General features: G+C 34.6%; 3 protein-coding genes across 4 annotated transcripts; 1 reads left to right on the top strand and 2 right to left on the bottom strand.

The window, feature by feature from the left end:
- Positions 1-12625: 12625 nt before the first annotated feature.
- On the top strand, positions 12626-21149 carry LOC100266825 (phragmoplastin DRP1E). The gene is made up of 15 exons (XM_002265475.4): positions 12626-13100; positions 13231-13294; positions 13392-13499; positions 16053-16154; positions 16626-16676; positions 16767-16828; positions 17651-17741; positions 17822-17886; positions 18065-18259; positions 18349-18468; positions 18548-18618; positions 19358-19583; positions 19696-19746; positions 19849-20232; positions 20816-21149. Exons 1-15 carry the CDS (start codon positions 12960-12962, stop codon positions 20942-20944), a joined length of 1860 nt encoding a protein of 619 aa, XP_002265511.1. The 5' UTR covers positions 12626-12959; the 3' UTR covers positions 20945-21149.
- Positions 21150-21338: 189 nt separating this feature from the next.
- LOC100247838 (haloacid dehalogenase-like hydrolase domain-containing protein Sgpp) lies at positions 21339-27913 on the bottom strand. 2 transcript variants are annotated; one of them, XM_010663136.3, is made up of 5 exons: positions 27589-27913; positions 23056-23170; positions 22805-22959; positions 21926-22187; positions 21339-21770 (listed from the first exon to the last, which is right to left on the bottom strand). In XM_010663136.3, exons 1-5 carry the CDS (start codon positions 27723-27725, stop codon positions 21582-21584), a joined length of 858 nt encoding a protein of 285 aa, XP_010661438.1. In that variant the 5' UTR covers positions 27726-27913; the 3' UTR covers positions 21339-21581. The 2 variants fall into 2 exon arrangements, with proteins under 2 accessions (XP_010661438.1, XP_002266455.2); XM_002266419.4 differs by having other exon boundaries at positions 23056-23173; positions 27589-27912.
- Positions 27914-38375: 10462 nt separating this feature from the next.
- LOC100244506 (ribose-phosphate pyrophosphokinase 1) lies at positions 38376-50810 on the bottom strand. The gene is made up of 9 exons (XM_002265273.5): positions 50481-50810; positions 47775-47948; positions 46150-46398; positions 45222-45365; positions 44705-44872; positions 42019-42088; positions 41093-41174; positions 39230-39389; positions 38376-38773 (listed from the first exon to the last, which is right to left on the bottom strand). Exons 1-9 carry the CDS (start codon positions 50604-50606, stop codon positions 38735-38737), a joined length of 1212 nt encoding a protein of 403 aa, XP_002265309.1. The 5' UTR covers positions 50607-50810; the 3' UTR covers positions 38376-38734.
- Between the last annotated feature and the right edge of the window lie 947 nt (positions 50811-51757).

The following is a 51757-nucleotide window of genomic DNA, read 5'->3' as shown; positions in this document are numbered from 1 at the left end:
ATATTTGGTAAGCTTTTGGCTATAGACCATTAGTTATCTCTTACGAGCCATTCAAAGGAAGTCTAAGGTGAATAACCATTGATGAAATTCACTATCATCTGTTTTGCCATTTTAAAGGATTAAAACTTGATTTGCTAAATCCATACCGGTTCGGGAAGCAAGCATCACCATAGTTGCAACCCCAACGCGAGGAGCCTATCCTGAGATTTCCAGTTTGCATAAGAGCCAGAGCATAGCTATCCTATCTTTGAGAAACTTGTTTTTACACCCTTTCATTTTAGTCTTTAATGTTAGCTTAGATTAGTTTAAATCTTTCTAAAACATTTACATCTTCTTTTAAAGCTAACATCCATAAGAAAATCACCTATTTTCCTAATTTTAATATGACTTGTGTTTGCGAAAACCCTTCCCAGTGAACGATCCTAGAACCACTATGCTATAGTAGCTTGGCTACTTTAGTAATAGTATTTAAGGTATAAATTTTGTTGATACGCCTTTAAAGCTAAGCTACCATGAGTCGAATCATGGAGAAAGAAGATGTTGGGGAGGTTTTTTTGGAGTAAGCTGTAGAGAGTGGAGAGTAGAAAAAATGGTGTGTGAAAGCAAAGAAAAGAGCAGCTGAGAACCAGAGGGAGGGGGAAATGTTGCTTGAGAGAAAAAAGAGCTGGATGAAGGAAAACAGTGAGGGGTCTATGAAAAACCAGAGATAGAGAGTTTTAGAGGAAGCACCGAGAGAAAGAGAGGAGAAAAGATTCATCAGTCTGCATTTTCCTAGAGGTAAGTTCTTCATTATAACACCCCTGCTACTTTATGGGTTTCTTTCATTTGCTACTTCTGTAATTTGTTGTATGCTTGGATGTGGCTATCGGAGGCCCACATGTTTGTTGTTGATTTTGGGTATGAATATCAGAGGATCATACATTCATTTAAGCTGATTTCTAGGATTGTTTTTTTTGTTTCATCTCCCATTTTTCTGATTCTCTTTATGCATAATTTGATTTTGCCTCTAATCCGTTGTGTCGTATCGTAAGTTTTGTTGTATTCTCTGTTTCTCTATTAAAACCACTTGGGATTCACTCACCTACGTTTAAGCCTATTGATTTTAACGTGAAACGTGGCTTAGTGCAGTACTTGGTTATCGCTTTGTGTTTCTTTCTTTTGTGATCGGTTCTATGCATCTCATTCCTTATCTATTGTATTTTTGCCCCATTGTGCTGGTCATCCCTTGATGCAATGGAGAAATGGAAAATGGGCAGGTTTTTGGTTTGGTATCTAGTGTTTTTGGACATTTTGACTCATCTAGTGGTCTCAGAGTGCCTCTTATGGGATAGAATGCTATATACACACTCATAAAATTTTGATGATTTTGGGTAGCTGCTAAGTCTATTTCTTTCATTCTTCCCATGTTATGACATCAAACAATGATAAAGAATGGGTTTCATCCTCTTGCAATAATGGTGATAATTCCATAGTAGTTGTAGAAGGTTCTAGTTATGTATAGTGAGGGACCATAATGAAACGACAATGACGAATGTGTGCTTCTCTTGATGGGTCCCACGAGTGTTTTATGATGGATGAGAAAAGGTCATGCGATGTTATAGAGAAAACTTACTCAAACAAATGCTGAAAATCTTTGGTAGGAAGATGCAACCTGTTCTATCTGCATGGAATACCCTCACAATGTTGTTCTTCTCCTTTGCTTGTCCCATGATAAGGGTTGTCGTCCTTACGCATTTGATACCTGCTTTCACTACTCCAACTGCCTTGACCAATACCAGAAAGCCTAAACCACCTTTCATACCCACCGAACTCATCTCCACACCCATCATTTCCTCTCTTCACACCCCAATCTCATTCATCTCCCCAGACCCCATATTGCTTACTCTAGAACCCACACTCTCTCTCTAAAAAAATGTGTGAAATCTTTCATGCTCAGGGTGGGCAATGTAAGAATTAGATAGAAGCCAAGTTCTGGGATGTGGTCTGTGCTAAGCATGACATCTACTCCACCGAGCGCTACCAAGGCGGCACAGAGTTGCAACTGGAGTGAGTCAATTTGTACTATAACGAGGCGAATTATGGGAGGCTCGTACCCAGGGTAGTGCTCATGAATCTGGAGCCAGGCACCATGGACAGTGCCACACTCTCTATTCACCAGCTTGTTGAGAATGCAAACGAGTGTATGGTTCTTGACAATGAAGCCCTTTATGACATTTGCTAGCGTACACTCAAGCTCACCATGCCCAGTTTTGGTGACTCGAACCATTTAATTTATGCCACAATGAGTGGAGTCACATGCTGCCTCCACTTCCCTGGCCAACCGAATTAAGATCTTCACAAGCTAGCAGTCAACCTCATTTATTTCCTAAGGCTACAATTTTTTATGGTTGGGTTTGCACCTCTCACATCTCGTGGGTCCCATCAGTACCTCTTCAAATTGATGAATGGTAGTTTTTCATTGATTTTTTCATTCGTTCATGTACAGAGTATATATAGAGGGTAATCACCATTCTAAGAATGGGAAAGAATGATACAAGGAATGAATGATATAAGGAAAGAACAACTAATATCCTAATATCCTAATATCTCAACATTCCTAACATCTAAACATTCCTAATATCTCAACACTCCTCCTCAAGTTGGTGTATAGATGTCACACATGCCCAACTTGTCTAAAAATTTTGAGAACACTCGACTTGAGACTGCAACTTTGGTGAGGATATCGGCCAATTAATCTTCTGATAAAATATTAGGCAATCCCACAATCTTATCATCCAACTTCTCCTTAATGAAGAATCTGTCCACCTCGACATGCTTTGTACGATCATGTTGTACTGGATTATGAGCAATATCACATGTGGCTTTATTGTCACAAAACAATCGGATTGGTTGCCTATATAGGAAATCTAAATCCTATAAGAGGAGTCTTAGCCATAATGCCTCACAAAGTCCTAGAACCATACCCTTAAATTCCACTTCTACACTTGAACGAGTGGCGACATTCCACTTCTTACTTTTCTATGTCACAAGATTACTACCTACAAAGGTAAAATAACCAGATGTAGATCGCCTATCATCCACTACACTGGCCCAATCAGCATCAGTATATACTTTTATACTTTGATGATCAACATTTTTAGTGAACAAAATTCCCTTCCCAGGAGCATTCTTCAAATACATCAAAATAAGCATGACTGCATTCATATGTTGCTCTCCAGGATTATGCATGTATTGACTTACTACACTTAATGCATTAGCAAGATCTGGTCTTGTATGAGCTAAGTACATTAATCTCCCCACAAGTCTCTGGTATCTTCCCTTATCGGTTGATACTTGATTAGATTCAACACACAATTTCAGGCCTTCTTCTATTGGTGTATCAACATGTTGACATCCCGATATTCCAGTCTCCTGTAAAATATCTAAGACATACTTTCTTTGAGACAAAAAAATTCCTTCACTTGATCGAGAAACTTCAATCTCAAGAAAGTATTTGAGAGGACCTAGATCTTTCATTTCGAATTCTCTAGATAGATAATTTTACAGAGCTTTTCTTTATTTGAGATCATTTCCTGTAACTACCATGTCATTCACATATACAATGAGTGTTGTAATCTTACCATATTGCTTTTTCAGGAATAAAGTGTGATCTGAATTACTTTGATGATAGCCAAAAGCTCTCATTGACTTTGTGAACCTTCCAAACCATGCTCTCGGGGATTACTTCAACCCATACAATGACTTCTTCAATTTGCACACCTTCTGACATTGCTTTTTTGACACCATGCATCCTAGTGGAAGATCCATATATACTTCTTCAGATAACTTGCTATGCAGAAATGCATTTTTCACATCGAACTGTTGTAATGGCCAATCCAGGTTTGCAGCTAAAGATAGTAATACTCTAATTGTGTTGATCTTAGCTACAAGTGCAAATGTCTCTGTGTAGTCAATTCCATAAGTTTGAGTGTACCTTTTTGCTACTAGTCTTGCTTTAAATCGTTCAATACTACCATATGCCTTGTACTTCACAGTATAGATCCAACGACACCCAACTGACTTCTTTCTTGGTGGACATTCTACGAGTTCCCATGTTTCATTCTTCTACAATGATTTCATCTCTTCATTCATGACTGCTTTCCACCTTGGATCAACTAAGGTTCTTGCACACTGTTAGGAATAGTTACAATAGATAATTGATTTACAAATGACTTATTTGATTCAGACAAACGATGGTTAGACACATGATTGCTCATGGGATATTTGACTTTGGTAGACAATTCAGGTTCATATATGGGTTTAGGAATACCTCTATTATGAAGGTGTGGTAACCATTTCATGAATGGATCAAGTTCCAAATTAAGAACACCCTTAACAGACGACAATTGGTTTGGTATTTCAGTGAAGACATCTTCGGACCTAAATTGTTCAGATGGTGGTGATGGTTCAATTGTACTGTCTCTTCATTCTTCTATCACTTCTTCAGTTTCTGGGTGGTCATTACTACTTGGTTCCAAAGTTGTACCACTCATATCCAACTCACCCGCTTCCTGGTTTACTAGTTCAGATTGTCCAGATTCATCCTCCTCAGAGATATGATAATCATAATTGAAAGTCTGAATTTCTTTTTGGTACCCCCCCTGAAGTTCAGACTCAAATGAAAAATACATCGAATCTTCATGAAACACTACATCCATTGTAATAAACATTCGTCGAGTTGGAGGATGGTAACATCGATATCCCTTTTTGTGCAATGCATATCCAACACACACACATTGCAATGCACGGGAAGTTAACTTAGTGCGTTGGTGTTTGTGTAGATGCAAAAATGCCATGCAACCAAAAATACGAGGAGGTTTGGGGGAACTATGACATTAGTAAGAGCTTGGAGAGGTGTTTGAAAGTTAATTGAGTTGGAAGGTACTCGATTGATCAAGTATGCAACAGATGTGATTGCTTCTCCCCAATAAGATATTGGTATTTTTGCTACTATCAAGGAAGCACGAACAACCTCTAACAAGTGTCGATTTTTCCATTCAGAGACTCCATTTTGCTGGGGTATATTGGAACAAGTAATCTGATGAATGATGTCATGTCCTTCCAAATACTTTTAAAGATCAGAACTATGATATTTTCCACCATTATCACTACGTAGAACCCGAACCTTTGCATTGTATTGAGTCTCAATCATTTTATGAAAATTTTGAAACAACAAGTTCACTTTATCCTTGGTCTTCATCAAGCATAACCATGTCATTCTGGTACAATCATCAATAAAAGTAACAAACAAACGCAAACCACTCAAAGTTGGGACTTTGGATGAGCCCCAAACATCAGAATGTATAACCATAAAAGGAAACAGACTTTTATTCAAAATTAACGGAAACGAAGCACGATGGCTTTTAGCCAATTCACAAATATCACAACGGAAACCAGAAATATCACTCTTTGTAAACAAACTAGGAAACAATTTTTTTAAATAACCAAAGGAAGCATGTCCCAAACATCGATGCCACAACCAAATTTCAGACTTTTTCTTCTTCCCCTCAGATCCATTTGCCATCAAGGCTTGTCGCAACTTATTTGAATCATTTGATTGCAAGTCCAAGTAATAGAGTTTTCCCTACTTAATACCATAACCAATCGTCTGTCTTGTTTGGATGTCTTTAAAAACACAAAATTCAAACCAAAAAATGACAATATAAGATAAGGCTGCAGTGATTTGAGAAATTGACAAAAGATTGTAATCTAAAGATGAAACAACTAAAATAGAATCCAAATTCAAAGTATCAGTAAGAGTTAAGGATTCTTTCTCAATAATTGGGGTTGTGTTACCATTGGTCGTGGAAACAATTTTTTGTGAGGAATGTCTAAGGGGTGAGACCTGTTTAGAATCAAAAGTCATATGATCTGTAGCACCATAATCAATTATCCATGCACTATTAATAACAAGTGTAGAAGTATTTAAAAACTTACCATCATAATCTGTAGCGGCTACCAATGCAGAGGCTTTCTTAGCAACATTAACCTCTGTTTTTATTTCGGTAATAGCTGCAGTCGAGGTTTTCTTGCAATCCTTCTTCCGTTGATCACGATTATGATCCTACCAGTCTGGATATCCCACAATTTCAAGGCAACGACTCTTGGTATGACTAGTCTTATTACAGTGAGTACATTTGAAGGTTGACTTATCAATATTAGGGTCTGCCTTAGGATGGTTGGTCTTGGATTGGTCCTGCCAATTTTGGGTTGATCGTTGTCGGACTACTATAGTTGAGGTGTCAAGGTTGTCAGATTCTGCTTTCATATTAGCATGACACACTGCCTCTCGTCGAATCAATGCATAGCATTCTTCCAAATCCGGAAGAGGATCTTTGCATAGAATCTCTCCTCGAACTTGCTTAAAGTCACCATCCAATCCAACAAGAAAGATGTGCACCCATTTTCGTTCAATGGATTTTCGATATGCTGCAATGTCCTTAGAGTCTTTCATGACTACCTTATCCCGATGGTCCAATTCGCAAAAAAATTCAATCAACTCTTCATAATATTTAGAAAGAGACCTGCCGCTTTGTTTGGCAGTGAAGGCTTTTTGATTCAAAGTGAAAACTTGTAATTCATCACTTCCATCATAGAAGGCCTTTGATAATGCACTCCAAATTTCTTGAGCGGTGGGTAAGCGTAAGTAATGCTTCATAATTTCTGGACTCATGGACATTAACAACCATCTCTTCACCTTTTGATTTTCAGCATACTATTTTTCATATCCATCTTCTAACTCTTTTGGTGGATTTCTCTTACCTCGAATATAGGAAAGTTTTTCCCGTTCGGCAATATGCATCTCCACAAGTTGTGACCAAACGTCATAGTTTGATTCAGTCAAAATAATTTCTGGATTAAAAGTACTTTTAGATTGAAAAACAATAGTATTTTTTTCACTCATTTTTTTTATCGCAAAGGAGGGGCAATAGCTGGCCTTACCAACAAAATATCCAGGATTTCAGTTCCATGGCTTTGATACCATCTTCAAATTGATGAATGGTAGTTTTTCATTGATTTTTTCATTTGTTCATGTATAAAGTATATATAGAGGGTAATCACCATTCTAAGAATGGGAAAAATGATACAAGAAAGGAATGATATAAGGAAAGAACAACTAATATCCTAATATCTTAACATTCCTAATATCTCAATAGTACCATGATCTTACAGTCTTAGAACTTACCCAATAGATGTGGGATGCAAAGAATATGACGAGTGCAGCTGATCCTCGCCATGGTAGATACCTCACAACATTGGCCACGTTTCAAAGAAATATGAGCATAAAGGAGGTTATAACGTTATTTGTGAAGCAACCCCAGTTTATGGACTCCTCAGAAGCAAGGATCAAGAAATCCTTGGTTTTTTTTTTCATGAATGAGTTGCATTGGATGCCAGAGGATATTTCCAAGTACCCAATTGTGTTGTTCATTAGCTTTGAGAAGAAGATGGTCTCTAGGTCTCATGTCATTCGACTTTTGATTGAAAAGGGTCTTGTGACTATAAGGAGTATGGGGAGCGCATTGATAATCCTTAAAGATCAATTCTTGAAAGTTTTTATATCTAGTTATGAAATAAAGATCCCAGAGCTTTGGGAGATTTACCAAAGTAATAAAGTGGGATTGTTACAGTCAGCAATTTCAGTTTGAGGATGACTGAGCTTTTAGAGGTCCATCCTAAGGTGAAATGCGTCTATTATCCAGGCTTGCCAAGTCATCCTGAACATCATATTGCCAAGCGATAGATGACTGGTTTTAGTGGAATTGTCAGTTTTGAGGTTGATGGAAACTTAACTACCACCATCGAGTTTGTTGATGCATTGAAAATCCTTTGCTTTCTACCACCTCATGAACCCTTGAAACCCACTCTCACATGTCATGCATAGCCACCTTTGGTGGGGCACTCTTAAAATTTACGTGTCTCCCCCTATATTTTCATGCATGCTTTCAAAAACCGATTTTCAAAAAAAAAAAAAAAATCTTGTTTTCAAATGATTTTAAATTCTTCAATTTTTCTCTCTTGATTTTAAATAAATCCAATTTTAATAAATCAATTCCAACCATTTTCCACTAGGCATGCATATTTTATTTTTTTTCTTTTTTATTTTATTATTATTATTATTATTATTATTATTATTTTCATTTTTATTTTTTCCTTGATTTTAAATATTTCCTTTTTTAAAAAAAAAAAAATAGTTGCCATATTTCTTTCTAGTAAGCACCTTTCACAAATTCTCCTTGATTTTTAATAATTTTATAATTTTCACATTTTAAAATAAGCGTGAATAAATGTCATAATTTCAAATAATGGAATTCATGGAATTAATTTGTGCAAAACTAAATCGGGTTTTGGCAGGGCCCCACATGTGTGATTTCCTCATTGATTGATTGATTGTCATGCTTGATTGATTTTCGCTTTGTGACATGCATGCGACTATTTTGTGTTTGCTCACTAACCTTTGTTTTCTATGAAGTAATCAACTCACTACTCAGGTACACTCTCTGTCTTTTTTGTTCATTTGATTATTTTTTTTAGATTAATATTCTTTTGGTATCCATGTTTGATCGATCAATTGTCATACTTGCTTCATTTTATTTAGTAGAAACCCATTTTAGGGGCTTAGAGGGGTGTTACGGTCATTATTATACCTTCCCAATAAGTAACCTAACCCTCGAGCCCAGATTTGGTTTTTCACAAACCACATTTTTCAAATAAAGAGTCATATTTAAGGTTTTCTTTCTTATTTTGTTTTTCCTTTTAAAAAAAATAAAACAAAAATAAATGACGACTTTAAGTCATTTTCTAAAAAATAAAATCATTTTTCAAAATAAAAAGTGAGTTTGCCATCGAGTGGAAGCGCATGAGCAGAAATTCAAGGTCCACAAAGTGTTATTTTTATTTTTATAAGAAAACTAAAAAATGTGAAGTGTTAAATTTATAAATTGAGAATGATTTTATCCCTTTTAATCAATTAACCCGATAATTTAATGTACAAGACTTTTTCACTTATAGATACAAAGCATGGGCAAAGGTGTACAATAATGATTATGAAATATCATCCCTAAAAATTAGAAGTTGCACGTTAGTGTCAAGTGACTCATGATATATACATATGTAACCTCCACATTATATTAAAACCTAGTGAAATAGATGTCCAATTAATTGTATAAGCAAAATAAATACAATGTACAAAGCAATATCACTCAACCTTTAATGCATGTACAAGGCCAAGAATTTTGATTGAAAGATGAACTAGACTATTAGTTTGGACATGTTATAATGTTTAATCTTTGAGGCAATTTTTATATTTTCATGACCTTTATAGCAATATAGCATTAATACTTTGGTTTTGTTCTTTGAACCTAATTTTTTCTATTTTTAACCCTCACTTTCTCAAACCCTCTTAGATCCAAAATCTCCCAATATTTCCTTGAAAGTAATAACATTGACAAACAATTACCCTTCTTTCAACTCTATTTTCCCTTAACTTTATCCTTAATGCTACATTTGGTATAGAAAATTAGTACTAAAAATACAGAGTTAAGGAAAAATGATTTTCTCATATTTAATTTTACTATAAAAAGTATGAAAAAAAAAATCAAATATAATGAAGTTTGAAGTAGTATATAAAAATAATTCACTAACTTTAAATTTATTTTTTTATCTCCCTTCATTTTTTTCCTTTTACTTTTTTTATTTTTATTTTTATTTCTCTTTCATATATTTTTCTTCATATTTCTAGGAACCAAGCATAGGATAAATTTTGTTACACTGGTATTCCTATGTCATGTTCCTACTTATACACAAATTTTCCTCATTAAGTTATAACCTAACAAGTAGTCATTCACTTTTCACTATGATTCTCTAAACTTTCTTTATTCTAAACTCTTTATATTGGATAAGTGTGTACCCTACAAATCACCAAAGCTTATCGGTCCTTGGAATAGTGTTTTTATCACTAAAATTCCTCATCATCCTCATCCTCACAACATTATATGGAAGGTCTAGCTTCCTTTTGTAGAATGTAAGAAGGTTAAGGTTCAACAATGATGATGATTTAGCTTCTAAAAGCCAAAGTCTAGCATGAGACATCACACATCATATTTCTAATGTCAACTTCCAAGTAGACAGTCAATTATCTCATGGCAATGAGCATTTGCCTTAATTCATTATTACTATTTGGCTTTGATTTCATTATTGGACCCTAAAACAAAATAGGTAAAGTCTCACACTCACATTCACTATAAGAGCACCATGTTTAGTATTTCAATCTAATTGATCATTCAAAAGCCTAGAATAAACGAACTCCATCAATGATGTGTATTTAGTCAAGGTAATGAAAGAATAAACTATAGTAATGCATCATTTCTCTCATGCCATACAGATTATGATATCCCACATCGGATAAGTGAAAAAGTTTTTAACATTATATATGTATGACCTTCTCTTAGTCTTGTGCATGTGTTTTAAAGTTGTAAGAGTCCTTTAAGCTCAAAATGGACAATACCTACACAATTAAGTATAATTGAAAGACCAAAAAACAAAAGAAATTAAATACCATTTCTTTTTGAGTTTCGAGCTTCAATAGATGGATTTATAGAAATTTTAGGACAAAAGAGGTGTAAGTTAAGGTTTTAATTTTTTTTGTTGATTTAAAATGTGATTGAGATGTATTTAATTGTGCATGAGTTAGATGAGAATAAACTAAGAGTGAAAATTTGAATTATTTTGTATAAGAGATATTTTAGTTTTTTTTTTTTTTTTTTTTTGTGGCTAATAACTATTAAGACATATAATCAATATGATATTCCATAATACAAGAAACATTGCGTTAATATAGTCAAATCTCAAGAAAGATTTATGTAATTTTCTTTTATTAATTATCAATTTAAAATAAAATTTAAATTCCAATGTGTTTTTGGCAACTAACCATTTATAAAGTGAATATGGAGTTTTTCTCTCCCCTTATTATAAACATTTCTTGACATTAATTGTCTTTCCTTCGTTAACATATTCTTATCATTTTTTTTTCCTGCATTCGGTGATTATGTAGTTTCTATTCATAATCTCTCTTGCTCTCTCTCTCCAAATTTATTTGCCATTTGTTTATTCTAATATATTTGTCTTCTTTTATTCAACCCTTTGTGACGAATGATTAATTTCTTTTTGGAATCATGGTAATAATTATAAAAATTGTGTCAACTTAATAATTTTATTTTATGCATGAAATTAATTATATATGAAGAAAAAAATATTAATACCTAAAATAACTTTGGGAAGAGAAGATAGATTTGAGAAATGTTATTAAAAATTATTCTCAAATATTTCGTTTGAAAATTTGAAATATTTTTAACATGTTTTTTTTTATATATTTTAAAGTATGTTTTAAAAATAAATGTTATTTGACTATTCTATTTTTAATTATTGTATGCACAAATTTCTTGCAAAATTAGCAAAACAAATAGAAAAATAACGTGAACAAAACATTTATTGAAATTAAAATATTATAGGTACAATTTCAAAAAATAATATTCTTTTCAAAAGAATATTTTTCCTCTAATTATTTTGCCTTGATTACACTGGAAGACGACGATGATGCTTTCTTGATTTTGAAGATCAATCGAGGGGCACAAATGGCTTATTCCCAAATGAACTTGTTAAATGGTGAAGTTAATCACAATTTGGAAGACGACGAACGCGTGTAATAGTTTTCCTGTACGAAGTTGCCTTTGGATTTTCTCCTTAAGATTTTACTTTCTGAATTTTTCTTGATAGAAAACACTTCTATTTATAAGTAAAGATAGAAAATTTGAATTTCAAATTCTTGAATTTTAGTTGCTTAATTAAGGAATTTAGTTAATTGATTTTAACAAATTTTCTTCTCTGTTTTACCAATAAGATAATAATAATAATAATTTGGAGATTAGGGAAACTTAGATATCTTTCTTTTTTTTAAAAAAAAAAAAAAATTATTCATTTTGAAGACCTAATTAGTGGTAATTTAATCCACTAATTTTTTCATGTCTACAATTATTTTTCACATTTGTTAAATTAGTCGTAAGTAAATAAGTGAAAGCAAATAAAAAATTATTTGAAAAAAATCATATTTATAGTTTTAAGAAAAATAAATGTTATGTATTTTTTTAATTCTCAAATATATTTTAATGTTTTTTGCTGAGGAAGTATTTTAAAAAACAATTTTAAAAAACAGCTTTTGAAAATCGTGCTCATATTCTTTGTAAAAAAAACCCATTTGGTAACTTAAAATATTTTAAGCTTACTTTTTATATTTTTAAAAAATAACTTTTATATGTTATTTTATTTTTAATTATTATTTTTATTTATTTAATAATTTAAAAAAAATAAATAAAATATAATTAAAAGATATTACCTAAAAATACTTTATTCTTTAGTAATAAAATATATATATATTTTTCCCTTTTTCTTTTTCTCTAAGAAAAACTTTTCTAAAAAAACCATTATTAAACCTAACACTATAATAACAGGAATGATACTAATAATCAATTAGAAAAAAAAAAAAAAAAAAAAACCAGAAAAGTGGCCTTCCATCTCTTAGTGGCGAAGTTAAAAAAGGGGTGCACCCGGAGGCTGCGATGGTAAACATTTCAAAATTCAAAATTTCAAACGCGTGACGGCGTGAGAGAATAAAAGAAAAAGGTAGACCAGCCATCTATTACAAACAACAGTGCGCACCTGGCGTATGATATCTCCACCGACCCTGACATTTAGACATTTCTCCCGATGCCGAAAGAGCCAGAATTTCTTGGACGTTAGAACATAGAACTCGCACCACAACTCCGTGTCTCTCCCCCTCACTTGGCGTTCATTTCAAGTCAAATCTATTTCTCCCCTTTCAATTCTAGGGTTTTGCGCGTCAGATCTACGGAATTTCCTCCAAGATGACTACCATGGAGAGCTTGATCGGACTAGTCAATCGGATCCAGAGAGCGTGTACTGTTCTCGGCGATTATGGCGGTGGCGACAACACCTTCTCTTCTCTATGGGAAGCGCTTCCCTCTGTCGCTGTTGTTGGAGGACAGGTTTTTAAAGCTGCTCTTATTGCTTTTGAAAGCCCGATTTTGAAGATTATTATTATTATTATTATTATTATTATTATTATTATTAGTATTATTATTATTTTGAATTTTGTTTTGTTTTGATTGAGATCAGAGTTCTGGGAAGTCTTCGGTTTTGGAGAGCATCGTGGGGCGAGATTTTCTTCCAAGGGGATCAGGTTTGGAGATTTCTGTTTTGGATTTTACATGTCGTTGACGTTTTGTTTTGTTTTGTTTTTGTGACGTTTGAGTGAAGGTGATTATGGAGATTTGCAGGTATTGTGACGAGGCGGCCTTTGGTGTTGCAGCTGCACAAGACAGAAAGTGGACAACAGGAGTATGCGGAATTCCTTCACTTGCCAAAACGGAGATTTACTGATTTTGGTATGTATATTGCACTTTTCATTATTTATTTGTGATGAAAGCATAAGTTTCACAGTAGTTTTATTTATTTATTTATTTATGGTGATTTAGTTTTTAATCATTAGTTGTAGTTTTATATCTTCTGAATGTCTTTTTGCCATTTAGAGGAATTTGGTTATAGGAATCGGAACAGGAGCATTTTTTTTTCTAAAACAAGCATTGGATTTGGTTGGATTGGGGCTCTTAGCTAGAAGATTAAATAAAGGAATGGCTTTTTGTGTGAAAACTTGTGGACAGCATTTGGAAATCATCCCTTATATTGAAAATCATTAGAACTTTAAAAATTTCAGGAATCAAACTCTAGTTTGTTTTTCACCAAGATGCCAGGATTGTTAACTTCTTAAAATTTTTTAGGTGGGCAAAAACCTTCCTAAAACAAGAATAACCAAGAAAATATCTACACACTTGTTGGGCTTTCAACCTATTCAATATTTCCCATAGAATGCACATTTGGAACTCTGACAGACTAGAAATCTTAGAAAATAGAAAGTTCAGTTCACTTCAGTTACAAACTTTGTAAGAACTTATTTGTTAAAACACAGATAGATGATTTGTTGTTGGGTGCTGCCTGATGAGAGGACCTCTTCTTTTTCTATGCTATGCTGTTTGATGGGCTTAGTATACTTCCTATTTACCTTAATGCACTAGTCTTTTGTTAGGGATACATTTTTTGCTTGCCTATCAAAATTGTAGTTGAAAATCCAAAGCACATTAAGGCACTTAAGTGTCCTAGAGCCTAGGTTCATGTTGGAGCTTAGAGCATATTTAGGCATGGTAAGTCAAAACTAAGTGCATGAGTGTATGTGATGATATGTCAAATAATACTGCAAATTGCATAATAAAGCTTTTAATATACTAACATGTGTGTTTATCACAAAGAAACATTCAAATTCAATCACAATAACACAAGATATTGAAATTGTGCAACTCTAGTTTTCTGCAAAGTGAACGAATTTCCTTTATACAAAGATTTAAATAAAACAAACAAACAGAACAAAGAAATTTTAGCAGCTATTGTAATCTCAAAACAGGGAAAAAAAAAAAAAAAAAAAAGAAGAGAGAGAAAGAGAAAAAGAAAACTCAAATTCAAAATAACTTCCTGGGTGGCTATGTATGCGTATCTCCATTTATTCATGTAAACATGTCAAAAATAGATGGATTTGATTTTTTATTGTCAGAAAGGAATGAAGAGAGAGCAGGAATATTTGTACTCATCCATCTATTGCCTATGTGTGCAGTTGATAACAGTGCCTAGAAGTAAGAAGTTTTGTGCAAGCAAGTTTCTAAGTAAATAAAGTCATCAAATCTTAGGAAGAAAAGATCTAATAGTCAGACTACTATTGGCATGAATGCCAAATAAACTAAAGGGGATGAGTTGGCTCCTTGCTCATTAGGTGCCTTAGGCTTGTCTACTCTGTGAGTAACTTGAAGATGGGTGTTGGTCTGTTTTCAGGAAGTGATAGTCTTTTGAGCTTTATTGAAGATTGAGAGTTGGGTTTGGCCATTGATACAAAGGATTTTGGCCTTGTTGGGAAGCCTGAAAGAAGACTATGATTGGGTTTTCTAATATCATGGTTGGTGAAATTGCTCAGATGTGTCAGTATGAGAAAGGATCTTGAAGATATTATTAGTGTCTCTGATATAGTGTTGACATTTACATACTGGTGAATTGCCCCTTTGCATGGAGATCTTGGTTGGGTAGGTAGGATGCTGATAACTTGGTGAAGGGGAAAGCTTTTTCTCCTGTTGAGCTTGAGGGATACTTGTCCTCCTCTTGAGTTTCTTCTATTTTTTTTTTTTCTATTTTATTTGATGGAAGAATCTCTCAACCTTTTATGTACATCCCAATCAAATGAGATGACACAAATAATTCTAGTTAAAGGCAAAGGAAATGCAAATAATGGCCCAAAACTAAGGACCTTGAAATTTTGAGTGAGGTTCGTATCAAAACTTTATGCTGTACCTTAAGTGTTCGAATTGGGAAGATTGTAATACAATGTACTAAGAATTGCATTATAATATTAAGAATGCACCATTGAAAATAAAAGAGTGCATCAAGATAGCATGTGGCGGGATAGTTTAGGAGAGTGTGATTTGTTGTTTTTTTTTTTTAATATGTTTTTTTACCTTTTATGTGGATTTGCATATGACACGTGCATATGGTTGTACCACTTTTTCTGTTAGGTGCCTTTTGTTAATATGTATTTATATTTTCCTTGTCCAAAAAATAAAAAAAGAGGAAGAAGAAGACAATTTAAAGAATGCATCAAGAATTCAAATTGTGGCTGGAACTTACATGATGATAAGATAGAAGCAGTTTACTACCTTTGTGTGCCCATTTGAATTTTTTTTTCAATGGGCAACTATTCACAAATAGCAAAGTTTGTTGTTATGATTTTGCATTATCAGGATTTTTATACTTGCTTTAACATTGGTTATTGTTTTTGTTGCATGTAATTTATAAAGTCTGCTGGGCTGTTGCTTACTTTTTGACATCTGATTTTTCTGCTGCAGCCCTGGTTCGCAAAGAAATTCAGGATGAAACTGATAGAATAACTGGGAGGACAAAACAGATATCAAATGTTCCTATTCATCTTAGTATCTACTCTCCAAATGGTATGTTATTTTGCAACATTAATTTCTGAATACTTGGGTTGAAATGTTAAATAATAATATGGCTTCACAGTGAATTACCATATGGAAAGAAAATCTGACTGTAATGTCACTTCATCACATGCATTTTTTTCTTCACTATTATCAATTAGCTCAAAACTTTTGAGAAACAGGTTCCTGTGCTTATGACTCTAAAAATGAATATCTAGTATCATTCCTAAAGGGAATAGCTTTGATGTCACAAAAATGAATCTGACACCTTCAATAATTTTTAGGTATTTTTATTTTGGTGAAGAATTTTTTCCATTTATTTTTCCCCTGCTTGTATTTATTCTTCTTTCTACCAATTTTTTTATCATTTAATACGTGAAATGAAGTTGGTAGGAATGGTTAAATCTTCTGATTGCATCTTCAGGAACTGATAATGTCCTTGTTCTACTCTGACACCATTTTGTGATTCTCTCTATTTGGCAGTTGTCAACTTAACCTTGATTGATTTACCTGGTTTAACAAAGGTTGCTGTGGGTATGTATTGTATTTAGTTACTAGTTATGAATTTGATTTTTGAGTTAGATATTTTCGTCCTTTACTGATTAAAGATTTTGTTCTTTGCAGAGGGACAGCCTGAAACTATTGTTGAAGACATTGAAAACATGGTTAGGAGTTATGTGGAGAAGGTAATAATGCATTTTTTTTCTTTAAAAAATGCTAAATATGGGGCATAATGCTTGAGTTTTTGTTCTGGCGGCTTCCTTTCATTGTGGAAAGTTATATCTCTTTACTTTTTCATTTAATTGAAAGTGTACCATGTTTTTGGTGAACAGATAGTAGTTTCTTAAATTAAATATGTATGGACCAACCACACACTCCATCTTCTCTCTCCCTCTCTCTCTCTGGTTTTACAGTTCCAGTAACCAATGAACAAGGGTATCCTGTAAGCTGTTGGATATGGTCACCAAATTCTTGCAAAACCTTGGCACTATCATCCTCATGAGCAAAATGAAAGAAATGGATTAGCTTTGTTTTCCAACACTTCTTCTCTGAACGATGGTATGCGTGGGATTAGGTTGATGGATCCACCAGTTAGAAAGCAATTTCATCATCAGTCAGGAATTTTATGTGGGCTGTCATTTGCCTGCTACTGTTGATATGGCTTCTTTTGTAGCTGATATTGTTACACTCCTTATATGAATCACATATCCAACTGTTTTTGCATTTTTGTATTGCTTAGCTACTGTCTCATAAGCCTCTACCCTTATCAGCTGAAGCTCAGGGCATCTTGCCATTGTGGTCAAGCAGGTTTTATTTTGTGCAGTATATGTTTCATGTGGTTTTTTACACTATATAGTTGGAGGGCTTTGTTGGGTGATCACTTATGTCATGTGGTTTTCTTTTGATTTCTTATGTTGTGAGAATAATAGATATTTATCAGGTTCAACTGAAGCCCTTAAATTTGTACATTAATTTGTCACTCTAATTGATGGGTATGGTTTCTGCAGCCCAACAGCATTATATTAGCAATATCTCCAGCCAATCAAGACATAGCAACATCCGATGCTATCAAACTTGCTAGGGAAGTGGATCCTTCAGGTATTATTCAGATTTCACAAGACATCCTTGTCAGTTGGTTTTTGTCTTTCGTAACAAGTGTTTGCCTTTACCGTGCTCAGGTGAAAGGACATTTGGGGTGTTGACAAAGCTGGATTTAATGGATAAAGGAACAAATGCATTGGAGGTGAGTCTCTCTCTCTTTCTCTGTATGTGAAACTTTTTTGGTTACATGTTTTGTTGTGGTCTTTTTCTATTCATGCTGATTACATATTGAAAAGTATTTCTAAATCATATGGTTTCCTGCCAAACAAGATGTCTGAAATTTTGATTGCTCTTCTTCCTCACCTCTTTTTTGCTTGAAGGTTCTTGAAGGAAGATCCTATCGGCTGCAACATCCTTGGGTTGGAATTGTGAATCGCTCACAAGCTGATATCAATAAAAATGTGGACATGATTGTTGCAAGGCGCAAGGAGCGTGAGTATTTTGCAACTAGTCCAGATTATGGACACTTGGCCAGTAAAATGGGTTCCGAATATCTTGCAAAACTTCTTTCAAAGGTAAACTTTGTAGTATGTCCGTTTGAGGTCTTCTTCGTTATGTATACAAGCACATTGGGTATCATTTGAATGAGTGAATTTGGTTTCAGCATTTGGAGACTGTAATCAGGGCTAGAATACCCAGTATCACGTCCTTAATAAACAAAAGCATTGATGAACTTGAGTCAGAGATGGACCATCTTGGTAGGCCTATTGCTGTTGATGCAGGGGTGAGTGGCTTATGCTTCATTTAATTAAATAATAATGAGACATTTTTTCTGTTGTAACTAACCGTGATGTTACTTTCAGGCCCAATTATACACTATCTTGGAACTTTGCCGTGCATTTGACTGTATATTCAAGGAGCATCTGGATGGAGGGTAAACATTTGAAATACTTCTATTTATATATATATATATATATTTGATATATTGTTCCATTTGTCAATTTTAGGTCCAAGTAGATTTTGATTATGTATCCTTGAGTTGATTCTTTGCATTGAACTCTATTCAAGGAAGCTGTGTGGTTCTTGACTAAATTGTTCTTTGTGTTTGAAATTCTAAATATCCTTGGTGGAGAGGCAGCAAAGTCTCAGCTGACACTTAAGATAACTGTTGAAATTGATCCATTTAGTGTACAAGTTAAATTTAGGGGCCATGGGTTAAATCCTATCATAATCAAGCTTATCCTTGTAACAATGACAAAATTTTACACTTATCAGTTTATAGCTCTTAATAATATATGCTTAATGCAATGCAAACACAAAAGATGATGCTTAAGCTGGATCAACTTGCCCAAGGCCACAATCTTGTCCCAACCAAGTGAGGATTGGATTGAGATTTTTTTATCCAGACTCACTCAGGTTTGAATCAATCTCTTATATTGATCTTAGTTGGGCATCTGGATTCAAACCTCCTTTAGTTGCAGGACTGATGCACTCAAGCAATGCATGCTAGATGGTGGAATGATGCCGGTTGATGGCGTAATTTACATAAATCAGACAAATTGCTTCTGATCCCAGGCTTATTAAACCTCAGTAGTTTTTGCTGATATGTATAAGTGTATGTATATGCTTATAACTTGTTTTCTAATACTTCTGGGGTTCTTTTGTAATCTCAGACGACCAGGAGGTGATAGGATTTATGGAGTTTTTGACAACCAGCTCCCTGCTGCTTTGAGGAAACTTCCATTTGATCGACATCTTTCTCTGCAGAATGTACGGAAAATTGTTTCAGAGGCAGATGGTTACCAACCACACTTGATTGCCCCTGAACAAGGTTATCGTCGCCTTATTGAGGGGTCGCTGAATTATTTTAGGGGCCCAGCTGAAGCTTCAGTGGATGCTGTGAGTAGTTCTTGTTTCATCTGCTATGTATATGGAAGTTCATTTGGAAAGTTGTGGTATGTATCTGGAAAGAAATTTTTTTAATCTGACTGATCAAGAAATTGGAACGTAGGTTCACTTCGTCTTGAAGGAACTTGTGAGGAAGTCCATTGGAGAAACTCAGGTGAGATTTTGAGTAAACTTGTCTGGGAGCGTTGTCATTGATGCATGTGCAGTTCTTTCTGTGAAAGGGAAAAGGTTTTATGCTTGTGTTTTGATGGAACAGGAGTTGAAGCGTTTCCCAACTCTGCAAGCTGAAATATCTGCTGCTACTGGTGAATCCTTGGAAAGGTTCCGTGACGACAGTAAGAAGACAGTTATTCGGTTGGTGGAGATGGAAGCTTCATACCTGACAGTGGAATTCTTCCGGAAACTTCCCCAGGAAGTGGAGAAAGTAGGAAATCCAGCTGGGGGTAATCCAGCTGCCTCAACTGTAGACCGGTATACAGAGGGGCACTTCAGGAGGATAGCATCAAATGTGTCCTCTTATGTGAACATGGTGTCTGACACACTCAGGAATACGATCCCCAAGGCTGTGGTACATTGTCAAGTTAGGGAGGCCAAACAATCTTTACTCAACCTTTTTTACACACAAATTGGGAAGAAAGAGGTACTCTCTCTCTCTCTCTCACACACACACACACACGCACACACACTCACCCACCAGCCTGTGGGCACACACACCAATTCTATTAGATGCATCAGCTTTATTGTGATACCTGTTTAGGTAACTGAAATATAGGGATCGACCAAGTTATCAGTTCTGTGGAAATATTAAAAATATTCATGGAAATGTTGATTAGATAACAATTCTACATGCAATAGTGTATTATGTAATGCAAAGCACGGTAGTAGTCTTCATTCAGTGCAAACAAATTCCTATCACATAATTTAGGGGAATCAAATAATAATATCAAACTGAGAATCCTAATTTTTTTTCCTTTCCATGTATGAATGTGGTTGGTAACCAATCCCTTCCATACTTTGTTAATGAAAAATAAAATAAAATAAAATAAATTCCTATTATTTTCTGAGTTTTTGTATACATTTATGTTTTAGTTTTATTTTAAAATTTTGTTTCATTTCTAGTTTTAAAATTTAATGTTCAGATCATCCTGTTCCAAGACTTGGTTATGGGTAAGCCCTCTTTCGCCATTGATGTTAACTAAAGGCTTTTGGGATCTGCTTCACAGGGTAAGCAGCTTTCACAGATGTTAGATGAGGACCCGGCATTAATGGAGAGGAGGCAACAATGTGCTAAAAGACTTGAACTATACAAGGCGGCAAGGGATGAGATTGATAGTGTATCATGGGTCCGATGAGACGCATATCAGGAGATGCCTCATCTCACAGTTTTAAAAGATACAGATGACTCAAACCTTTTCTGATTCTGATGAACCGAAGAACGGCTTGATATTCTTTGTTTTGTTTTGTTGTGCAATTCTTATTACATCCTTGTTGGATGTCTTTATGTGTTTTGTAGAACTTGAAATGGCCTTTTATATATGATGCGTAAAAATTCACAAACCCCCCCCTCTCCTCGAGAATCATCATCTTTCGTGGTGTCTCGTCTTTAATATTTCTTTAATCCAAGTTTACAGAGCAGTAGAGTTAAATAAAAAATGGAACCAGGGTTAATAGAGAAGAGGTCACCTCCAGAGGATATTACTTTCTTCTCTGGACTCCTTTTGCCCCTGAAATTCTTCTAACAAATACTCAACGGCAAACAGAAGTATTCTTGTGGCGTAACATTTGAGTACATGAATCCCTCATCAAAAGGGAAAAGCAATTCAATGTAAAATACAATGGGTGCAACTTCTACGTGAAGTTCGAACAGATAGATGTAGAGTAGAACCCATAGGTGAAGTATAAACCCCCTTCACCAAGCCCTTGTTCTTTAGCAGCGCATGTTTGTCTCATTGTTTTATTATATACGCTAAAGAATAATAGCATTTCGAGCTAAGTAGCTGTTGTTACCTCTGGCTTGCGTTGTAGCTCTTCCAACACACCCCACAATTTTGGGTCGTCAAAATCATCAATGACGAAAGAGGCCCCGGCTGCTGCCAGTAGTTTTTCGGGGTTCCTTTTGGCTAAGCCCACTACTGGCATCCCAGCAGCCACCCCTGCTTTTATCCCTGAAACAGAGTCCTAGCCAAACAGAAACCATAATAAAACATTACTCAACAGTATGAAAAAAAGGAAAAAAAAAAAAAAAAAAAAAAAAAAGCAAATAACAAAAAGCCCCATCAAAGGTTTGAAAAGAGGCTAAAACACATGGTTTTGGGAGTGGGAGTAAGCCAGACCTCAAACACAAAAGTGTGCTTATGGGACACTTTAAGTGCTTGGAGAGCTTTCAGGTAGGGGTCAGGGAACGGTTTCACTCGCTCACAATCGCTCCCAATAACAATAGTCTCGAAGAAATCCAACAGGCCCAACATTGGGATCAAGAGCTCAACATTTGATCTTGGAGCACTTGTCACGGCAGCTCGTCTCAAGCCCTGTTCTTCAACCCATTTGCACAACTTGTGCAGCCCATTCATGGGTTGTAGTTGTTCTGATGCCAATCTGCATATCGATAATTAGGTTGGGTTTGGGATGGATCGCAGAAAATAGAAAAGGTATTAATTTTGATAACCTGTGGTATGGAAATTACTTCTTAGGAGAGGTAAATTGGAGTGCAGCACAAGTACACAGCATGACAAAAAGCTTCTTGAGATAAGACTATACTCTCCCTTTCTAGGGTCATATTCTATATCATATCAGAGCCTATCATGATTCATGCCCCTGTCCTTATTTTCATCTATCTATCATTGTATTCAGCTCATTCACTCTATTCAAATTCAATTCGTGTAAAAGGAAAAGAAAGGAATGGGGTTTCATTTTTCTTTTTCTCTTATTCGATAATGAGAAACTGCTCTTTCTACTAACCCTTTTTTCATTCATGTAATAAGAAAAAGAGGATCAAGAGAACATAAACAAATTTTAAAATAAATTTCATCTAAAGTCCACTGCTGTTGTGTGGTAGTCAAAGATAAATTCAACTTCAACTCCTTTCCTAATTCTTTCCCAATTAACTTCTTCTGGTTTCAAACATTTAAATTTGCCATTCTAATTCAATTCATTTCCCTTTCTTCCAAATCCTCTATTTCGAACAAAATAAGTAAAAAGGTGGCTGATGATACCTCCGAAAATAGGCTTCCTTATCCTCCAAAATTTTTTGGCTTCTTTGGGGTTCCCAATCAGGAAAGAGGATGGTGGCAAGATTCACATTGTGCTTGCCACTAATAGTCTCAATAAAGAATTCCTCGGTGATGGGGACTCCTCCATTGAAACCTACCTGTGGAACACTTACTTTGGTCATATGCAGTACAAAAATGACAAATTATGGGAATATCTCTTGAAAAAAGAAAAAAAGAAAAAAAGAAAAGCATACCTCTTGAAGCATGTCACGAAAGGCATAATAATGGAGAGGATCTGAATCACATATTGTTCCATCAATGTCAAATAGTATTGCTTCTAGAGGAGCAAGAAAAGAGAGTGAACACTTGCTGCTGGCATAGAATGAAAGAAAAGTATTAATATCAAAGCTCACCAGACATAGAAACAAAAGAAACTCTGTGCACTGAAACATGAAAGACACTACTGATGATATGGATATGGACAAAAATATGCAGGTATGTGTGACAGGAAGAGGGTGGAAAATTTCCTCATTCATCTTCTTTTTTTTTTTTTTTTTTTTTTCTTTTTTTGTGTGTGTGTACATTGAGATGCACAACAGAAAGATACATAGATAGATACCTCCACTACTAGTACTACTTACATATTTGCAAGAAATTTTAGGAAGAGTCAATCCCAGGCCAAAAGTAACAATGATAAGGCTTTTGTAAATGATTTAGTAAAATTCAAAAAAAAAAAAAAAAAAAGTATCAATCATGAATTGTATTTGCCATATGTAGGCAACAAAATCCCAGTTTTCCAGTTTGTAGGTCATCTGATATTTTTTTTGACAAGTCAGTTAGTGGGTAGTCTGATGAAACTCAAGTCACCTCTTTCTAGTTGGTTAATTGTGCAAATGACATGGTTGGGCTCCTCCATGGGTTTACAGTTCAGTTTAAGTTTTCCTATTCCTTTACAGAACACCTTGTTTCTTGGTCATGTCTGGGGCCGCACTGCGATTCTAACATCTTGACTTTGGTCTTTTATCTGACTCTGGTTCCTATGTTTGACATGGACAGGCAGCAATAAAGTCGTCTTTTATAATCAGGATTTTGATTCTATGAGGATGCTTGTTCAGTATTGATGTTTCCATGTGCAGATATTTGTAGCTAAAATCTTGTATGCTTCTTCTTCATTGTTGGAATGCCATTCCTCCGGTGGAAGTACAACTAGTGCCAATCTTAACTATAAGGCAGATAAGGTGTATGGTTTGGGGCAATCATCTGTCATGGACTCACGGCCCTATTCAAAGTTACCATGGAAGGCAGGTTTTAATAGGTTTTGTGGTTCTGCTGTTTGTTTCTGTACATCTGGTCCAGCATGAATTAGGAAAAAATGGAAAACAAGAAACATACATTGTCAGCCTGAAATAACCCGAATACTCAAATATCAACTGACTCAATAGAGTGAGCTTCCAAACCCCTGAAAACGTAAATGGTTTGTAGCGATAATTGATGCGACATGGTAAAAAAAAAAATCACCAGGGGGCACACATAAAAGAAAAAAATTATATGCCACACCCATGTATAACACCCATAAACTGCAACAAATAACTTAATAGTGCAATTTTGTTCAGTTTTGGACTCTGCTAGTAAATCATCTGAAACTTCAAAGAGACTTCTGAGAATTATATTGTAGAATTAAACTAATTTCCTTGAGGGGATTTTTCCAATACAAAGGAACAACTTACTTGTACCTCATACTGAAGAGACATCTATTGGAAACATCTTGTGTGGGGACATTTACCATAAGAAACACATAATGGATCTGTCAGAAGATATATTAAGGTTATGGAACCTCGTAGAACATGGTGATGAATGAAATGACAGTGAATTTGAATGTATTTTGTGCACCCACATAATTCATTATTCTGTTGTATTAATATAGCGTCTTCTTATTACAAAAGGGGATAGTAGGTCAATAAAAATTTAACCCCTATCCCTAAGCAACCATCACAACCAAATAATTGATCTTAGGTACAGTATTAGCCAAAGCCTTATACTCAGTTTTTCTAGTAGAATGGGCAACCATTTTTTGCTTCTTATTTTCCCCACATCTAGTCGGATCCCTAGGGAAGATAAAAGAACCACTAGTGCACCAGCAGTCTAAGAACGAAGCTCACATTTGGAAGCTAAAGAAGTTTTCCTCGAATATGAAGGACTACAGCAAAATGGAGTAAAAAAATTTGAGACAGGCTTATGTCAATTAAAATTCATGGTCAAAGGATCTGATACCATCAATGACAGCAAGGGATAAAGCATAAAATATAGCATCCAAATGGGGGAGAAAGAAAAGAAAGAGAGAAAGAGGTCTTTACAGAAGAGGCCTTGCACCTGAAAATCAAAATAGGACTAATGAAAATCTAGAAGAATGGGTCTGGGCTTCAGGTGAGATGGAGATGCAAAGGGTAAAGAGAAATGTGAACAACCAACCTGACATAAGGATTCAGTAATAACCATTCTGATTAGTTGAGAATTTTGTAAAAGAATCCAGTGAAAGGTTTCATTAACACCTAATTAATGTCAAGTGGATCTTCCTAGGGAATTGCAGCTTAGTCATCTTCTTGTCTCTTTAGGAATGAAAAACTGCTTGTGGTACTATGCCTGACCTCCTAATTTCAGGACAATAAGATTCCCAATAACATAATGGAATGTGCAGGTTGTTGGGTAATGATAATTTTCCAGATCCAAATGGTAGTCAACCTATAGCAAATCCCATTGGGCTGACCCACATATAACCCAATCTCACAAAATAGAAGTTCTCTCAACATTACCAAAGAATGTATGATCCTAAATCCAAATAAGAATCTTAATCAACAAATATCATGCAACAAATAACATCATAAATATCTCATTTTTATCAAAAGAAAAACACAAGCTATAAATTTAAATAAGCTCATGGTGTTAAATATTAGTCTTGTAAAACAAACATCAAACAAGGTGCCTATATAAAGGTGCATACGAAAGAGCTAGACCATTTGTTGAGTGTAATTTGACATTCAAATCAATTTTGGTAAGGATCATTTTATCATCTGTTAAACCTACCCAAGCAATAAGATTTTACACACGCTTTACTGGTGATGAGACATAACCTTGACAAGATTAATTATCCCATGGCTAAGAAACTATCACTATTTTCCTTCATCTTTCATTTGAACGCTCTCATTTAGCTGAATAGTTTCATCAAAATCATTGTTATCATTAATCACCCAATCATCAACACAAAGAAGAAACAATATCTTGGCTAGGTTTACAAATGAAAATAGCTTGACAATGAGGATTTTGCACAGAACTGAGACTAAGGACAGTATAACAGAGTCTTTCATTCCAATCCTGAGGTGCTGGTGTTAGGCTATACAAGACTACGAAGTTGACAAAACATATAGATGCAGATGGGTTAGATGAGGCTTCCTTTGAGTGTCTTCTTGAAGATCTCCATTCAGAAACTCTCTTCTTTCAATAAATAAATGCATTCATCTATGTTTACTTCCAGTTTCAAATTAACACAAATAGCATGCACTGAAATAATCCATGGAACTAAAGAAAATGTTTTCTGGTTCTCTTTGCAACTAACCCAGCTTTATAACTTTCAGTGAACCATGTGACCTTTTTAAGTTTAAAACCCCAGTTACAACCCACTGGATTTCCTACAAACTCTTTAAATGGTTGGAATGGACATTCACCAATAGAATCTACAAGGAAAATTCTTTTCTTTTTTTTTTGGTTATTTTTCCCTTTTTTCTTTTTGAAGATAGTGTTTAACCTTGGTAGATAAATGTGCAAGAAAGTATGAAAACTCTGACTGAGTTTACAAAATGAATCCAAGTATATTGAGAAAATTCATCCACAAATACCACAAAACAATCAGAGCCACCCTGGGTAGATGTCATCTTAATAATGAATAAGCATATATAGTCCAATAATGAAAACTCAAACCATAAAAACCTATGATTTGAGGCGTTCAGTTCGAAACAGTTTAAATAGGTCCATAATCAATGTTAGTTTCATGCTGGTTCTCCCTTGTACATATTTTTAGGCTTATTTGAGGAAGATCATGATAATAGTAAGGTAACTAATCGGAATGATTCCATAAGTTAGGGATCTAAGTGCAAGTACCAAGACTATGCCATCTTATTTCATGGATATCTAGTTGGGATGTCACTGTAACTTCAAGATTTTAGGAGCTTCAATATATATTTTCTCAAGTTGTCTCCCAAATTTTCATGGTTTTCTTTTCTAATTTCCAAAATAAAACAATAATCTCCATATTTTAAGACACCCTGCTTGATACCCAATATCAAGAACTTTTGCATGTTCCAGGGAAAACCATGCTGTTGTCATTTGGTTTCCTAAAAATCTGGAAACATTTGCAATGAAGCCCCAAATAGCTCTATTCCCCCTTCTCTTTATAACCCATTTTCTCAGAATCCAAACAGAACATTTAGACGACCTAATTGTATGGATAACAATGTCTAACTCATATTAATAAATGAAAGAAAAAAAAACACAAAAAATGAAAATTATTTTGAATCCTAAGAACCCAAATCCATAAACTCAAAAACATTGAATTTAATACTAGTATCCCATCAGAAAGTGTATCTGAAAACTGATCACAATGCTTAAGACCCAAAACTGTATGTTTACAATGAAATCAACACTCTGGAACAACAATTCACCCACTACATAAAATAGGTAGAATCAAAATGGAAATGATTAAAAACAACAAAAAGTGAAAAGGGTAGATGAAAAACCTGTGGGCTGAACAGGAAATGGAGGTCCTAGGAGGGTGGTAGGAGGTGGGGTAGAATCCAGAGAAGTTTAGAGAGAAATGTGGGTGTTTGTGAAGATGGGTTGTGAGGAAAAAATTGGAGGAGAGGAGGGATGGCATAGTAAAATGGGAAATGGAACCTGGAGAGGATGTGTAGGAATTGAATTGGATTGAATGGCTCAGTTGAATCCTCCACAGATATCGGTTTTTTTCAGTTGGGCTCTGTTGTCTTAGTCCCCTCGTTACCGTCTGTTTATTGACATCTGTTTCAAATCCAGGTTCTGCCCTTGGATTTTCTCCGATTCAATCTGGTTCCTTCATTACTTGTACCACATGGAACCTTGATAAAAGTCCTTTGCCCCCCTTAAATTTGAGTCTTCCTATTCACTTTTTCAAATAAATATAAATATAAATCATCTTTCATGGGGTCATGTTATAATATGGAATCGGATTTTTTTGGGTATCTACCAAAAAAACATCATTAATTAAATAAATAATGTTACGTATACAACTTATATTTCATTACTTTCTTCTCGAGTATTATTCATTTAAACGTCATATATGGGTCTTATTATTTTATACCTTTATCCATTTTATCGTGTCTTAGTTTCATTTTTATTATTGTTTTGTGCTTTAATTTTATTTATTTATACCTTTATACTATATATTTTTACATTTGCGTAAGGGTTCTGATTTTTTTACCGTACATTTATAACACCCTATATTTGAATTCAATACCTATTTGATACCTTATATTTTTTAGTAATTCAAAAGATAAATTGAAATTTATAAATATAAAAAATGATTTTCATCAATTTGCATTTCTCAAAAGACATAATAAAACATCCCAAATTTATTAAAAATAACAAATTTATATATATATATATATATATATATATATATATATATATATATATATATATATATATATATATATATAAATGGTGGGATGGCTTGAAAAATGATGCAGTTAAGCAGTATTTCCTCAAGAACCCCACACAAGTCTCAGCCAGTGATGATATGTCTTAGTTTCTCCTCAAAAAACAACAGTTACAAGTCATGCTCGCAACAGCTAAGACCCCTCAAGATTTCCAGAAAATGCAGAATCTAATGATTCAACAAGCTACCTTCCAGACAATGGTGATGACTATGAAGGAATCCTTCCTCCAATAAGAAGATCTAAGTAATCATCAGCCTTATGTCTTCCATTAAAAATATTTTACAAGCTTTGCAGTTTCTGCACCAAAAGCAGCAAGCATGTGACTACACAGTCTAAAGCAGCCTGTCAGAAGTCTTCTTAGCCGAAAGTGGGTTTTTCGGTGGAATTCGGTGGAAATATATATATATTAAAAAAAAAAAAAAAAACAGCGTGTTATAGGCTTGTTAGAAAAATAAAGTGAATTTTTGTAATTTATTTATTGGCAAGATTTAAAGAAATCTAATTTTAATTGAATATCCATCTCTGTCAATCAATTTTAAAACTAAACTTTGTAAACATGTCTTTTAAATCAATAAACATGTCAATATATTTTATTTTAGCATAAAATCCGAAGGAAAGTAAAGGGAAAAGTATCCTCCAAACTTTAAGGCTATGTTGGTTATGGGAAATTTGAGGGAAAATATGAAGTAAAGAAAATAAAGAAGAAAAGTAGAAGGAAAGAAAAAATGATGGAACAAAAAATAGAGTCAAAGTCAATAAATTATTTTTATACACTTCAAATCATTTTACTTATTCTCTCCTATTATATAAGGATTAAATAATTTTAAATTGTATAAATTTTTATCAAATTTTAATTATATATATTTTTTCATATTTTTTATAGTGACACCAAATATGAGAAAATTATTTTTTTTAATACATTTTTTTTTATTTAATACTTTTTGAAACCAAATGTATTCTAAAGTTATGTAACAACAAAATTATAATAAATAATAATGAAAGCACCAAAGCTATTTACATGTTTAACTAAAATCTATATTATAAAATAGAAATAAATAATAAAAGGGTTCAAAGGGTCTTCTTGTCAAATAAGATGAACTACAAGTCCCAACACAAAGACATTTCTTAGCCTCTAGATTTCCTCTCATATATCAATTGTCATCCACGTTACAAAATGCATGGATTTTCAAGTAACATAGTCAATGAAACCTTTAGTGATATATTTTAATCTCACTTACAAATAAAATGTTTAAATAATAATTATAATTAATACAAATAAATGAAGATTAAAAGAAAAAAGGATCTGTGTAGACCCTCCATTTTGTCCTCTTAGCATATGCTCTATTAGGTAATCTTTCAGTATTCCATAGTAGTTCCTTGGTAGCCCACACTACTCGTACAACTCATCTTTTAAGCTACCTTGGAAACTTTAGTCGATGGATTTATTTGACCTCTCATTGTGACCCTTGGTAGCCCCGAGTTAGACATATAATTTTTTTTTTAGGATAATTCATTTAGATACACTTTTAGGATAACATAGTTAGGCACATTTGGTTCATTTAGGTATACTCCCCATTAGGCACCATCGTAGCCTACCTAGGTCGCTTAGACCCACTTAGGCACTCTTGGCACATTAGACACCACATTGGGTCCACGTAGGTCATTTAGGCCCATTTAGATACACTTGGTCCACTAGGCACCACCTTAGGCCCACCTAGGTCACTTAAGCTCATTTAGGTACACTTGGCCCACTAGGCACCACCTTAGGCTCCTATAGATCACTTAGTCCCACTTAGGCACTCTTGGCTCATTAGGAACCACCTTAGACCCACCTAGGTCACTTAGGCCCATTTAGGTACACTTGGTCCACTAGGCACCACCTAGGTCACTTAGGCCCATTTAGGTATACTTGGCCTACTAGGCACCACCTTAGGCCCACCTAGGTCACTTCGCCTCACTTAGGCACTCTCGGTTCATTAGGCACCACCTTAGGCCCATCTAGGTTCACTTGGGCCCATTTATGCACACTTAGCCCATTAGACATCACCTTAGTCCTATCTAGGCTCGCTTAAACACACTTGACCCATTTAGGATTACCTTGGCCTTTTTAGGTTACTCGAGCCCCTTTAGGCCATTCAAGTTCACTTAGGCACATTTGACCACCTAGGCCCACCACCTTAAGCACACTTAGGTCACCTTTTAGACATTCTTAACATGACTTGTGTGACTTAGTTATTTATTTATTTAATGATATTGATTTTTATTTTTATTTTTATTATTATCAATCAACATTTTATTTTTATTTGTTATCTTCTTTTTATTTTTTTTTAATTAACTTACTTATTTATCATTGTTTCATCATTTTCTAATTTAGTTATTTATTCATTCAATAATTTAATTTAATAAATTTGATGCTTTTGCAAAGAAAGTTACCAATGGAAAAGAAAGGGTTGACATAAGATTTTTTTTTAAAGAGATTTAGTTTTTATTTTTATTTATTAGAAAATCAAAATTAAAAAAAAATTAGAAATGATAAGTTTTAAATTTTGAAAATCAGATTGTTTATCTAAAAGGAGAGATAAGTTGGAAAATAAATTTTAAATTGAAGAATCGGAATATTGTTTTTTTATAAATGAGATTTACAAATTTTCACCCTTAAAAAACGAGTCTCACCGACGAGTGGGGACTCATGTGAAAAATGTGGGTCCACAATCTGTTTGACAACTGTTTTCAAGAATAATTTTATGTTTTTTAGAAAAAAAAAAAATTGGAAAACACATTTGACCACCAAAAAAATTGTTTTTTTAATTTTTTTTAATTTTTTTAAGAACATAAAATATAGTGTTTTTAAAGGACATTTTTTTAGTTGTTTTTAATTGTTTTCACTTTTTTTTTAGAATTATTTTAAAAAATAATTATACAAACATGTATAATGATTAAAATTAAAGCTCTACACATAAAAATTGATTTTAAAACACATTTAAAAATATTAAAAATAGGTTTAAAACATTTCAGGTTCCCAAACAATCTTATGTTCTACAAAACATCAAAGAATAATTTTCAAAAACTATTTTTTAAAACTGTTTTAAAAAATAATTATCAAACAGGATCAAAATTTCTTCCATGTAACCATCATTCTCCAATGAGTTCGAATTTTGAAGTGAATTCTTAATTCTAGCCCTAATTGTGTGTACTACTTTGCACTACAACTTTCAATATAAAAGATGATTGATTTGCTTTGCACTCTAATGAAGATGACTTTTTCTTCATCTTTCACACCCTCACAATAATAAAAGTATTGAAGCCCAATCATAGGAGCTATTCTTTAGCTATTAGTTTTTTGTTGTAATAGATTACTTCTGATGTATTCAAATGTATTCAAATGTTTGTTTTCATTTGACCACGTTTTGTGGGATATTTTCTGTAATCGTTTGGGATGTTTATGTTATATAAACCCCATTCAATGTGTTTAATAGATATATAATTTCAACAATTACTCCTCTTAATATTTTTCATGGTATCAGAGCAGTAAAGACTCTAACGAGTTTTTTTTCTTGATCCAAAACCTCTTTTTGCAAATATCTTACACCATGGCTGTAAACACAACCAGGAGAACCAATGTATCACTCATTTCTTCTACCTCTTGCTTTGATGGAATTATCTCCATTAATGCAACTGCCCAACTACCCATCAAATTGAACAACAACAACTTTCCCTCTTGGAAAGCACAATTTGACGCCCTACTATATGGTTATGACCTCATGGGATTTCTTGATGGGACTAAGACATGCCCATCCAAGGAAATTATTGCCGAAGATGGAACAACTGTTTCAAATCCAAATTTTGCTATTTGGACAAGGCAAGACAAATTGCTCCTTCATGCAATCCTTGCATCTCTTTCAGAAGGAGTTGTGCCTTTGATTGCTGCTGCTACTTCTTCTCGTGATGCTTAGGTAAAGCTTCACAAGCTTTATGCTAACAAATCCAGATCACGAGTAATGAATCTCAAGGAGAAGCTTACCAACATCACTTGCAATACTCGTTCTATTGCAGAGTATCTTCAAACCATCAAAGGAATTGCTGATGAGCTAGCTATCATTGACACTCATTTAAGTGATGATGTTCTGACTATTTTTGCTCTCAATGGCCTTGGCAGTGGCTTTAAGGAGATTTCTACTGCAATAAGAGCCCGAGACACTCTTGTTTCATTTGAAGAACTTCATGACAAGCCAGTAGAACATGAATCTTTCTTGAAAAGAGAAAAGTCACGTGGTGGTTCAAATGTCATTGTGAATAATACTCGCACAAGTCTTGGCAACACCCAACCTTGATATGGCAATGGACAAAGTTATAATGGGAAAAGGTTCTTTAATAACTGCAATCACCAAGGAAGGACGTTCAACAACAATGGTAACCATAACAATCAGTTTCACTCCCATTACAATCAGTTTCACTCCAACGTTGTATGTCAATTTTGTCAGAAAAATGGGCATACTGCTAGACAATGCAATTCAGCCAAGAGGCTCTTGCAACAACAGCCAGAGGTTCATCACACCTCTTTTGGGAACTCGTCGTCTTCAAATTGGATTGTGGACTCTGGCGCATCTCATCATGTTACTAGCAATTTAACTAATCTTTCCCACCACCAGCCTTATGAAGGTCCTGATGACATTCTCTTGGGTGATGGTTCAAGCCTTGAAATTACTCACACTGGTTCTTCTAAACTCCCTACTCCTTCTAAGTCTTTTTGTTTGTCTAATGTGTTATGTGTTCCCTCCATAAAGCAAAACTTAATTTCTGTCTCTAAGTTTTGTAAAACCAACAATGCTTCTATTGAGTTTTTTCCTTTTTCTTTTGTTGTCAAGGATCTCAAAAAGGGGGCGCGTCTCACTCAAGGGCGGAGCAAGGATGATGTGTATGAGTGGCCTTGGCCTAACAAGGGAAACACAATGGGTGCCACTCCTAAACAAGCCCGTGTTAGTGTCAAGACATCACTTGCCAATTGGCATCATCGTTTAGGACATCCATCATCTCATATTTTTTAGTTTTTAATTCGCAAACATAATCTTCCAATTTATCCCACTGAGTCATTCTACAGTTTCTTTTGTGAGTCATGTTTATGTAATAAGAGCCACAAGTTGCCTTTTGGAGTTTCTTCACTTCAAAGTCGTGGTCCTCTTGATTTAGTTTATTCGGATGTATGGGAGCCTTCCCCAATTGAATCAATTGATGGCTTTCGACACTATCTTATTTTCATCGATTATTTTACAAAATATGTTTGGTTATTTCCTATGGCTTACAAGTCTAATGTTTACACAGTTTTTCCCAAATTCAAGTCTATGGTCGAAAAATACTTTAAATCATCATTGGTAACTCTTTACACAGATGGTGGCACTGAATATAAAAGTCTTAAATCCTACTTTGTATCACAAGGTATTCAACATCAAGTGTCTCTCCCTTACACACCCGAACATGTAGGCTCTGTTGAAAGGAAACATCGTCACGTTGTTGAAACAGGTTTGACCATGCTCCACAAAGCTTTTCTACCTTTAAAATATTGGTCTCATGCTTTCCTTGCTGCTGCATACTTACTCAATCGTTTGCCCACTTCAGTTCTTAAACATCAAACACCTTTTGAGTCTCTCTTTCAACAACTACCAAACTATGATAAGTTACGAGCTTTTGGGTGCTTATGTTTTCCTTAGTTGCGTCCTTATTCTGATCATAAACTTGATAAACGCTTCAAGCACTGTGTCTTTATAGGATATTCCAACACTCACAATGCTTATAAGTGTTTAGACTTGTCTTCCAACCGTGTGTACATCTCTCATCATGTCCAATTCATTGAACATCAATTTCTTCTTGCCTCAACTACTTCGCCTACAGATCTTGACCAAGTTGTCTCCACTTGGTTTTCGTGTTCCCCAACTCTTGCTGCTATCCAACTTTCTTTTTTTATGGTTCCCACTCCCTCTGAATCTTTCCCGCACCAAGGATCTTCTTCCACTACCACACAGCCTAATTAGGAGCTGCTCTCATCACGTTCTCTTGCTAGTTCCAGTCCATCTACTCTGACTCCAGCTCTTCTCTCGGTGTGTGATGCTACTCCAAGGTATGATCTCTCCTCTTCCCCTCTCCCTTTGTCTTCTGACTCCTCTAATACTTCTTCTCCATCTTTGTCTTTGTCACCACCTACCCAAACCCAAGGGTCCAATCCTCGACTCGAGCCATCTCATCGAATTGTAACCCGTTCTCAAAATAATATCCATTGTCCCAAACAGTTTCCTGGCTTTAAGACAAGTTTTCATGTCACCAAACATCTGCTTCCTGCGTCCCTTGAGCCTACTACTGCCTCTCAAGCTCTTCAAGATCCTAACTGGTGTGTTGCCATGGATGATGAGCTTGCTGCTCTTGCTCGCAACCATACATAGGTTCTTGTATCTCCTCCTTCCAACCATAACATTGTGGGGTGTAAATGGGTGTTTCGTATCAAACGAAATCCAGATGGTTCTATTTCTCGATACAAAGCCCGCTTGGTTGCCAAAGGATTCCATCAACGCCTTGGGGTCGATTATCATGACACTTTTAGCTCAGTTGTTAAGCCAACCACCATTCGAGTTGTTTTATCCATTGCCTTGAGTAACAGTTGGCCTATTTCACAGCTTGATGTTAATAATGCTTTTCTTCATGGAAATTTAACTGAGGATGTTTACATGACTCAACCACCTGGGTATGTTGATAAGGATAATCCTACTTATGTTTGCCGCTTGCAAAAGGCTTTTTATGGTTTGAAACAAGCCCCTCGAGCTTGGTACACAAAGTTAAAGACATTTCTCTTCAACCTTGGGTTTATCAATTCTAAATCTGATACTTCATTATTCATCTATCAATGTCGGTCAGTCACAATTTATTTTCTGGTATATGTGGATGATTTACTTGTAACAGGAAATTGTTCTCCATCCATTCAGAAGTTCGTTGATGCTCTTGTTCATCGTTTTTCCCTAAAGGATCTTGGTCCTTTGAGCTACTTCTTGGGAGTTGAGGCCATTTCCACTTCTGATGGCTTGTTTTTATCTCAACATAAATATGTTCGTGACTTGTTGGCAAAGTTTCATTTGGAAGGCATAAAGAATTCTTCCACCCCAATGTCTTCAACTGGCCATCTAACTCTCAATGATGGTTCTCCTCCAGCTAATGATACTCATTTTCAAAGCTTGGTTGGTGGACTTCAATATCTCCAGCTCACTTGTCCTGATATTGCTTTCGCCATCAACAAACTTGCCCAATTCATGCATGCCCCCACTCAAACTCATTGGACTGCAACTAAGAGGTTGCTTTGTTACCTCAAACATACAATACATTTTGGTCTCACTTTCCGACGACCACAACCTCTCCATCTTCAAGCTTATTCAGATGTCACTCCATCTCTTGATCTTCGAGCTTATTCCAATGCCAATTGGGCTGGCGACCAAGATTCTTACAAGTCTACCACTACTTTTGTTCTTTTTCTTGGTGGCAATCCAATCTCTTGGTGTTCAAAGAAACAGAAGATAGTAGCTCGTTCTTCAACAGAGGTCGAGTATCGAGCTGTTGCTTTTACCGCTACTAAAGTCACTTAGGTTTCTCATCTCCTTTCTGAGCTTGGTATCACTCTTCAACCATCTCCTATTATTTATTGTGATAATTTAAGTGCCACCTATTTGTGTGTCAATCCGCTATTCCACAGTCGAATAAAGCACATTGCGTTGGATTACCATTTTGTTCAGGAAAAAGTTGTTGATGGTTCTCTTAAAGTTTCTCATATTAACACTCACTCTCAGTTGGCTGATGTCCTTACTAAACCTCTCTCCAAAGGTCGGTTCCTTTTTCTTCACTCCAAGATTGGCATTTCAGATGGAATTGCCATCTTGCGGGGGCGTATTGAAGCCCAATCATAGGAGCTATTCTTTAGCTATTAGTTTTTTGTTGTAACAAATTACTTCTGATGTATTCAAATGTTTGTTTTCATTTGACCACGTTTTGTGGGATATTTTCTGTAACTGTTTGGGATGTTTATGTTATATAAACCCCATTCAATGTGTTTAATAGATATATAATTTCAGCAATTACTCTTAATATATTTCAAAAAGCAATAGCAGAGTAGGAGATAAATAGATTTTTAATAAAGTTATATGGTTCAATTTCCCATTGCTTCACTTTTTTTTTTTTTTTATGGTGGACAGATCATAAATATAGGTTGTGACAAAAAAACATATGACATCAATTCCTAAATATCCTAGGGACAAGGCCTATGTCATTCTTATCTAAAAATATTACATTTGCCTTTCATGTATTTAGTTGGTTCCTATATCTTCTCTAATTTTTGCTATCCACCAACTTGGTATCAATCCATAAAGTTGTTAGTCTATCTATTGAGCATATAATTGATATGCTAAATTAGTTATAGTCATAAGCAGTGATGATCAAACTACTTATGACAACATATTTTGCTTAAAGAAAGGTAAAAGGTGTCACATGACTATGTGTTGCCATTGGTAGGTGTCACACCTCTTAGATTCACCCCAAATTTTTCTCTTTGAGTGTGTGGTGCTAAGAACCATTTCTTAGCCAACCTTCTCTGAATACCTCACAAAGCAACAAAGCAACGTAAAGAGGCCAAATCAAATTACGGAAACCCTTTCCCAACTTGTGTTATTCAATCAACAACTACAAAATTACAAAACTATCTCAAGTGTCTTAACACTTACAAGACTCCTAGAGGGTCAAGGGGCTGACAATAGGGGACTTGCTATAGTTGACAATATTATAAAGTCTTCCTACTTTCAATCCTTTTGAATTAATCCTTCTATCTATTCTTTGAAATTGTTTAGACTTTTCACCATTCACATTTATATAAATAATTTAAATAAATTTTGTTTATTTAATTACTTTTTCAAATAGATTTTTATGAGGAAACTTTTTTCTTTTCTCTTTTTCTAAGTTATATTTCTCAATCAATTTTTAGACTGAGATTTTATTAAAATTTTTATTAGTCAAATTTTAAATTGAATTTTATGAAGGACAAATCCTTATCTTCAAATAAGATGAAGTGAGATGACATTCACTATCATTGAGAGGTGGATAGATCATTTATGTATGTTACTTGCTTTATTTTGCAATATATATGGTTCCAAAAAATTTGAGAGAAAATGGAAAGAAAGGATGAAAGAAAAAGTGAAAAAAGAAAAAAATAGAATTAGACTTAATGGAATTATTTTTATTTTCTATTTCAAATTTATTTTAACTCATCAATATAAAGATAAATAATTTAAAATACATAAATTTTTAACTAATTTTAATAATATTTAATTTTATTTAAAAATTTTTTATAGAACAACCAAACATTAAAAAAACCATTTTCCTTAACAATATTTTTTTTTCTTTTAATACTTTTCGAAAACTAAACAAAACCTTAATATCTCAATAAAAAAATGAAGGTACATGATACATGGTATCTTGTAGGGATGCCTTCCTTTAATGACATCCCTACAAGATACAATGAAGGTACATGATACTCTCTTAAAAAAAAAAAAAAAAAAATTTAAAACATACAAACTTTTTAATAATGAAACATATTTGATTTTAAGGTGGTCTAAATAAAAGAATTGAATTCTTTTCTTATTGACCTTTTTCTTCTTTCCCTGTTATTTCCCATGATTCAAATGGAGGCCAAGTGTAACGCTTCATTTCCTAATAAATTTAACTCAGAAGCTTAATTTTCCAGCAAAAGGATTTGCTCCATCCCTTCCATTCAACCCCCTTCTCACCTGAGCCGAGCCTCCACCAGTAGCTTTGGTCTTTCTTCACTTCATTTATAAATGGACAAAGCTAAATACATTACAAGAGAGAATATTTGATGGAACATTGAAGTCCTAACCACAGAAAGAAATCAAAGGCAGTTGGAACTGTATAAACAAATCAATGTTACATAGACATTACACATTTGTATTGTAACAAAAATAAGAGGAAATGGCAATTTTGAGGACTCAAATGATCAACTGAAGCGCTAAGTTGTTCAGCGACCAGAATACAAGTTAAGAAGCCAGGCAAAATTTTGATACTGCTGTGATATGAGACAATCCTGTTTACAAAACCAGAGCTAAACAGCAACAATAGAAGCTGGGAAGGACACCACCGAGACGAGAATTGATTAATCAATGCCCAAGCTGGAATAGGGTTCAAAGCCACTCTGACAATCAGAAAAAAAGCCACAGATAAATTTACTCTTACTGCTATGATTCCCAAAATGAATGATACAGCTGTATAAGGATGATATCTAACTCCCCTCACTTGACTGAGTTGAAAAGAAAAAAAAAAATGTGCTTCTGATGGAAGAAAGTTTAAAATTTAGATTTGGACAAGCATGAGAGCATGGAACATGAGGAGAAATGAGAAGTCGGTAAAAGAATTGGAAGAGCATACTTCATGATTTTCTCTTTTTGTTAGAATCAAGTTTTCTACTGGAAAGGGGCTATATATCCTATTTCACTATGATAATTTAATTATTCTTCTGGGTCAAAGGATGTGTTGTTAGAGGAAATAAGTGACAACTTCAACATACCAAAACCCCATGCAAGTAACAAAAATGAACCAACTTTTTTGTTGATTCTCTCATTAAACCAGTTTACTGAAAAATACTACTCACTGAGCAGTCATCATGAACACGCCATATAGTCTCCCCCAGGAGGTTTGCTACTGACAGGACTGTCAGCTGTGGAAAATAGTTTTGCTCCAACACTGGAATGGTATTAGTAATGATCACCTCTTGAAACAAACCACTCGACAACCTCTGTATAGCAGGAGGGCTGCAAATATAGAAAAACGGAAACAAAAGAATTTGAGTGAACATCAAACAGATCCATGAATCTAGATTCCAAAACCTCCTCTTGAAAGGCACAACTGGTTTTCTAAATGAGTCATGATATCCTGTTATATATCATAACAATTGTTTATAAAAGAAATAAATCTCTTATTAATCATATTCTTGGAAGAGGGATTGGTCAAAAATGGTTTTTCCAAGGAGCTGTTCGTTAGGATATTCAATCATTAAATCTGCAAATCTTTTTTTTTGGACCCTTTGCACCAATTACATATTTTTTCAAAGATTAGGTCAAAAATCCTAAAATTAGGACTCTTATGATCATTCAATTGGCTGTTTTTGGATTATCACAGTCATAAATTGGTAGATTAACCATGGTAGTTCGGTTACTAATTCAAAGTGACTTGCTGTCATTGAAATGGATCCCCCGAATATTAGTAGTCCCCACCCTCTCATCAGATTCATTTTCCATGACAGTTCAAAAATTTGTTTCTAGAGGATCTATGTTAGGAAAGCAAAAAGTATTTTTTTCCTTGTTCATTTAGAATATCAGGATGGCAAAACACCCTTTTGTCCATTGTTTTCTCCAGTTTGAATCTCTCTCCTTCCTAGAATTTCAAATTTCTGAGGAAACTTAATGATAGGAAATTAGGGGCCCTATATTTTCTCCCCTGTCGTTTGAAAATGGTATATTTTTCTTCTGTGAACATTAGCCCTACAAAGGTCAAAGCTTTGTCAGAGATGGTTACCCACAAGAGGTTCAATAGTAATGTCTGCATCAGATCAGAAGGCCTTATAAAACAAATAGTCCCAGTATACAGGCACATCACTACCACTGAATCAGCTGACCATTTATTTTCCAATGTCCATTTCCTTATGAGTTGTCCTCAAGATAGTTGAGGCAAGTTGATAATTTGGTTAGAGAGCAAAGGAGTAGGGGCCCTATGGAGGTGTTAACCCTTGCTATGATTAAGGTTTTAAAGTTGGATCAAAATGCAAGGAATTTTTAGAACAGGTTTGTGTGGGGATAAAATCCGTTCCTCACATCATCTTGAAAGATCAATTACCAAGGAGTTTCCAAAAGCTGTTTGCCCAGTGACCCAAGAATAAAAGGTAACTAGGTTTCCTCCTCAAAGGTTTTTTTAAAGTTTTGATGGTTGCGCTTCAGAGTTGTCAGGTCAATTGGGCATCGGAGGAGTTATTAGAGATTATAGAAGAGAAGCTGGTACATATTTTCTCCAATGCAGCAGTTGCAGGTTTGGGACCTTCATGTTGAAGGGAAACAACGGTGATTATTTCATGGGCTTCTTTGAGAGGTACAGGTCCAAGCTCTTGCTAGAGATGTATTTTCTTTTGGATAGAGATCTATATTGGTCAATTTTTTAGCCAATGGTTTGGCTAAGAGGGAAAGGATTTTAGGGATTTTGTTAGGGATACCTACCCTCAACCGTTTTGAGGCACTTAGGGTGAATGCTTTATATTGTTATTTTTCTTTCTTTTTCTTTATGTTCTCATTTTAGAAGGATTATGTCATCCTCAATTGTTTTCTTTCATCCAATAGAGTTATATTTCTTACTGGAAGAAAAGAAATTCACGATGTAAGTTTTTTTTTTCTTGTTCCTCCTAAGAAGAAGATGATACATACTGGAATCAAAGAGAAAAAAAATCCTGTAGAAATCATCCACATACCTAAAAACAGCATGAGTGCTGCATGCATAGACTTCTCGGGCACCCTCTTGATGCAACAGAGCTGCTCCTTTAGCAATAGTTCCTGTAACCACCAGCCAATCACTAACTTCCATCCACAAGATCAAGGTTTGGTATTGCAGGAACAATCAATTGAGCTCACTTCCTAGAATATAATATATATATATAACCCAAGAACAACCGTGGTTCAAAAGATTTACATGATAGACTAGGGCAATGATGATCCACAGACTTAACAGTTCCATCAGATAACATATTTACATGACTGCAAAGTGTAGAGGAAAAACAAAATGAATAGAGGGAACAAGGATAACTATAAACCATAGTAACGTGGTAACTTACGGACTAAATGACTAAAAATACTAACTTGAAGATTTACAGTTGAACTTTGTAGTTGCTAATTACTCAAATGATAGCCATAAACAAGCTTAGATGCAAGTGATGTTTAAAGGCATTTTCCAGGACCATGACACAGTCTGTGTGCCCCAAGCCTACTGCATGGGAATCAAATTTCTGGAATTACTTACTTTTTGAGATTAAAGACAAAATAACCAATTGTGGAAAACCCCACAACAATTTAATCCTTTTCTTAGACAAACCTATAATTAAACACACTCCAATTCTCATTTTTACACCTTTGTACTATTTTTTTAAAACTGATATCTGCATTTCCAAATTTAATAACTCCGATGATGAAATAAATTTATTGACTTTAAATTTATTTTTTATTTTTCTTTAAATTTAAAAAAAAAAAAAACATTGATGATGAAATATGTAATCCACAACTTCAACATGGAAAGCAACATCTATTTGATGTACTTTTCCAAGATCATCTTTTTAGAAGATTAATATTTGTTTGCAAAAGAAGAAAAAAAAGTAACAAAATGCAGTTCAAATATAAGACTCACCAGCTGTGTCAATCATGTCATCCACCATAACAGCCACTTTACCCTTAACATCACCAATCAAATTCATGACCTGCGAGACAACATTGAAGTACATGAAGGGAAAGGTTTCAATCTGGAATCAAAGAGAGCAAACATGCTTGTCTGTTCTTTGAATTACTCCACTCACAAAACCATGAAGCAGAAGCAAAAATGTAAGTGGGCTCAAGGTTTGGAAGCACTTTCTTCTTATGGTTTTAAAAGAATGGAGCATGGAGGACATTTACCAAATGATATGCCTACACTTTTTTGATAGGATAACAAAATAATTCTATTTAGTAATGATTGATGATTAAAGAACAAGGTCAATGCTTACAGTTAAAGAAACAACAAAGTGACATGGAATTTTCCAGTGATCACAACATCTTCAGCTTTGACATTATATGGCTCTTAAAGGTAAGAAATAATGAAAACTCTTCATTGGTATTGTGCGCAATAAAGACATTAGGACTAGGAGAAGAAAGATGATTGGACAGAGAGTGCCTTGAGGATACAAAATGGTCTTTGATACAGGACAAACAAATAGTAGTGGAGAAGAGAGGAGAAGATAGGAAAGGGGAGGAAGAAAACAAGGGGGAGTGAATCATGCCATACAATTAACTAAAAAATTCATTGAACTCAGTAATTTCATTTGTTAAACTCTATTTAAAAGATTTACAAAGCCCCAAGAACACTTACAGAGTGTCTAATGGTAATTCAAATCAGGATGGTGACTAGATTGTCAAAGCAAGTTGGTGGCAGGAAGGAGAGACTGTTATGGCTTGTGTTTTCCACTGCCTTATTTTGGATGACCTAAGAAGGAACAAATTCTTAGGATCTTGCAGAGTATGGAGTCCTTCAGGGAGGAGTTATGAAGAGTGATTGACCATGCTTCCCTCTAGGCGTCATTCACCAGAGTGTTTGGAAGCATTCCTTTGAATGTTATTTTATTTGATAGGATCAATGTTGCTCGAAGAGGACACACGTCAACCAGTGAACTTCATCAGAAGAATAATAAAAAATAAAGTTCAACAGGTGTTATCTTCTGAACCAATTAGGATCAATCATCGAGGTACTGCTATCTTCACTTTCTTAAACCTAACTGGGAGTCATTATCCCTTGACATCTGAGACTGGGGCAACTGGAAGGATTTGCAAGAAGCATTTTGCAGGGTTATTAGTAATGCTTCAGTGATCATTTCATGAATGTGACAGGGGCTGCTGACTGCCACAACAGGTATGGGTATTGGCAAGAGAGTTGTAAGAATATTTACCTGAGTTGTGGAAAGCAAATTAGGTGGATCGGTGGATACCTAGAAAGAGCAACTAGGAAACAAAATCCCTAGCTAGGAGAGCAATAATAACACAGGAAGTTTAGAGATATTAAACCGGGTTGATTTGGACCTGCAATTTTGTTTAGAGTCTTATACAGCTTTCATCAGCATATTACTTTCCTTCTTCTTTCTGTTCTTTCTCTTTGTGTAAACGATCCCTCACCCTCCTTTATCTGTATTTCTTTTATTCTTAAATAGAAGCTTGTTTCTTATCAAAACGATAATAACACTAACACCAAAATTTATTATAATTTATAATAAAAATAAATTTTGAGTACCTAGTGAGAATTAATTCCATTCCTAAAAGCATTGAACTTTTGTAAATAAGGTTACTTGATAGGTGATCAACCTAAAGAATAAGCAACTGAATAGGGGAAGTTACTTTAGGTCCAAGCATCTACAGCTATCAAAATCAATAGACTCATTTCCCATGTCATGAACTGTTAAGACAAAAATAAGTGTCATAACGTACTCTAGTACACTTGTGAATCACATACAAAATAGCCAAATAGCCATATTCATGAAAGATCCTTTCCCATACTTAAACTCCTACACACATTTGCTCATTTTTTAAAATAAGAAACAGAAATAGGATCATAAGTCAACGGAAAAAACAAACAAAAAAGGATGAAAGACCCTTCCAGAAGAAAATACAAGAAATATAACAAAAAAGTGGCTAACAACAGGATCTCTATTCCAGTGAAAGAATGCATAAAGAAAGTCTCTGTGCACATAGGCACCTACACCTGTATGGCTATAAATACAGTGCTAAAAATTAGTAACTGCTATAGAGCTAAAAGCAGAAGATAGAATACCTATCAAAATAAATAAAACAAAAGGGAACAAAATTATTGGCAATATTAATCAGAATCAATCTTTTATAAGAATCTATATCCTCTTCATGTCCACAAAGATAGCAACAGCTTGGTCAATAGGTCAATATTATCAACAGTATAAATGATATTGAATTATGAATGATATTGAATTGAGGTTATACATGAAAAGGTATTATGACACTTTGATGCATTATTAGAATTTTCTATTGATTTCCACTAATATTGGATATATCAATGGGTATATCATCAAATCAATAGGAATTTAAATCAGCAACTATATCAACATTTTTCCATCAACTATATCTCCCACATATGGGTCCTTGGAAAATTTTCTCTATATCTACTTAAAAGTTATCTTAGAACATCCACACAAGCCAAGACCATTTTTCCTCCAGAGAAAAAAGATGTAATAAGCCAAAATGAAGGATGAAGAAATCAACAAACAACTAGGCTTTTTACCAATATTGTAAACCATTGTTAGATTTGTTCAAATATGTGTTACCTCTGCAACATTGTGCCCATGGCGCCTTTTATCCACAATGGCTAGAGGTGCATCTGACAATTTTTTGGCAAAAGCACGCGCTCTAGCAACTCCACCAACATCCGGTGAGACCACTATCAAATCATCAGAACAAATAGTTTTGCTTGCAAGATAATCAAGTATCACAGGCTAGCGTGGACAAACAAACAAAAGTTCATGGATCAATAAACCAAATTAAGGTTAAACAAGTCATGGCAGAAAACAATATATCTGTAAAGTATAAATCCAGTTATAGAAGAAAAAATCCTGATTAACAAGAAAACTTCTACTTTTAGCCTTCTCTTCCACAGTATTTAATTCATTAATTTTTACAGTTTATAAAAAAAATCCACTAAATTCTGCTCAAGTCTATTTGTCACACACCTCATATCCATACATACACCAAAGTCATGCTGATGTATAACATGGAAGAACCCCAATAGCATCAGTTTGAAATCTGATCATACACATTGACCACTAGAAGCTATCACCTTATTACCTGTCCATACACATGATCAACTGGAATATCAAAATAACCCATAGACTGCCCAGAATGAAGATCACAAGCAAGAACTCGGTTTGCACCCGCTTCTGTAATGAGATTTGCAACAAGTTTGGCAGCGATTGATTCTCGCCCTTGAGTCTGAAAACAGTAGTCCAAATTATAATTTTTTTTTCACAGGAAAATATAACATTGCATTAGGGTCCAGATGAAGCTAATGAATAAAATGAATTCAATTTAGTTTTCCTAACTATTTAACATTGATAGCAAGAATCCTATTTTTCCATGACAGTTAGCCTAGGCCAAAAATATCTAATAATCCACATGAATATTTGATTGTGGCGAAATTTCCCATCAACTATGGAGCTACTATATGCTAGCCGATCATCTTTTCTCATAGAATGAATTACTTCATTTTAAATTGTAGTTTCAGAAATGATTACTATGGAGAGACATCTATCAAGCAAGTATATATACTAAGCTAGAAATATAACTTCAATATCAATAACAATAAAAAAAATTCAGAAATCTAGAATAATTAGTCATTATCTCAATGAGGGGAGATGGTAAATTCAAATTCAGGCAATCACTTCAGAAAGTGTGTAATAAGAATGATCCAATTGCATATTATGAACAATGCAAACAAATGGCAAAGATAACAGTATGATGGGAAGCTCAAATCCACCACAGGAAGGAAATGGTCAAGTCCAAAAGGATGCAGTGTGATATGATGGTTGTTCACAAAGTCATTTATAGCGAAGGTTAGAAGTAAGCAACCAGCTGATACCCTAGAAAATGACACAACTTATCCTCTGGCCTGTACTGAATCACCTCAAATTTGTCCAAATCTGTCCCCCCCTTTTTTTTCAGGCATCAATTTTGAAATCTGAACGAGTTCCTCTTATACCACAAATGAAGGAGTTACCTTTCTATCAGCTCTGGCATATCCAAAATATGGAATCACAGCAGTGATATTTTTGGCTGATGCTCTCCGACAGGCATCTATCATTATCAAAAGCTCCATTAGATTCTCGTTTGCAGGGGGACATGTGGGTTGCACAAGATATACATCACACCCTCTAACACTCTCTTGCAACTGAACATAAATCTCTCCATCAGCAAAGCGTTTTATGTTTATTTTTCCCAGCTCCAGGCCCATGTAGCATGCAATTTCCTACAACAAACATAATTATGCATCAGGAATGACACATACAAAAGGTCATGGGAGAAACACTTGTATGAAAAAAAAAAAAAAAAAAACATGCACAAAAAGTGAGAAAATAGAGAGTATACAAATACATTCAGAAAAAGTAATTGAAAGGAAGATAATGTTGCCATCATCCTTAACAGGGTATAACCATTTAATCAAAGTAATTGAAGATAAGGGTGAGCCCCCTAGGCATAAGGACATGTGAATCAACATTATCATTAGCTATAAATTTATAGCATAAAGGAAATTTGTTGAAACACAACAATTTTGTTATTCCATGCTTTCTTCTTTGGAGGTGTTGCTTTTGGAGGGAAGGAGAGAGAAGGGGACGAGATAACAAAAATCATAAACAATTCTGAATCATTTGTGCAAGGAAAGCCAATGAAGCTTATAGCAGGGTTAGATTTTGCCTTAAATTTCTCCTAGACAATTAGCAGCCAAAATGCTAAATAAAAATATTTACACAACTATCTGTGTAATGCTCAAAATCATAAAACATGCAAAAGTGCACATATGGAACCTACAATTGACTCAGCTAATAAGCCCGAGGAAAAATCTTAACTACCAAGTTATGGTCCAGAGTTTACGAAACACAAACATATAAAGACAAAATCGTGTACCAATTTGTTGAAAACAGAAGACAAGGCATTTGAACACCAGCGACAAAAACCAATCCAAACCAAACGCCAAATAAATGAACAGAGAAGTAAGGAGAAGCACCAATTTTTATTGTAAAACAAGTAAAAAAATACACCATTCTCGCCAGCAACACAAACCCAATCCTCCCAACAAAAACCGCCAAACCAAACCCAAATCTGTGAACAGAGAAGTAAAGATAGGAGTAATGCACATGCTTTTCATGTTTTTATTATAAGATTTTACAAATACAGAATATACATTCACAAATGCGAGTGTGGGGCATGTAAGAGGATTAATTGATCAACCAACTGTAAGCACCAGAACAACCCGCTGATGCAAATTACAAGATTTATAAGAAACTGAAAAAGGGCCAACCAATTCTCAAAGGCATTAAAAATGCCTCCTTAACTCTTCAAGAAAAATTTCCCTCTCCTAGTCAAAAGATCCATCTCCTAAACTCTTCAAGAAAAATTCCCTCTCCTAGCCAAAAGATCCATCTTATTCACAAGCCTAGCAACCCCACCTCCATTTTCCCTGAAGTGATAGTCCTCCACAAGCCTAACAACTTGGAAGACCCCCGCTTAGTGATAATATGGAGGTCCCCTTCCAGCTTTTAATATATTCCAACACAAAGGATTAGCTTCTGCAATGCTTTCAAGGAGGAGGCAGGTAAAAGAGATAGTAAAGACAAACATATTTACCTGAGAAAGAGCAGGATTTGCAGTGCCAGAAAATATTCGCAGCCTGGTATCATTCTTGTTGATTGTTTCTTCCATATCTTTTGATGACAAGAAATTGGGTAATGTTGGTTCTCTAAGGACTGGAATGAATGGCCTTCCATTATTAAACTTCACTGGCTCAACCAGGTTACACCTCTAAAATAGAACATCAATGTTAATAGAAATGAAAATAGAAAACAAAAAGACCAAAATAACAAAATGAGCTTTAAATATGTGACAACAAAAATGGTTAAGTGCAATGAAAGATATTGAAACCTAGATAGGTTTTTTTTTTTTTAAAAAAAAAAAATAGTTTTCAAATTCAGCGGCAAAAAAAGGGAAAGAAAAAGGAGGAAAAAAGAAAACCCCTTTGATATGCTTATATGAACCAGCTCTCTGCATTGCACGCTGAGTACAACTTCACCATTCTTCAGAAAGGCTGTGTAGAAGAATGTTACTGACTGTTCAACTTCATCTCTAGAATCCTAATCTAAACCTCAATGTCTTGACTGACATAGTTATTGGAATTGGCCTATATTTTTTTTTTCTTTTTTCCTTCTTCTTTTATGGGGAGCCCATCAAATGGGCTTTGTCTCAGATTACGACCAAATGAGAATAAGGATACTTTTGCATTGACACCAACGACTAAAATCTCCTTGTGCTTTAGGACCCTATAGAAACAATAAAGAATGTGCTAAACTATTAGCAAGGGTAGAAACTATGGCGGTTAAGAAATCACAACCTTCCAAATAGGAACTAGCCAATCCATGGGTATACCATTAAGTTACAAGGGTTGTACTTGTGAACCAACCCCCCAAAGCAAAATAGGCACAAGAAAAGAGCAATAGACTGGACCAACCAACAAAAATGAAATGTTCCCTCCATAACCAGTCATCCATAATATCAAATAAATTGCTTTTGTCTTTGGTGAATTTACCAATGGCTATAGTCATAGTGATCCTCCTATTCAACTACTTTAAGACTTGATTTCTCATACAATACCCCTTCTAATGTTAATGGGTTTTAAAGATAAAAATCCTTTATTGATCCATAAATTGACCTAGGTAAATCCATGAACTCAATAGTTACAAATGATGTTTCATGCAAAAAACTAATAATCCATAAATGGAATATGCTAATGGCACCATGTATCGGGTCACAGCCATAAAGATGAAAGTAATCATTATTATAAGTTAATCAAAATATATCTCATTATTTTGACATAGCTGGAATTCTACAACATACAGTGTACTGCCTTGTTGATTGTTTACTAGGGCTCCATTTGAATTTCAAAAAGTATTTGAAAAAAAAAAAGGAATTTCAAATTCCCTTCTTTGATTTGTATTATAAAGTACAAAGGGAAAACCAAATATAATGACGATTATTTATAATCCTACATATTTTTTTCAAATTCTTGATCACGATTTAATATTCAAAAATCATTGGAGAGAAAATTATGGAGTTCATACACACTTTCTATTTTCCTTCTCTTTTTCTTCCCTTCCTTTTTTCCCCTTTTCATCGTCCCTTCCTTCAAACTTTCCAATATCCTAAAAAAGCCTAAATGTATCGGAGACCATCCACAAGAAATTACATTTTTTATATGCTTATTTTTATGTTCTGTTTGGATTATCTAAGCTTAAATATGCTGAAATTAGGTAGAGAAGGAAATATATTTTAAAAAACATTTGATGCTTTCTTTTTCTTTTCCTCTTTTTCTCCAAGATCCAAACTGAACCTTAAAATAAACGCATGAATCTACGGGTATGGATAATGACACAGTATGGTGTACTAGAACCTTGAACTAAGCTATTCTCTATCAATCATTCAATGAAATTCTTCGTCGACTGACAAATTTGCACTGCAAAAGCATAATCGATGGCAATAGGAGAGTCTCAAGTTCAACAAAGCTGCCAAAGTCAATGAGTTTAATGTATTTCAAAACTTTGGAAATATATGTACACACATTTGCATATTTTTATATTCAAAACCAACAAAATTATCAATGGAAAGAAAGAGGCGCCAAAATAAATGAACGGATTCTCCACATAAATTGAATTTCAACCAAAAATAGTCCCAATTTGGACCAAAGCCATTTTACCACTCCAACAATTTTTCTACATTTTGTTTTCTTTTTTCATTCTTACTCATTAACTAAGTGGAAAAGATTCCAACAGGTAAGTGTTTCGAATTCAAGTCCTTCCCAGTCCAAATAAGAATAAGAAACTAAATATAATCTCTTTGTTCAATTTCCACAAGTCAGGGGAAATTTAAAAACAAAACAAAAATCCATTATAATCTTTACAAACTTCAACTAAACAACAAAAAAAGCGAAATTGCAGTTGGTATGTATTAGATATTCAAGGGGGAGAAAAAAAATTTCAGGAAAGGAAAAGTGGGTTTTGGATTTTAGTAGTTACTATTTTCCATGGAAAATAACAAAGCCTAGCGTCCGTTTGTTTGCTGAGAACGAAAAGACAACAAAAGAATGAAAAAAATCAAATTTTAGATTCTCTTCATAAGATAAAACCGGAGAAAATCAAAAGCCTCAACAAAATCAAAACTCTTACCCAAACAACATAAGACATAAAAGTCAAATTCTGGTTCCTCTATTCTTTCCTTTTTCCTCAGTGTTTCGGAACAAAAGAAACAAGAGTAAGCATGAAAAAAAAGAGGAGTAGAACTTACTACGGTGTTTCGAGGTGAGAGGCGGTGGGTTGGGAAAGGAATAGCGAAGGGAGAAGAAGGAGAATAAGGAGAAGAAGAAGAGAAAGCAATGGAGGAGGAAGTGGAGTGAAACAGAGATAAAGCCATTTGTAGCGGAGATCGAAATCAAAGGAAGGGAATTAGGGTTAGCGTTTCAGGCTGCTTCTTCTTTCATTTCACTGGCTGTGGCGGAGGTGAGACTCCCAGCAGGGACTCCACTGTGGGGCGCGGGTTCCTGTCGGTTCACAGCGCCGCCAGATATTTCCCACCTAAACATCCACTCCAACTTCCCAATTCGTGAAAATTAATAATAAAAAGAAAAATATTTCTAGATTTTGAAGGAATAAAAATCGTAAATAAAAAAATACATACATACATACCTACGTAATCTTAACATTAAATTTAATCCATATATATAAATATATGAAAAGTTATAAAATCTTAACATTAAATTTGACCGTCGATTTCCCCGAACTATAAATTCATATATATAATATAAAATATTGTAAACTTTTTTTCTAAAAAAAAAAAGAAAATTACCAAATAGGGTAGACCCATGATAACAATTCCTTCAAAAGATTGTTTACTTTTTGAATTCCTAGCAATGACTCAATTTAGAATAGGACAATTTTATCCTTTGAATGGCTTTTTCCGTTCTTATAAATCCTCTCCCTATGCTTTTGCTTGGCTTTGCTTTCTTTGGGGACCTACCTCTTTGCATAAACCCATGTAGGGTCACGAAACCATTCTTCAACCATGCCAAACTAATTTCATTTAGCCAAGGTTGTTTCAAAAGCATCTGAATTAACATTAGTAGATGCAAAAAGACATCCTTCATCATTACGCCTTCTTTATCTTATCTGTAAAGAGTGATTGAACAACTCAATCTCATAAGGAGAGTTGGATAAGAAATATTGTAAGTAATTATAATTAAGTTATACCTTATTCTATTCCCCCAATCTTTAGTTAGGAATAGCAATCCATTAAGATGAACATCCTAAATGCAATATTCCTAGTTTATTTTCTTTATTACTAATAGGTCCCTTGGTTGTTGAATTGGGAGTGGTGGGAAAATGATTTCAAATTGAAAATGGTGGGATAGTGATTATGGGGATGGTGGTTAATGGTAATAGGGAATGGAGCAAAGAACACATGTAGAAGAGGGTAGTGGTGAAGAGAAGGAGAGTGTGAGGATATTGCAATCTCCTATACAAATATGTAGTAGTGGTGTGTGGGTAGGAAAGATGCGGTCACTACTC

Source organism: Vitis vinifera, chromosome 15 (assembly GCF_030704535.1).
Source record: "Vitis vinifera cultivar Pinot Noir 40024 chromosome 15, ASM3070453v1".
Taxonomy (NCBI): Eukaryota; Viridiplantae; Streptophyta; class Magnoliopsida; order Vitales; family Vitaceae; genus Vitis; species Vitis vinifera.
This window is presented reverse-complemented; position numbering and strand designations above follow the sequence as displayed.

What these genes read in the sequence shown, in the direction of transcription:
- LOC100247838 (XM_002266419.4), bottom strand. Translation starts at nt 27,725, where the DNA reads ATGCCATCCCTCCTCTCCTCCAATTTTTTCCTCACAACCCATCTTCAC. An exon ending in AAGGAAGCCTATTTTCGGAG is followed by an intron (nt 22,188 to 22,804) that starts GTATCATCAGCC and finishes ATCGATATGCAG; the next exon opens with ATTGGCATCAGAACAACTAC. An exon ending in AGCACACTTTTGTGTTTGAG is followed by an intron (nt 21,771 to 21,925) that starts GTCTGGCTTACT and finishes CTGTTTGGCTAG; the next exon opens with GACTCTGTTTCAGGGATAAA.
- LOC100266825 (XM_002265475.4), top strand. Translation starts at nt 12,960, where the DNA reads ATGACTACCATGGAGAGCTTGATCGGACTAGTCAATCGGATCCAGAGA. An exon ending in TTAGGAGTTATGTGGAGAAG is followed by an intron (nt 16,829 to 17,650) that starts GTAATAATGCAT and finishes TGGTTTCTGCAG; the next exon opens with CCCAACAGCATTATATTAGC. An exon ending in AGTCCATTGGAGAAACTCAG is followed by an intron (nt 19,747 to 19,848) that starts GTGAGATTTTGA and finishes TTGATGGAACAG; the next exon opens with GAGTTGAAGCGTTTCCCAAC.
- LOC100244506 (XM_002265273.5), bottom strand. Translation starts at nt 50,606, where the DNA reads ATGGCTTTATCTCTGTTTCACTCCACTTCCTCCTCCATTGCTTTCTCT. An exon ending in ATGGGCACAATGTTGCAGAG is followed by an intron (nt 42,089 to 44,704) that starts GTAACACATATT and finishes GTTGTCTCGCAG; the next exon opens with GTCATGAATTTGATTGGTGA. An exon ending in AGCACTCATGCTGTTTTTAG is followed by an intron (nt 39,390 to 41,092) that starts GTATGTGGATGA and finishes CTATATTTGCAG; the next exon opens with CCCTCCTGCTATACAGAGGT.